The sequence below is a fragment of the Cenococcum geophilum genome, assembly GCF_001692895.1.
Source record: "Cenococcum geophilum 1.58 unplaced genomic scaffold K441scaffold_28, whole genome shotgun sequence".
Lineage (NCBI taxonomy): Eukaryota > Fungi > Ascomycota > Dothideomycetes > Gloniales > Gloniaceae > Cenococcum > Cenococcum geophilum.
The window spans coordinates 31,982-92,929 of record NW_027137586.1 but is presented as its reverse complement, the minus strand read 5'-3'; the positions used below and the strand labels follow the sequence as shown (position 1 = coordinate 92,929).

Genomic DNA, 60,948 nt, shown 5'->3' with positions numbered 1-60,948 from the left:
ATATATTGCCAGGATGGGAAGGATCTATATATGACAGTTGGGTGCTTAGTTGCGCGAAGGATTAAGGGTTTGAAATACTACTAGGAAAATACTACCTAGCTAATGCTAGATACGCTTAGGAGGATCCTATACTGCTTATACTATATTAGAAGGTTTGATATCACCTAAAGGAATAAGCTAAAGCGGCTTAGAGGCTAAAGGATAAGTACGAGCTATTTAACTTACGCTATGCGTAGCTAAGGAATGTAATTAAACGGGCGTTTGGTGTTCTAAAGGCGCGATTCCTTATATTTAATAAGCCCTAGAGAGGCTACTTAATTAAGACACAGATTAAGATTATGTAGGCAATGACGGCAGTTTATAACTTCTTAAACTAGATTAGGTGGAACCCATAGGACGAGAACTCTGGATACGAAAGTAGCAATAATTTAGATAAGGAAGATGAGGATATTTTGAGTGAGGATTACTATAATATGATATAGCGGCGTAGTGATATTGCTACTGCGATGTGGGAGCAATATAGTGAGGTTTTAGCTGCTAGAGAGTATAATATTGTAGTATAGATAAAGAAGTTAATATAAAGCTTTAGTAGGGTATTGTTAATATCTTTTTATATTATAATAATTGCCTTAAAAAGCTGTAGAAGTGATTAATCTATAGGTAGAGTATTTAGAGAAGTAAAATAACGTGCAACACCACTAATAAAAAAGTCGTGATAGATGACTTAATTATAGCTTATCTATATAGCTGGCCTTCTTTATTAATCTAACCTAAAATCCTTATTAAGTTGAGCCTCTAACTTACTACTAAGCTTAAATCTTTCCTCTACTAACCTAAATTGATTAAAAGACACCTGCTACTGCCTTATATTAGTTATAAGCTATTTTATATACCCTTCTTAAGCTTTACTAGTAAGTAAATTAAAGATATAGGTCCTGCTTTTAACCTTAAAGCCTTTTAGAACTAATTGCTGATTAACGGTAGATAGGTAGTGAAACTCTTTCACAAAGCTGCTTACTGCCCTTTTAATTAACGAACTCTGTATTACTAATAGCGTCGCCCTAAAAGAACTAAGCGCCGCTATTACTTTATTAATACTCTCGCTTAAAGACTCTACTACTGTTAACGGCTTTAAACGGCCTCTACTAGCCGCTTTGGCAGCGTTCCTTATTAAACGCCTTATAAGGTCTAGATCCTTTACCTTTTAAATATTATAAGGCTTCTTTCTTACTATATGGGAGCGCGATTGGCTTGATGAAGAAGACTCTAAGGAAGCTATAGATAAGGAACGTAAGGGAGTTAAAGGCGTTAATATATTAGATAAAGGAGTAGGTAAGGGAGTTAGGCTCTAGCCCTCTATTAGCGTTCTAGATAGGCTAGGTTTAACCATTCTATGCGGCTTATTTAGATCCACGATATCCTTATCCTTATCCTTATATTTGGCGTTAATATTAGATATATTAGAGTCCTTGTTTTAGCAGTTCTACTCTAACGCCTTATCTAGCGCGTCGTTAATTAATGTGGCTATATGGCCACTAGCTATTTTACTAGTAAGCAACTTATCTAGCTAGCTAAAAAAGGTAGGTTTCCGCTTCCTAAAAGGCCTCCTTTAAATATGCTTAAAGAAGTAGGTATTTATAACGCCTTCCTTATCCGTTTATAAAATGTTAGTAACCTTATAACGACCCTATCTAAAACACGCGTTAATATAGGCCTCCTATTCGCGCCAGGTAGCCTTAAGCACGTTATACTTATTTATATACTGCCTAAGGCTAATATCCTAGCCTAATTTAGTCTTAATATAGCTAATAGCGTTAGTATAGGCGGTGACTTTAAACGTCATACCGTTTGTCTCCTTTCTTACCCTTATAAGTAATTATAAGTACTCCAAAAAGGCTTTAGTTAAGGCCTCTAACTATATTAACCTACTAGGCTTCTTACCTAAATTAGCATCCTCTATTACTACCTTCTTCTTCCGTGTCTTTTTAGTAGGCTTTAGAGGAGATCTAGCAGCCGCAGTATTAGATCTACTATCCTTTGCCATATTTGCCCTCCCTCACTTCGCCGTTAGCTTCTTTATAGGCTCTAATATACTAGATATTAATATTAGCTTAGTAGAGGTAGAGGTAGAGGTAGAGGTAGAGGTAGAGGACGTTATATTTGGTACGCTGGTTATAGGAGGGGTGCTAGTAGAGGTAAGGTAGTTGGCTATTACGATAGGTGTGTAATTAAGGGAGAAGTTAATGGTATTGATGAGGATCTAATAGGACCTTTTTGGCGTCCTTTACCTATAATATCTTATTACCTTTTTGTCCGTTCGCTAAGGAGCGGTAAGCTTACTACTTAAATAGGTCCCTTATAGCGATTTTACTAAATAATAAATATCCACCTGTTTATTTTATACCCCTATAAGATATTAACTAGTAACGCTTACAATTGGAGCTATTTGGCGTTAAAGATTTAAACAGGTCGAATTTTAGTAGTCGAAATGGTAGAATCTTATAGGTAGAAAAAAGTTACTAAATAAGGCCTTAACGACTACCTACGGCTTGTTTAGCTATGAGTTTGGGGCTTTCTCTACTTTGCCTTAACTTCTATATATTCCTGTTTACGTAGGAACCTCTCTAAGTATATATATAGGGGCTTTGAGTTTATAAAGTTTATAGGGGTCTTTATATAGGAACTTCTTTAATATTTCTAGATCTAGCCTTATATATTCCTTTAGTTTCTAGTTTTAGTATTTTTATAATATTTGCTTCCTATTAATTTTACACTAGGCGTAAATAGATATACTTCTAACCTAGCCCGCATAATTACCTGGCCCGTACAACTAAAGCTATAATATTAATTACGCACTAGTATAAATAAGCATTCTGCACAGACTATACGGCTTTAATGCTGCGAGCTAGGCGATTGTGTAAGCCTAGGAATCCTATAAGAATTAGCTAGTATTAAATCTTTTTATAGCTTCTAACTAGCTTATAGGATTACCTAGCTCGCATAATTTACTAGTAGTTATTTTTAACTTTATAAAGGCAGCAGGATAGACTTACATTTAGACCCCTGCTATTACCTAGCTCGTAGGATTAAAGCTGTAAAGTTGTTAAACCTATTAATATCCTATTTACACGCTAGGCGTTAATAGAGGGCGCTAGATTAGATCACTCTGCTTACGCAATTACCTACTCCTATAAGCACTATGCTCGCACAATTACCTAGCTCGTAGGATTGTTTAGCTCCTATAAGTATTTAGCTTATATAATTACCTAGCTCGCATAATTACCTAGCTTGTATAATTACTTAGCTTATAGGGTCGCCTAGCTCGTAGGATCAAAGCTATAAAGTTGTTAAACCTATTAATACCCTATTTATACGCTAGTCGTTAATTAAAGGGCGCTAGGTTAGACTACCCTACTTACATAATTACCTAGCTTATAGGATCCCCTAGCTCCTATAACCTTCTAGCTCGTAGGACTAAAGCTATAGCCGCTAAATCTGTTAAGATCCTAGCTGCACTTTTAGAGGGTGCTATGCTTTAGATTTGGCTTGCTGTTATATTTAGGCGTATGCTAATTAGAACGTAGTTTGCATTACTTTATACTATATTATTTATACGGAATTTAAACTCTAACGGCTTCTTACTAAAACTAGTTTACCTAAGGTAAAGCATATAACCGACCCTTACCCCTTACCCTTTACCCCTTACCTTACCCCCTTCTAAGCCAAAAGAAGGGCACTACTATTATTGCCGTCTCTTCCGGCTAGGAGGCCGGCCCCTTTTCTTCTGTATAGTAGGCCGGGCCTTTAATTTTAAATAATAATGCGCCTGTAGTAATCTAAGACTTCTTTTTAAAAAGCGGTATTTAATCTATTCCTATAAAAGATTCTATTTCTCCTTTAAATTAGTAAGCAGTACGTCTTCCTTTTTTGTGAATTTTATTCTAGACTTTAGCTTTTAAGGCTTTAATTCTTAGGGTTTTAGCTTTTAAGATCGCTTAACTAGGTTAACTAGCAAGTGGAGTTATTAAAAAACTATATCTAGTGTATACCTATCTTCCTAGCGCCTGAGAACTGCTTAGATTAATAGTTCTTTTAAATTATTTAAGGCAGCTCCTAGTATCGCTTTATTAGAGTTAGAGCTAAAGGCCAAGTTTAGCAGCGGGTTTTGGGTACGCAGGCGATTATATATAGGGGGTGTAACCTACGTATAATAATTGCTAGTAAACGCAGTATTCCGTTTAGACGCGTATGTAGACGAAACTAAATAGGAATGCTAAGACTGCTAGAGATGATGCTTTATAGCACGCTTTGTCTTTAATTAACCATTAATGGGGGTTGGCAATCCTCGTTACCTCGCACACCTACGGACCTTATTACCCTCATTGCTACTACTACTATTACTGTCCCTAGAGTCGTTATCATCCGTATCGTTACTATTATTACTTCCGTCGCTATAGTTCTCGGCCTTACCTTTGTCTATAACGTTCTCGCCATCCTTATTATTGCTTTCTTTAGCTAAGCTGTTAACAAGATCGTCTAGAATATGATTACGGCTATTATTAGCCCTATCTTTTGGTGGTTTAGTATTATAAGGAGATATATAGTGCCCGGGGGAGGAGCTAGTGGGCCACGTAGTAAAGACCGCTTGCTTTTTAATACTGTTACTATTATTAAGGCTAAGAGTAGGAAAGCCAGAAGGTGTGGTCCTCTAGAAAGTAGGTAACCTTTATTACTTCCTAGGTTATACGCTCTCGCTACTTTTACTAATAGAAGTATTAGAGATATAATTAATGCTATTTAGTTAATTAAGCTAATCGGACCTCCGCTTCTTTAACTTCTTAGCTCCTAAAGACTCTTAACTAGCAGCTACTAATATCCTAAGCTCTTGCCTAAACTACGGAGCAGTTCCAATATAACGCCCCTTAGCTGAATTATCTGTTTAATTACTGTTTAGCGTTAAGGGTATAGTATAATTATGCGTAGGTGCGTATACCTCCTCTTCTAGCGCTTCTAATAAAGGTAGCTCCTTATTGTCTTTATCGTCCTTATTACTGCTATTATTCCTATTATCTACTAATTGTTAAATAAGGCTATTGTAAATTAAAAGGGGAAGCGCATACCTAATCTATAAGGTGTTGGTTGATTATTGGCTTCGCTAGCTTTATTAGCTTCGTCGTTAGTATTACTAGCTTTATTACCCTTAGCTTCTAAGTCCAGATTAGCTATATTGTCTTTAATAACTATTAGATTTACTACTAGTCGTTAAAACTATATATTTAGAACTGCTGGGGAAAGAGGGAGAGCGATAGGGTGATTGTTGGGATAATTACCTTAACTACTTCCTCCAGCGACTTAACTGTCATTTTTATCCCTATAGAAATCTTCCTCGTCGCCCTTATTATCCTTATTATTCTCGTTATCCTTATAATACTTATTATAAGCTTTCTCGTACTTATATATAGGGTCTATAGGCGCTTTATTAGACAGAATCTCTAAACTAAGGCCCTAGGTAAAATATACCTAAGATTACCCAAGCTTTAAACGCTTTTTAACTTTTTGGGGGGAAAAGGGGTATTTTATATTTTGTCTAAGGTGTGCTGCTTACGCCTTTTTTAGAGGCTGTAATTATATAATGCCGAGGCAAAGCTATTAATTTTCTGGGGGGACCGGTGTAGAGAGTGTCATTATTAAGCGAAATTTCGGGAGGGATACGAAATGAAGATTAAGATAGTGCTAACGTTGTTGTTATCAGAGTTGCTATTGCTTTATGCCTTTTGAAAGCTTTAAGGGAGAACTATAGGTCTTTTTAAGTGCACGTTGGTCCTTCCTTCGCCGCTAGCTCTTACCTATTGCCCCTTGCCCCTCGCCTGGGCTTCTTATTAAATTAAAGTACTTAATGTGTACGCCTCCGGCATAGACCGGAGTAGTTAACATTAGCCTGTAGTTATATCTCGCTAAAGACCCACTTTAGCCCCCGGCTTCGCCTTATTCGCAACGCTATAATATAATACTGCAACTATGCAGTTATTTATACGAACCGACGTATTAGGTAAACTTGCTACATAGTATAACCCGCGTAATCCGTTTCTAAGCGGTGCCTAGCATAGCCCTATAGCTATTTATAGCTGTGTTATTAGGGATTAGAGTTATAGGTTGCGGTTACGCTTTACGCCACTAAAACCGCCCCGTATATTGTAGGGCGGTTAGTAGTAATACTCGGAGGATTAGGACTAATGGTATTCCTTAAATAAAGATATAATGGCGTGGTCCTGCTAGGAGTTTAGCTGAGATTATATGGAGTAGCGGCTGGCTAAACTAAGCCCTACTAAAGCGATATGAGGAGCTGGGGCGCCCACAAGCGTCTCCGTTGCCGTTTTGTGCTATTGCTGACGTAGTAGTAAATGTAGATTCTATAGATAAGCTGCTACGGGGTGTTGCCTTAAGTAAAGGATGGCATAGTAGCTAGAGTAGCCGCGTGATCTAGTAAGGCCTCTAGCTGAAAACGCATGAATATACTAGCCAATTAACGTATGTAATAGAGTAATACTAAAACGCCGGATGAGCTGAGGCGGCTTAAGGATCCTTGATATTTGCCCTTCACGGAATTATACCTATGGCACCGATTATAACATCTGACGTTTCGCGCTAATGTAGAGCGGTACCTCTAAGAACTGAAGGGATGGTATAGGTCTAAGTCGAGTTTAGATTGCTTGAGAAGAGTAATTTCTAGATAGAAGGGGTTATTTGGGTAGTCTAGAGACCAAATTTGCGTGGAGTGAATAGCTATAGATATATAGAAGGGTTATTTTTAGGCGAGAAGCCCAGAGGTAGTATAAGAGCGCTTATTGGATATTGGAGGATTAAACTATAGGTGCGACATTAGGAGAGGCCAAAGCATGCTTGCTCTGCGCTATTATTAGCATAAGATACGGGATATTGGGAATATAAGGGCAGTGCAGCACTTGCATTAACGCTAAGTTGGTGAAAAATGCCTTATAGTAGGGATTGTAATCCAATAAAGAGGTAGCGTGGCGTTGGGAAGTCTAGGAGAAGAAGGAGGATTAAAAGGTAAAATATAGAGAATGGGGGAAGGTTATCCTTTTATGGTTAACGTTGGATAAGGATACTGGATTACCGAAAGATTAGCTAAGAAACTTAATTTTCTGCGGATATAAGATTTTCCGAGTCCCGGCCTAGACACCTCCATAACTGGTAGTCAAACCCTCCACATTTGGAGGGCTCTGAGCAGAGCCTCGAGCAGAGCCTCGAGCAGAGCCTCGAGCAGAGCCTCGAGCAGAGCTTCGTGCAAAGCTTCGAGCAGAGCTTCGTGCAGAGCTTCGAGCAGAGCTTCGTGAGGAGAGCTTCGAGCGGAGCTTCGAGCAGAGCTTCGAGCGGAGCTTCGAGCAGAGCTTCGTGCGGAGCTTCGAGCAGAGCTTCGAGTAGAGCTTCGAGCGAAGCTTTAAGCAGAGCTTCGTGCAGAGCTTCGTGCAGAGCTTCGAGTAGAGCTTCGTGCGAAGCTTCAAGCAGAGCTTCGTGCAGAGCTTTTGCAGAGCTCCGTGCAGGTCTCCCCCTGAGCTTCGTTCCGCAGAGCTCTCGCAAAGGTCTAAGCAGAGGGCTGGCGGCGTGGGCGTAAGCGTTCAGCGTTGGTGTTTACTGCGTGGCTCGGCGGTGCAGGGGCCTCTACGGCGACGAATCCCTCTTAACGTCGCGCGCGTATAAGGAGCTGAAGATCTCATAGCTTATAGAGTAGGCTTTTCTCTATAATTCGGTGTAATTTTTATATCGACAGGTATTGTGGGAGGGTAGATCAATTTCGTCAAAGTTGATAAGGTCTTCTCATATAAACCGTGTTTAGGTTTTCTACAAATCTCGCCAAAGGGCCTCAGACTAAGAAAACGATTACCGCCCTAAATCAGCTTAGCGGACGGTGCGGATATTCCTATATCCGCAATCGATTTCTTGGTCTGAGCTTCTGAGGTAACCTCTAGGGACAGCTGGTTCTTGTTTACAGGAGTGAAGTGGGGCGGAGCGGAACAATATGTATCCGAGCCGCGTCGGCTGCCTGCCAAGCCAGCTAGCCGGGCATAGCTACGGATAGGAATTTTCAGCCAGGTAGGTATTACGAATGACATATAGCTAGCTAATTGATATAGAGACACAGAATTGAACGATTGATCTGCTTTATTCAAGGTGGCTCTAAGAGCCCTAATATATATAAGAGAATTGACCTCCTATAGGGGTCCCTAGAGAGTGATAATACAGGTTAAGACTATACTAATACCGTCTGATACGGACGTCAAACAGCACCCGTCGCACCTCCGTAGTAAGGCTACCTCCGTGGCCAACACACCCCCTTAAATCTAAAGCCGAGCGTCAGAGCTAGATTACCGGATTAGGCAGTCGGGATAGACAAGCTGGTGGTGAGCTTTACTAATGTCCGAGGGTCAACCTATTAGATGTCTGATATCGCGGAGCCCTACCACGTTAACGAACTTTTGATGATTCTGCTTTAATAGAGCTTTAGTTAGTCTATCTGCAGCTATCTCCTTTGTTAGTACCTATTATACGATAAAGCCTCCATTTTAAACCTCTTGGCGAAGCCAGAATTAATAGATATCTATATATTGGAGTTTTGTCGATACCGTAGGGGTCTCTTTTGTTACAATCCGTACTGACTACTAATTATTACAATTAATAATAATGTCCTGTTCCGGGTCAAATCTAATAGCTTTAAAGATCTAAACTATATACTTCACCTCCCCACCGACGTATAAAAGAGCCAGAAGTTCTGCCTCCGTAGTAGACTTAGTAACTACCTTTTATCTAGTTGCCTGCTATACTATAGGCCCATTAAATAAGCTTATTAAGAAGCCCTATAAGCTCTAACGTATTAGAGCATTATTAGTAAAGCTAGTATTAGAAGCAGCCTTTAGAACCTAGTTTATCTTATATAGTATAATTATAGAGTACTTAAGAGCTAGATATCTCGTATTATAGAGATAGGTAAGCAATCTATTAATCTCCGCTAAATAAGCTAGTAATGGATTTTGTAAGAACTCAGCCAGCCTGCTAACTAAGAAGGCGACGTCTGGGCATATAGTAGACGCCGGATATATTGTAGAGCCTATACGTCGTTAATATCCTTTCATCTAATTCAGCGTAGCTTCTCCTTCGTACGGTGTCAATTCCTGGCCCAATAGTGATGTAGCTGATGGCTTTAGATATTTTAGATAATATATTAAGACTAGCTTCTTAAGGTACTAATCTAGGCACAGCTAGAACTTTCCCTTTTGTCGATCTCGCACGACACGAGTATTTAGAAATGACGTAAACTATAGTATTTGGCGTATCTTAAATCGATCTTACAGCTGCCTTAGGATATCCTCTATCTGCTAACGACAGCTCGGGTGTCCGATAATTAAAATGTCGTCGACGTAAAAGAATACAAAGATATGCTTAGTAGGGTGAATGTAGAGACATGGCTTATCTAGTACCGCTTTTAAACCTATACTTTACAGAGCAGCAGATATCTCTAAAAACTACAATTTAGGAGATTTCTGTAGTCCGTATATTGCCTTTTTTAGGCGGAGAGAGGATCTAGGCGGTAGGTCTATACCCTTAGGGGGAATAAGATAGACCTTATTGTTAACTAAGGCATTAACGAATGCATTGACGGCGTTAATTTATATAACGTTGAGGTCGAAACCAGTAATAAGAGCGCAAAGTAGACGGAAGGTTTAATAGGCTGCCGTTATAGCTTTAACCTCCTCTTAAGAGACTGCTTAAAGGTCTTTACGGACGACTAGATAAGCCTTAAATCTCGTAATATAGCCGTCCGAATCTTCCTTATAGGTAAAGACCCACATAGTAGGAAGTCGGTAAGCCCTTTTGACTAGCCGTACCTCGTCCTAGGTATGTTTTCCTATTAAAGCTTTCATCTTAGTATAAGCAGCTGCTTTAAACTCTATAGCGTACTTATAATTAAGCATCTCTTTCTATAACTTTGGTGGCGTTAGAAAGTTATCTTAGTGTCCGTACGTCTTCGTCGCAGCAGTGTAGAAGGCGTAAGCCAATGGCGTCATCTCTAGATTAATGAGATCATCACCGTCATTAATTTAAACCGTAAAGGCTCGTCGTCGTAGATCCTGATTTAGTATATCTTTCTTCTTTACTATAGACCGCTTTTTACGGCTAGAACGTCTCTTACCCCCTAATAATAAGCCTGCTATTATTTAAGGTTCGGAATAAGGTGTAGGATCTATAAACGGTAGTTTAGTAACTTTAGAAGATGACTAAGTAGTAGATAGTGTCTGTGGCGTAGATGCTATAGTAGATAGTAATTGCTAAGGCGCTAAAGACGCTAATAGTATAGATAGTTCTAGAGTTAGCTTTAGGGTAGGTAGCTAACGGAGTTCTTCTGTTAAGATCTGAATGCTTTTTAACATAGGAGTAATGTTAATATTTACTAAATACGGCAGTCTTACATCTAGTTCTTTATTAAAGTTCTCTATTTAGTTCTTACTGCCATCTTAAAGATTATCTAGTAGGTCCTAGACTTATTAAAAATAATCTTTTTAAGCCTATAAGATAATAAGGTGTTCTAGTATTATAGGAGATTAATATCTCTTTAACTTATTAATTCGTACATTACAAGGTCGGATAATGTAGTTAGTAGTTGGTATCTATATCCTATAAATATTTAACGCTTTTATACTAATAAGATAACCTACCTAGGCTCGTAGTTTAAACTTTACCTTCCTAGGAATACCATATTTAATAAGCACGTAGGTTAAAAATCTAGCTATATAAAGTCCTGCTAGCTATAGCTTCCGTTTATAAAGCATCTTAAATAGGGTCCTCTAGTCGATAGACTTAATAGGAGTTTAATTAAGTAGGAATACTGCTAGAAGTATAAACTTAGGCTAGAGATCCACGGGTAACTTTACTTTAATAACAGCAGTCCTTACTTATTTGGAAATGACTCTTCCTAACCTCTCTGCAGGTTTATTTTAAGCTAGGGTATATAGCGTTAATTACTTAATAATACCTCTATTAAGCTAGATAAGGTTCTTTACCCTAGCGCCTATACCTTACTCCTTATCTATATACTAAATACGGATACCTTAAGTATTAAATTTCTTCGTAAATGCTATTATCGATTTAAAGAGTAGGAGCAGTATTTCTTACTCGTAGTTCTTAATAGGAAAAGCACGATGGTACTTTATATAGTTATACTAAAAGTAAGCTACATACGTATCTCTATTAAACCCGTCTTCCTCTATAATAACATTAAAGTAAATATATTTAAAAGGGTAGGTTCCTTTTGCTAATATCCTATAAGATATCTACTAAGTCATCTTTCCTAAAACATATAGTTTATAAAGTGGTACACTATACGGAGTCCTTCCTCTATCCGTCTTAACCACTTTAACCCCATCTACTACAGTTAGTAGATATTCCACTAATTCCATATTATAGTGTAGTAGGCGTTAGTACCATACCTTATCGTATACGGACGTTATAAAGAATCTGGTAGATATAGCGTAGATAATAGGAGTAGGTGGTAAGGTAGCAATGGCGTTGATAAGGTAGAGACCTCCGTATTCTATAAGGTTGGCAAATAGGCTTCTATTATCTTTATACCGCAGATAATTTATAAACTAGTTAATAATTACTCTAACTCTACGGAGCTTTACTATAGATATCAAATTGGTATAAAAATAGGGAGTATACGCTATGTTCCTCAATATTAGATACCGAGTTAGGCGTTATTTGCCCACCTTAATGGCTAGGTTGATATCACTATATCTATAAATTTCTGCTCCAGAATCTCTAGCCGTTGCTATAGATATACTTAGCTTAAAGTTACGGAAGTATCTAATATCGTTACAGAAGTGGGTGTCTGCTATAGTGTTATACCCCTAGGCGTTAATTAAAGACAGATCTGGATAATCCTGCGATAATATTAATAATAAAAAGGATATTATTACAGCTGCCGCTGTAGCTTAGGGCCTATCTAGATCCTTAATCTTTTTAGCAGTAAACGAAGCTAATATAGACGTCCTTAACCTAGGGCCTTCCCTCTTAATCTACTTAACCCTCTTATTATAATACTACTTATTTAATGGGACCTTAAGCCATTCCTAATACCTTCTTAAATACTTATTATTTAGTATAAAGTTTAAACCTTAAAGAGACTAAAACAGTTACTTGCAATTCTTTAACTTATAGGGTAAACTATAAGTAGAGCACTTTGTCTTAGACGATTGAAAAGGTACTAGGGTAGTAGACATCATTAAATCTATAAATAGCTGCCCTAAGAGTATAGCATGGGCGTTATATCCCGTATTTAAATGCTTATAGAGGAGGTTAAATTCCTTAATTATTGTCGCCATTGTAAGCTTCTCTAACCTCTTCGCTACCTTTTAAATAAAGGCATAATACAGAGCTGGATAGATCTCCTTACAGTCCTAGACAAAGGCTTATATAATACTGCTTTCCGTTACCTTTATTAACCCTTCCTCTAGCTCTTCGCCGTTCTATATAATAGTAATATATAGCTAAAGCCAAGATTCTAGAGTTTAACGTTTAGGCCCTTATTTCCGTTTCTTAAGATTATCTAGTACCATTTACTGCAACGTAGCTTATAATGGCTTTACTACCTTTTTCAGCTGTCTTAAGATCGAGTACGGTATAGTAAGGTTTTTAAGATACCCTGAGAAGTTGGTTCCTATTGTAGCATACAGTAGTGCTATAAAGGTGTGGAGCTTTTCTTCCCGCTTTAGGTAATCTTGTTATTGGAGCTTATATAGCTCGAAGAGCATTCTCTATATCTCTATTAATTGTAGAGTTTGTTGCTAATTTAATGAGGCAGGTATAGCGGTTTTAGTAGACGCTAGAGTTACTGCTGGAGCTATAGGAGCTGCTGCCGGTGCTATAGGAGCTGTTGCTAGTGTTACAGGTGCTGCTACTAGCGTTGTAGGAGCTGCTACTGATGCTGCAGGAGCTACTAGTACTATGGATATCAAAGGTATCTCTAGCTCAGTGTTTTCTTTGATTTCGTTCTCCGCCTTATCTAGGTCTACATAGTCCCAGATCTTCGTAAAACTTACTTCTTGACGGATAAATTGAAACTATAAAGGCCAGTCTTTTTAGGTCAGCAAAAGAGGATTAGTAGAGTCCATTATGGGTGCCATGGTGGCTTTTGTTTTAAGGGTTAAGGTTGCGTAAAGAGACGCGCTTTCGCGTAAAGCACGCGATATTTCGTGACGAACTATGCTCAAATAGGCTTAGTGGTATTCGTCTGGCCACTGAGATCTCCCTGGTGCTTAGAAGGTTACCAGGCTCATAACTTTCAGCCAGGCAGGTATCACGAATGACATATAGCTAGCTGATTGATATAGAGACACAGAATTGAACGATTGATCTGCTTTATTCAAGGTGGCTCTAAGAGCCCTAATATACATAAGAGAATTGACCTCCTACAGGGGTCCCTAGAGAGTGATGATACAGGTTGAGACTATACTGATACCGTCTGATACGGACGTCGAACAGCACCCGTCGCACCTCCGTAGTAAGGCTACCTCCGTGGCCAACAGGAATCAATCAATCAATCAATCCTCTTGCCCCACTTCCCAGAGAAAAATAGAACAATACACACTCTTTTGACAGACACTCGTTTACTCCTTTGGTCCTACGTCAGGCCAGCCCTTACACACGCTAAGTCCATAAAACGAAACCCACCCAATTAAGAAAATGCTTCACCAAGGTTACCGCCCATTCTTTCTTGCTGTGCCTCGACGGATCACGGTGGTACCGAGCTGTTGAAATGAACGACTGAGGGGAGTTAAAAGTAAGATGGAAGGTTGAATGCATAATATTTGGTAGGGTAAGAAGCTCGTATTATATACAACAATAATTAGGTGGCTGGTAACAGCCACCCTATATTGGGCCCAGCCACCCAATTCTCAACACGAGCGATCTGCCTTGCACACCCTTCTAGCATCTTGTCGATTCAGGTTGGATTTAGCCTATACCCCCTGTTTCAGTTACATACCCCCCCCCTGTACCTGCATCTACTTTATATATATATAGCCTCTTTTTCCACATAGATNAATCTTTACACGAGTTCTTCCTTTCTTATAATTGGTGCACGGACTACTGATCGACAGTTATAAGCCCGGGTTATTTCCTACGCGCCGATTTCTTTTAATTAGCTGTTCCTATAGGCTTGTGTCTGGGTACTTTAGTTATTAACGTACTCGTGATTACTTTTATATCCTTCTACCAATGTTACAACCAATAATGCCCGCTGTACGCTAGAGATGAGGTAAGAGCTAGAGACAAGGCAGGTACTAAGGTGCCGGATTAAGGCAGGCCGGGTTAAGGCAGGTACTTAGTGCTAGATATAAGGCAGGAGCCAGAGATAAGGCGGCCTAAGAGTTTGGGTTTATTGGGGCAACGAGCTAGTGGAAGGACAGGAGCTAGCACCTTACTACTAAAAACCGATAAGACTCCGCGCTAATTTGCCTACGGATACTAACCAGTTACTAGTATTATACTGCTATTATATCTTGGAGCTAGCACCTTACTGCTACGTTATCGTAAAGCTAGCGCATTGCTACTTTACCCTAGAGCTGGCACGTTACCGCTCTTACCCAGAGCTTATACCTTACTGCTACGTTACCCTAGAGCTGGCACCTTACTGCTATATTATATTAACGCTAGTACCGTACTACTAAAGATAAGACAACAACCGTGCTATTATGGCATAGCTAGATATTAGATAGATAATTATTAGACAGTATAGGAGGATCTAGGCATAGATAGACGATTACTAGAGTGTATAGGAGGATCTAGGCATAGATGGACAACTGCTAGACAGTATAGGAGAATCTAAACACTAGTACGGCTAGCATTAACCGGACAAAGACTAACAACGTGGCTGCTAACCTACGGCCTTATCAACAAAGTTGGCCTATATATAGCCTTACCGACGATATCCTATCTAAGTTCTAGATTTGGATTAATTTTAAGTATCAGCTTAAGCAGCACTGCTGTTAAGCTGGGAGGGTGTGTCGATTCAGGTTGGATTTAGCCTATACCCCCTGTTTCAGTTACATACCCCCCCCCTGTACCTGCATCTACTTTATATATATATAGCCTCTTTTTCCACATAGATTAATCTTTACACGAGTTCTTCCTTTCTTACAATCGGTGCACGGACTACCGATCGACACATCTCCTGCTCAGGCTCTGGCCTAGATCCAGCTCCAAATCCAGCCTTAACCGCTGAGCTCATTCTTACTTTCGACCCCGGGCCATATGTCTCCTGCTCGATCAATTCGAATCGTTGGCTTAATGACCAACCTTTGACGACACTACGTCGATACGCAGGATTCGGGTCGAGGATGGCGGTTTCCGTGCGATGCAATTCAGCTGGCGCGGCAGATTGTGCCGGCTTGTGATCAATGATCCCAGATACCTCGCAGTGTGCCATGGCACCGGAACCTTAGCGCCCTTTCGTATCGAACGCTGGGCACGGGCTTGAAGCTTAATAAGAGGATGTATCTAACGTCTCAGACGCAAGGCTGACTGCAGCCCCCAATACAAGTTTCATGTGCTATTTCATCGCCATCAAGACGAAAATGCTTAGGTATTTCTATTTTCATTTCTGGCATTTGAAATCCAGAGATGGACACGTAGCTTTTTTTCCCACCATCAAACAAAGCGCTGCACTTTACTATCTTAAGCAATGAGATAACGTCCTTTGCATGCCGAGACCTAGATCCCTACTGATAAGCATATTGTATATGCTGCTAAGAACAAGAAAGCTGAACAAATTGGTTTTTCTATCTGCTAGAGGAGTGGCTTCATTTTTATGTTATCTTCCCTCTCACACATGCAAATGAACTCCACTTGATTTCACGACGATTGTATAGAAATATATAATCGCTTCTCATGCAAACGAGTATCAAGAGAAGCAGGAGTACGTCAATTTGGAAGCCTCCAGATTCACAAGCATTCCTCAAGCCACCCTCTAATCCACACCGTTTCAATACACACTAGGGTACTTATCCCAAGAGCACGACTCGAAATATACCGATGTCGGAACTAAAAAATCGGAGTGTCGATTACCATGGGACATCTCCGAACCACTCCTGGATTTGCTCTGGCGTGTAGCATCCATTCGGCTGGTCTCTCGCCTCCAACATATTTCCCTCCTGGACTGAGCGCTTACGACGTGTACCAGGACGTTCCCACACTGTCACCAGATTATCACCTTTCAAGTCCACTGCGACAATCTACGTGGCTGATTATTAGCCCTCCGCTCTGCTGTAAAGAGTCCCGACAAAGAGCACTCACCGTATCAATCTGGCCTCCGGGATTCCCTGTTCTCTGAAGAGCTGGCTGCTCCACTCTTCCCCAAATGCCATCCTGCGGAATATTGTCTGTGAAATTGGTCATGACAGTGGCAAATATATCACAAGATATTGCCATGGCCTCGGACATGTGCTCGAAGTATTCGGTTCGAGTGTCTTTGTCCTTGAATATGCAACGCAAACGGTTGTTCTCGTCTTCTAGGTCACCGTTGTAGTAGTCGCAAGGCCACATATCCTGCACGATTTAGTTCCCAAGTCTCGAATTGATTAGGCCGCTGGTGTTGCACGAACCCATATGGTGGTCATGGATGCTCCTCCCGAGTGAGCGAAGCGCTGGGCGATGGCACTCAGCCACGCCGTGTAAAATAAGCACGTCGAAGCTGGGGGTTCGTAGACCTTGTGGTCCATGAAATACTAGTATGTCATATCAGCGATTTTCTCCTCTCCGGCAGGGCATATACATAGATGTATGCGAAGTTACCTGAACCGTATATTTCGAAACATCGTCACAGTCTACACGCGGTTGCAGTCGACCTGGAACTGGCGTCCCATGTCCCACTCTAGCTTGAAACGCTACAATAACGGTGGAAAAGAGAAGTCTGGCGATATACATTGCTAATGTACAGCTTCAATGAAGACTAGTTAATTGCGGTGATGCAGTTCTCTTGGGGAGATTATGCTCTCTTTATATCCGCGATGCCCGCACCATAACGTGCGTTTTCACATCACATGGCCTCATAATTGCTGAGCCATGTGCAGGATTATGTCGAGTAGACCAACTCGCCTCAGACGTGCATTCCAGAGGTCCGGGGTCGAATCCATCTGTGAGAATTTCGCCATCGCAGGGGGCATGGCCACAGGGAGAAGGAGTATGATTCAGCCAACATTGTCGCCGCGATTTTGGTAATTTGCGGCGGCCTTACTTTGATGATACCAGTATTTGTTGATTCTTGGCTGTGTTTGCCTTTGGTTTGGGTACGCTAACGTCTTCATCGCTGACCGCAGGGAATAGAATGGTTCTCTACAGAAATAGATACTCTGAAGTGGACGTAGGATTCCACAAAGGTATCCGTTTTTTTACTCTTAGCACACATGCTTGCTGCCCTCCAAGTCTATTCCCCAAGGATTTCTGCCCTGAATTAGTCATGACAAGGAAATATACGACATATTCCTCTTCTTGTTCCACGGGAAGACGCGAACACGTCTCCGTAGTGACTCAAGAAGCGGCTTGGGGGCATTTGTTGGTTGACTTGTTCCATCCTGTGACTGGATGAAACGGTCAGACCAAACGAACTATAAATCAGCAATGGAGTACTACGCAGTATGATTGCAAGTGAAAGGTTTGGGGTCGACTCATGGAGCGCGCGTCAGCGCCAAGTGATCAGAACACCGATCATCGTAGACAATTTTGCCCTGTAACCAGTAAAAGGTGTCAAAATGGACTATATAGGATCTGAAACAAAACGTAGGAATGGTTGAACGGGCATAAGGCGCGGACAGGATCCGGAGAGTAACTCTTGGCAGTAACTTTACTGTCCGAATCTTCTGCCAAGTTTCATTCTGCCGGTATAAAATTAGTGGCTTAGAGCTTATTTGTTAGAGTCATAACTTAATTTAGCACGGCCTACCTCTCTGCACCTCCACGCCTCCCTCACACCTCTGCGCCTCCCTCTGCGCCTCTACGCCTCTACGCCTCTACGCCTTAATTTCCGCGTCCTTACGTCTTTGTGTCTACATCTATGTCTCTACACCTTTTTACCAAACCCCCATAAAACGTGCAAAGAGAAACATAAGGAGACGCAAGGAGACACGGGCAGAGATACGAGTAGACGCACGAGCAGAGCCAGACGCACGAGCAGAGCCACGAGTAGAGCCACGAGCAGAGACACGAGCAGAGCCACGAGCAGAGCCACGAGCAGAGCTACGAGCAGAGCCACAAGTAGGATGTGGAAAAGTGGAGAGATATAGAGGTGCGAGGCGTAGAGATAGAAAGGGGCGCCTAGAAAGGGAATATCAGAGCTAAGCCTTAATTTACCCCTGTAGATCAACTGAGCACTGTTCATCCAGACCCACCCTCCTGACACACCTTCCTATCTAGGCTGCCCCCTTACTTCTCCCTTTGCTTCTCCCCTTGCTCCTCCCTCTGCTCCTCCCTCTGCTCATGGCTCTACTCGTAGCTCTGCTTGTGCCTCTACTTGTGCGTCTGCTCGCGTCTCTGCCCGTGCCTTGCCCGTGCCTCGCCCGTGCCTCTTTTACAAGGGGAGACGTATAGAGAGAAAGACGCGTAGAGAGAAACGCGTAGGGGGAGAGACCTAAAGCACAAGAAAGAGTAGAAATAGATAACGGGAAAGCTAAAATAGGCCCTGTGTAGTGTCTTGGCTTCCTTTACCGCCTGCTGAGCCGCCGCCGATCAAAAAGATTCGGACAGTAAAGTTACTGCCAAGAGTTACTGTCCGGATCCTGTCCGCATAAGGCGGCCAGCTGACTAGATAGTGTGACTACATCTGCCGGTTGCCCATCTCGATCGCTCCGATGATTACGCCTAGTCGTCTCAGATGATAATCCACCAGGATCCAAGTAAGATTAACAGGATGTACTGTGGCAGTGCAGATGCAGCCTTACCGCCCGTTGCTCCTCCGTGGCTGAGAAAGCACCTCTATTGGCGGGAGTAAGTTCTGCAGTAAGCATGCAATACGTCACAAGCACATCCCGGTGGCGGCGGGGCTCACCTGAGGCGAATGCCCCACGTCTTAAAGTGAGTGGACGACTTTTGAGAAATGCCGCTCGCGCGAAACTGTATTCATACGAGGTGGGCATTAACATCACAACATTTTCGAAGCGGGAACATGTCGCTCTGTTTCTTACAGGCTGTTGCAAAAGCGAACTTGCCAGAAGGCGGAATCACGCAGCAAGAGTTCTTTAATCACTTACTAGCACACTTTCAAGGAGTTCGCCACCCCCAAGACAGTATCTCTAGCATCGGAGACACTTTAGCATCTATTGAGCCGTGGGTGGGCTCGCTTCGTGAGGTGGCTCTAGCATCTGATTACAAGCCGTTGGAAGGTAAGCTGGCCTCCTGATCCCCGCAACCAACTGTGATAAACAGACATAACTAGACACCTCAGACTATGAGGAGATCTTCACGCTTTGTATCAAAGGCAAAACAGACAGCTTCAAGTCCGCTTTACAAGCCCTACGCGGCCAACCCTCTGTGCCCGATCCGCTCCAACCTGCCGCCTGTCTCGCAGCGCAAAAGCAACACCACGAAATCTTGCGTTGCTGTCTCGATAAAGGCGCAGTATTCGACAGATATCTAACTCGAGCAGCGCAGATGGGTGCTCATACACCCGCAATGCTCGAGTTGTTGTATGCGGAAAATTGGACCGATATCCGGCGTTCACCGGACGCTGTACAGCGGCAGATATTGCATTTCGGAGAGGATAGCTTTGAGGCGAAGTGGTTAAAAGAGCACGCGGGAAAAGGAGCATTGGCAAAAGAGCCAGAATCGTCATCTGAGTCGACGAAGAATAAAGGTGGGAACGGCCAGAGTCCTAAGCCAGAGGTGGGGGGCCACGGGAAGGGTCTAGGGGGAGATTCGGGGGGGGGAGCTGGAAGCAGAGACCCAAAGCAAGGACCGAGTCCCGAACAGATTCAGAAGTGGTTTGGTGATGTTCCTTGGTAAGGTAGAATATAGCAAAGCGCCATGCTACTTTGTTAGCATAGAAATCGGAGCCGATACAGGTGGTTATGAGCTCGTATTTGAACTGGTGGATTCGGAGTAAGTGAGAGTTTTACTAGGAAGAATTGTATGTAGAGAGTTGAGGGGGTGGTGGGATTTACATTTATTACGGAGGCGAGCTAGAGGTTAGTACGATGCGTTGCACGCTGGGTTCTTTTTTAGTGGTAAAGAAGATGGTGGGCTTGACTTGCTATCTTAACGTCTTTACTATTTCCCTGTCTTTCCAATATCTTTAATATCGTTACTTGCCCCCCATATTCACTGACTGCCGAGTAACGGCTCCGACCCGAACCAAGTACTAGGCTCAGTCGCCTACACACAAGTTTACTACTGCCCTTTCATGGATTTTGACATAGGAGGCTATTATGCCTACATTCCAGAAGTCTGCTGTTTTATAAATACTGGCTCGCCTTTTAAAAGAGTAAAATAGGTAGGCGAATGAAATTGCTTCCTGAGGACCAAAAGCCACCCTTCGCCGTTTTCCAAGATTAATGTTGCTTAGTTTTAGGGGTGTGATATTATAGACACTAATGTAGTTTTCGCCACTTTGCATTAGCGTTTGAACCACTGGTAGCTTTGATATTGTTGAACGGATGATCAAGTATGAGAAACCCTCTGTCTATTGAAATCTAGTTCTACAACCTCTCTAAATACATAAAGAACGATAGGCAATTGACGACTTCGGTAAACGAACGTAGACCGAACCGTAGACAGAGTCGTAGACCGAGTCGTAGACCGAGTCGTAGACCGGGTCGTCGACCGGGTCGGTGACCGAGACGGTAGTAAGACGGTAGTAAGGACATCCGATGTTCGACAGATATTTATAAAGATGATTAAGTTAAAGGCAAGGTCGGGCGAGGCGTTTATGTAATAACATATGCCCAAGTTTCTATTACTAAAGTCCCCTAAATTGGTCGCATCCAACAAATATCCTGGAAACGTTTTTAGAGACATTAAACATTGATCCGAAGATAGGAAACATGAACCTCAAGCTTTGACTCTTTGCTTAGATCTAAGGTTGTCGTCTAATGTTGCCATTTCTCCTTCTTTTAGTGATCGTTCAAGTTCATCGTATCAAACGCTTGGTACGGGCTTTAACATTAGAGGCACGACCGCAACAGTGCGGAGTCTCTAACGAGGCTCAAACGCAAGGCCGATTCTGTGTCTACCCGGAGGCGTGACGAATCACAATTCCACGATCAAGACGATATCTGCTTCTCACTTCTATTTTTAAACACTGACGTTCGAAATGCGACGATGGACGGCTGCCTTGCTTCCCTTCGAAACTGGTCTCTACGGTTAGCTATATTGAACAGGAAGATGACGTGCTTTGGATGCCGGCATATGGTGGGATTTTAGTTTCAGCCAGACAGGTATCACGAATGACATATAGCTAGCTGATTGATATAGAGACACAGAATTGAACGATTGATCTGCTTGATTCAAGGTGGCTCTAAGAGCCCTAATATACATAAGGAATTGACCCCTTACAGGGGTCCCTAGAGAGTGATGATACAGGTCGAGACTAGGGTAATACAGCCTAATTCTATGGTGGAACAGCACCCGTCTCACCTCTGCAGGTAAGCTACCTCAGTGGCCAACATTTAGAATGAAGTAGCGTGAGGTGCTTTGCTTTTCCTTACAGTTAATTGCGCTGGAAGACGTTGGGGGTGCTGATGTGGCGTACCATGGCTTATGGTTGGTAACGAACGAGATGGGGTTCGCTGTAGATGAAGATGATGTGTGAACGTTGAGACGGATTGCATACAAGACATAAGTACGGAGGTCCCTAACAAAAGTTCTTGCACCTTCCTAATTAGGAAGTTTGGCTCACCGCCCACCGGCAGAATATGAATTTCAACGTTAGACGCATTAAATTCGCTCTTAAAGCTTCAAATAAAAGACAATATATAGGCGATTAATTGATTCATTAATAAGCTATATGTTTTTGAGGTTGCGGGCTCTGCGCGACCGTAGGTTCCTGCCCTATACTGGCTCCTCTACCGACTCTATAAAGTCCTCTAGTTAAGCAGTAACCTCTTATTACTGCCTTCTTCCTATTTTCTTATTAATTGTTTATATAAACGCTTAGTGTTTTAGAGGCTCTAAAGGACGATCTACAGGCGGCTCTAAGGACCTTCCTCTAACGTCTATGTTAATTAAGCTGCTAGGGGAGGCTATGCTATTACCTACGGCCTCCCTAGAGGTAGTAGTAGGGTCCTTCTTCCTTACCTACTTCCTTATAGTTTAATTAACCGTACGCTACCTAATATCTGCTGCTTAGTATTAATCCTCCTACCTATTTAGAGCCCGTTATTCTTACTACTACCGCTCTATAAAGCTAACTTTAAATATTACCTTCTTTATATTTCTGCCCTTTATATTTAGTCGGTTCTAAAGCTTAAGCAGCTAAGGAGGAGGAGGTTTAATAGGTAGTAGAGGCTTAAGGGGAGGCTTATTAAAGGGAGGTTTTAATTAAGTAGGCAGCTAGAGGAGAGCCTATTTAGCTCAATGTTGGCAATACTACTTTAGATTATAGTCGCTATATAGAGGCTCTAGATCTATAAGGTTATACAGTAGCTAAGGTCCTATTTTTATACGCTCTAGAAGCTCTAGTAGCTTAGGCTTATTTAATAGAGGCTCTATTTAATTAACTTAATTAAGGCCTAAAAGTACCTACTATTATATATAAGTAATAACCTAGCGCTAATTAATCTATGCATTTAAGCGCCTTCTAATTATGTTAATAGTTAGCAGTGCCTTTATAATAGTTATTGCCTCCTTAATAGTAAATAACCTCTTTAATATAATATAGAATTCGTTTAATTTAAGCTTAAATTCGCTACTACTTAAGCTCCTCCTAAGCCTTTTGCTATACTCGCTTAGCTTCTACTCTAGTTTTTAGCGCTCCCTTTTATATAGTAACTTATTTAAGATAGGCCTAAGCTAGTTTAATTATATTTAAATTAGGTAAATTACTAGGCTAAAGAAGGCGCTAAAGGCCTACTATATTAAAGTAGATCTACTAGTAATACAATATATAAGATAGAGCTTTATCCTCTTAAATAATAGTATCTAGGTAATTAATCTAGTACTTAATACTAAAAGGAATAAGAATAGGAAGGAGGATAGTAGTAAGGTAGCGATATTAATTAATATCCCCTTTCTTCCTATTTTTTTAAAAGGCGCTATTCTCCTTAGTTATATAGAATTAAGGCTTTCTACCTAGCTTATTATAAAGCCTAAGTTATTATATACTAGTAGTAAGTTGCTAAGATATATAAAGCTCTGGCTTAATCGCTTTATTAATCCTTTAAAGCTTAATCTTTAAAGATCTTCTTCTCTTATATAGTCTTAGGCCTCTATATATAGTAGGGAGCCTTCTAATTATATAACACGCCCTAAAATATAAACTTAGTAGCTTTAGGAAATTAAGATTAAATTACCTTCTTATTTACTTTCTCTTTAGCTAAATACTAGAGCTTATATCTACTTCTTTTATAGCCTAAAATAATACCAGTTTTATTACTTTAGATAATAGCCTTCTAATTATTAATCGTCTAATACTTATATTGCAAGGTAAACTATAGATAAGTGTAACGGAATCCCCTAGAAGGTATATATCTGATAAGACGGTAGGAGGTTTTATCTATATCCTATCTATATCTTAGAAGACATAGTTAGACAGATTAGGGGCAAAAGGTTTTACTAGCGTCTTAGAAGGAATATATAGGAAGCTGGTTTACCTCTAGAGAAGAACTAGCGATTAGTCTCTAAATAGAAGTGGTTAGAAGCATTTGTCCTTTAATATATAAAACTTATTCTACCTTTATCTTACCTTCGACTTACCTTCTACTTATTTGTAATATTGTTAATTAGATAATTATACGTTCTAGTTAGGCTGGCCTCTTACAACGAGCTTCCTTTATCTCTTATAAGAGGCAAGGCTTTCTTATAGGCTTTATCTTTTAATATCTATAGCGTTAAAGAACCCGCCGGATAGTCTAAGTAGAGTAGCCGTACTTAGCAATAATATAGGCGCGGGACTTCTCTCTACTAAATTAATCGGTAGTAACTTTCTTAAGAATTTGCTATTTAAACTCGCGGGTAATTTTAACCTTTAATCTAGTATAAGGAGTATTAATAATATAGCCGTTAAGAATAAAAGGATAAGAGGAAGGGTTCTAGCTACGACTGCGGGCCTTTTTAAAGAGATATTATAGTACTTAGCGCTTAATTTTAGTAATGCGTTTAATATACTTAAGGGTGTAAGAGTACATATATTGGATCCCGCCACGCTTACGACAAGTTCGCAAGCACTCTCTGTCTTTTTAGCCGTATAGTGACGTGGGGGCGGGACACGTTATAAAGGGTCGCTCCTATAGCCTTTATAGCTAGGGCCTGAGCCCTAATCGCGAGCTAATGAAAGCCTATAGTTAGTAAAGCAATATTTAAGCTAGAGGCAGTATGTCCAAGAGTTAGCGTCGCTGCCAGCGTCGCTGCCAAGAGACTGATAACGTAAGCAGTCAGCGAGCCTATAGAGTTATAACAGTCAGTCAGCTATAAGACTGCAGCTAGCTGACAGCTCGCTGCCTTGGTGGTAAGATTTAGTAGTAAGTTAAAGCTTTTGGTAGAAGTTAAGGATATTTAAATCTTCGACTAACGCCAGGCAATGAGAAACCCATGGGAATCTCTCGCTTAGCCATAGCAAATAAAGCATTTTCCCTAATATCTCTACTGCGCCGTTCCCCTATACCACGTATACAAAATACAACGTATATTATATTTCACGCGTCAACCAGGCAGTAGAGCTTCTTCCTCTGCTTCTTCCTCTACTTCTTTATTAAATCCACAATCTACGCGTTACTTAACTCCAGTACCACGTAGTGTTTATAGATTAACTGCTTTCTCCCCTTTTCTAATTAATAATAATACTAAATTAGGCGATTAAGATAATTCTATATCGCAAGAGCCTCCTCTAGCTAACTAGAACTATAGCTATATCTTTCCTATTAATTAGAGAAATCTCTACCTAATAATATATAGTAAAATTACTAGTAAATATAGATATTAAGTTACTAATAAGCAGTTACTATTAAGTAAAGCTCCTATATTACTAATATAGAAGTAAAGAGTAGATCTTTTTTAGAATGGTCCTTTAAGTAAAAAGAGGCTCTAGCTATATAAGCTCTGCTATCTAGCTTAAAGACTAGGTACTTTACTTATAATTAACGGCAATAATTATATTAACGGCTATTTAAAATTAAAGTACAACCTTACTATTAACCCTAAAAGTTATAGTAGTAAAATAGGACTACTAGCCGTAGAAGCTTCTACTTCTACTTCCGTTAATAGTTATAAATACTAGCTGTTCTAGGTAGTTAGCTATATTTAAGCCTATATTAATTAGATAATTCTATAAGATATTACCTTTTATTAAGCTATAAGTCCTTCTACGCGCGCTCTACTAATATTTAACCGTCCTTAGATCTAAGACTGTTTTATAAAGACGCCTATATTACTAAGCAATTGGATTAAAACCGTATTTAAATAGCGACGTATTAATATTAAAGACCTCCTCCTTACTACGCTTAGTAAATTTAATCTTACCTGCGATATCTAGATATCTATAAATGGAATATTACTAATAAGTATAATAGACCCTTAGCCAATACAATTAAAGCAGATTAATATTAGAAGTGGTAGTTAACTAAAGGCCTTTTATTAAGTAGTTTAATTAACTATATTAACTCTAATAGAGCTTTAACTACACCCTAGTTAATAAGCTTAAATATTAACCTTATTAGCTATAAGCTAACTATAGAGGCAGAAAAGCTAGCTTAGTAAGGTAGACTTAATAGAGCTTTATATTTAACTAAATCTAATATAGAAATAGAGCCTCTGGAGTCCTTACTACCGACCATTCTACCTACCTTTTAAGTCTTTATAGTGCGGGACGAATTTGGCTATATTTAGATACCATATTAGGTAAATTAGGGCTAAATTTTAATCGGGCAATGTTAATATTTGTATATAGGGAGGCGCTGCCAAAAATCCGAAATAAAACACTATAAAGTCTATACAAATTTCCTAATTGGGACAGCTAGCTGACAGCTTGACAGTCAGCTTACGTTGTCCAACAGCGAGCGGACAGCGAGCGATCCAATTGACGCAGTCAGTCAGCTATTTTTCTCAAGCTCGCAGCTAAGCTGACTGTTGGACACACTGGCCATATATGCAGCTTGTTGAAGCAGAGGGGCTTGAACAAGCAGATGATGTCGAAAGGCTCGAGATGGAACTCTTCGGAGTCGACAAGGTTGGATAGACTACTGGAGTTTGAGGAAAGGCTTGTTGTGCAGCTGGTTGATGTCGATGAAGCTAGTGAGGTTGAAGAAGATGAAGGACTCGAGGTGGTTGAAGATGAGGAGCTTGAGTAGATAGGGGAAGTTGTGGCAACCGAAGAGCTTGATGAGACTGCCGAGCTGGACGAAATTGACGAGCTTAGTGTCGCTGAGGCTGATGACGATGTTGGTGTGCTATAGATCGACGATGATGTAGAGAAAGTCGATGAAACCGAAGAGAGGTTTGACGATACTGCTGAGAAGCTTGACGCACTGCTCGAAGAGCTTGAGACTGAGCTGGATGTGACTGAAATGCTGCTCAAAGTGCTTGAGGCTGAGCTGGTTGTGCTCGACACACTGTTGGAAGTGGTTGAAGGAGCGGCTTTCTGCTGGTAGATCTCAACGGAGTTGATCTCCAGTAAGCATCGTGAACCAGTCTGGGTTGCTTCCAACGTCAACAACACAGCCCGCCCATCCGTCGCCGGCGCTTGGACAGGTTGTTGCCTGATAATCACATTGGCCGGCCTAGAAGGTGGTATCGAAAACAATTTGGTGGTTCGCAAAGTGTTATCGAAGTCACATCCAGTGAAGTACGCAACTGGCACACCGAACGTGCTCACGTCTGGTGCTCCTATTGTAATGCTAAGAGGAATGGCTGCGCGAGGGAAGAACCACACCTTAAAGGAGGTTCTGGTCCATTCCGTAGCACACACGCCTCCGTTCACAGCATTGAATCCATCTCCATAGCTTGCAGTAGAGATATCATCTACTGCACACCCAGAGCTGGAGGTGCTGACAGTGCGGTTATTTCCGTTCGCAGTTCCTCGCCGAAGGATGGGAGTAGCTTTGCAGTTATCGCCCGAGTGCAAAGAACTTTGTTCTTTTTTATTTAAGTCTACGCCCTTGATAATATCGATCCCTCCGCTGTTTGGCCAACCCGGACCGAAACTCCACCACAGATAGAACCGGGCATGTGAGCGATATCCGCAATGAAAAGATCCTTAGTATAGGCATCCTTGCTCGAGATTCTCGCACTCATTGGAATTAGGTGGAGGAGTATATATATTTATATCATCCACCCTTATGAACGCCGCACCCCCAGACACTGAGGTTAGCCCAAGATTGTGTGTTGTTACATTATCTTTATAGTCAATAAATCCAATAGTAGGATTAGGGTCCTGCGTAGTAGTGTTAGCGTGAATAATGTCCGGTTTGGGAAGAACTAATTATATTCGCCACTCCTAGCCCACGAGATCTACTTACAGTCTAGAAATAGAAATTATTAAAGAAATTATCCCCTTCAAAAGAGTCAATTAACGTATAATTAGTTATAGCACGCTTAACAGAATTAATAAGAGAAAAATAGACAATAAGAAAGGAGTGCCAACTCTTAGAATAAGTAATAGGGACGGTGTCTTAAAGACGAGGGACGAAATATTAAAAGAGTGTATTTAGTTGGTAAGACTAGACTATAGGAATTAAAGAAAAGGATAGAGGAAATTCGAGTACTCTATATTTCTCTTAGCTTAAGTAGTAATATACTATACGCATACCCCTAGAAGACCATTTAATGGTCCTAATAGAGTCTAGCTAGCCACAAGACTTATAGCACGTAAAAGTCGAGAATTTCGCAAGCCTGAAATTTCCAGAAAGGTGCTAAAGGTTTGGCCTCTTAGGCCTAGCTAGTCCAGACTACGGCACAGCTTGCTTGATGTTTTTCAAATATATAAGCAAATTTAGTGACTTAGGGAGGGGGGGGTCGAAGTCGGAACACAATATAGGCGCTTAGTGAGAAGCGAGTTTAAATAGGAAAGAAGCGGTCAAAATACTTACGCTCCTAGCCCGATGGTGGAAGCATTACCATTAGATAATGCCGTGATGGGGTTGTGGCCTATAGCCCGTAGTATTAGCAGCTAAGAATATAAGGAGTAAGCTAGCGACGCCAAGGAATAAAAGTAGCCTTAAAGCCACAAATTTTCCGCTTCTTAGAGGTGTGTAGGCTGCGCTTATAAAACTACCGGTATAAATGCATCCTTATTTCTAGCCTAAGCATATAGGATTACCAATTCCTGGTCAGTTTACCCTTAGATGCGTTATATAGGTAATTAGACAATATACTAAGAAGTAATATTAATAAGGGAGCTTCTTGGCTTTTAATAGATAGCCTACCCGGTTAAAATACTACTAAGTTAGGTTTAGAGGGCTTATAAGGCTTATAAGGCTTATAAAGATAGAGGTTAGGGGCTTAAGAGGTTTAAATCTTTAAAATTCTAGGACGCTATACTAAAAGTCACCACTTTTAAGTTAAAATCTAGTATTCTATTAGTTGTCTTAGTCTAAGCCAAAAGTTAACAACTAAGATAATTTGACCTAAATTTACCGATATTTTCTAAAACTAGCCAACTTTAGGCTAAAATCTTAGTTATAATAACCACTAAACAATTTTATATAATTTTAATGGCGTTTTAATTACCTTAATAAACTTATAAATTTAACATTGCTTAAAATTTAATAAATGCGTTGGTTTGTGCTAGAGCGTTAACTATTAGATTTTTAAGCCTATAAATCTTTATTAGGGTCTAGTAGTAATATAAGAAAACATTAACTAGGGAAGGTTAATAAAGTAGTGCCTTATAGAATGCTATACCCGTATCTTATTCCTTTATCCTCTATAGCTCTTCCCTCCTCTTATAGATTTATCTACTCCTAGTTAAATTCTACAACCCTTAAAAACTACTTTCCTCTAACTCCTCTACTATCTAATATACCGCCCCAATCCTTAAAGCGGAAGCGCGCAGGCTTAATGCCGCCTGTGACGACGTCTAGTAGAGTTAGTCCTAAAAAGCGGCAAATAGAACGGGAAGATGAGATCTCGCCCGCCCAAAGTATATCGCAAATTGTAGGATCTAATCCGTTCGATCTGACCGAGCGAACTACTCTTAGTGCCGTTACGAACTAGTTGGGAAGCTCAAGCCCGAAGTGCGCTGCTAGCCCTATACGTAAAGTATCTATTAAGCTGAGAACCGGTATTCCAACCATCGCTGTTAATCCTATTAGTGGATTGCGCGAGAAGCCTCCGGAGCTAGTTCACAGACTAAGAGATACCCTTACTAATAACTTTAAGACGGGATTTATTCCTGCGTGCCTTAAGGTACATATCTATTAACTGCGATTTGTAACGGTGTAAGTCCTATAACCGGCTAGGTACCCTAATACTGGATAAGGAATTATATATCAACCGAGTCATATATAGGCTTAAGAAGTAGTCAGGCGTTCCAATAGAGCAGTAATACTATGCCCTAAAAGAAGACCTACTATATAAGAGAGACCTCTGCAAAGGTTATAAGAGAGGTGTTTATCGGCAGACGAATGACTAGGAGTATTATTAACTACTATAAGTTGAAGTTCGAGAGAGCCAAATTTGTATATTTTAGTGGCTATAACTTTTCAAGAATGGGTTAGGTCAATCGCTTTAGCTTTAGGATAAATAATTGACAAAAATATACAATGTGTTAGCGTAGCTTGGAGTCGCCTCCTTAGTGTGTTCTGTATATACATAATTAGGTCTACTTAATTTCCCCTTCTATAAGAGTCTTTACTATAGTTGATTTAGGGTCATCCTAAGAAGAAATATCCCTTAGGATGCCCTACCTAAACCTATATTATACTAGTTCAGTCTTAGCAAATCTAGTAATTATAAACTAGAATTACGTTATTTTATTACTATACTAATATATACGTAATCTAGGCAGCTAGGCACTAATAAATTAGACTAAAAATTTCCTGGCGATTCTAAGGGATTATAGATTATAGGGGATTGTATAATCTAAAGGATACCACGTTTTAGATAACCTAAGCGCTAATATAATCGAGTCTATAATTCTGGCACATACCTTATATATAACGAACGATATTATATCTATTCCCTTTTATAATACTTAGGGTAGGGCTAAAGAGCTATTGCCTCAACCCTTCGGCTTTCTCGTTTAACTGTATAATTAGCTATATACGCTATAACTGGGATATTTAGGAAGCGACAGAACCGCAAGTAAATCCTTACAACATGGTTTTAAAACTATACACCAGCCGCTACGACTAGTAATAGTTAGTTATTATATTAGACTAGACTGGACTAGATTTAAACTCAAATCTAGTCTATCTAATTCTTTTAAAGTTTGGCTCCTAGAGCTTTAAGGGAATCTAATACAAATATACACTATAAATAGTAAGTCTTAGCACGATTTTAGTGTTAATATTAGGGGCCACTACTAGTTATATATACCTTAATTACTGCGCGTACGTCCCCCCCTAAAACAGGCTTAGATTCTTCTACTTTAAGTTAAAATATCATATATATTTAACTTATTTTACACCTAAATTATAAAAATTAAAGTGTTAAAATATAACATCTATAATACGTTTGAGATCGTCTTAAGTTAACTGGTAGGACTACTGTAAAGTGTTCTGCAAGGCGCTGTAAGAGCTTAATTAAGTACTGCTGCCTCTATTTAATGTCTATAAATTGCCTCTATAGGCACGCAAGCGCCGCATCTACGCCTGCGCCTACGCCCGCCTACGCCCATACCTACCCGCAAGTAATATAGCCAGTATTTTACTTAAATACTAAGAGCTCCCGCTAAGTAGACTTATTAATGCGATTTATAAAGCTAGCCGTAAAGCTAGCTAAGTGACTACGACGATGCTTTACAATTACAAGCTCTTTATACGGGCGTATAATGTTTTTTTTTATAATTTGGGTGTAAATAAGTCAAATATACTTAATATTTTAACTTAAAGTAGAAGAATCTAAGCCTATTTCGGGGGAGTGTGCAAGTAGTAATTAAGGGGTGTGTAACTAGAATGCCCCTCTTTTAACCTCCTTCTAATTTAAATTATAAACTATCCTATTTAGGTATAAAATTATCCTATTTAGGTATAGTACTAGAGCTTTAGGAGCGCTAGTTTAATTAGATCTACTCTACTCCAGATCTAAAATTACTAGATCTAGCTCTAATATAACCCTTAGATCTATATAGAGCTCTAATATTACCCTAGTCCAATATAATCACTAGTAATAGTGCTATTTATATATCGCCTACACCTTATATAGCAATATAGATGCTACTAGATATCTGGCAGCCTTTCTTATATTATCTACTAAGCGCAGCGCCAATAATACGGTTACTTACAATGCCTAAACCAGATAGTTATTATAGTAGCTACTAGTGGCTAGGACACTATTGATTTAAGCATTGAAGGCAATATACCAACTAATAGCTTGTAGAACCTATTGATAAGCTTCTCGACTAAATGCTATAATCTTTACCACTAATTTAGTATGCACAAAGACGCCAGCGTCAGGCTATTTGAAACCAAATCTGCTTAAGCTTACGCCTATTAAGCCGCGAGTTATATACGAAAATTTAGCGTATTGTATATTCCCTTTGCGAATTAAGGCCTCTATATATCAAAAAGTCGTCGTCAGCTTCGTCTAATCTATAGACGTATTTGGTTAACCAGTTAGAGCTTCAAACGTAAGTCGTTTGATTAAGAGCTGATGTGACGTCTAAAGGACTGATGCAACGACTAAGGTTCCAGGTTAATAACTTTGTTAGCACTAATTAAGATATAAAAAGCCCCGCCTAGAGAAATAACTTAATTTTCCGGAGTAAAGCGAACACTAAGGCTTATAACAAAAGACTTTTCCCTATACTATATAATAAGATCTTTAGTATTAAACCCAGCTCTTTTAGCAATCTTTTAGCTCTATAGTGTGAATGATCTAGCTATTCTGGCACCATTAGAGTTGGCTAACTTTATATATGCGTTTAGCAGTAATATCCTATAGCCACGACCTTAATAAGGTTTAAGTACCGCAAGTGTATTAACCGTTAATTTACACCCATCGAAGTATCTATAATTAATTAGTTAAAGTTATTAAATCTCTATATAATACGTACTCTAATTTTTCATCTTTAGTTTAGTCGTAGTATAATTTAATAGTATTTATATCTTTATCTCGACCTAGACTTATAGTATATTTTTTGCAGTACTTAAGATAAGCTATTATATTGTGTTAGTAATTTATTATTATATAATAAGGGTATTTACCTCTATTATCGTTAGATAACGTCCTTTTCAAGCCCGTTATATCAAGAGTACTAATAATAACCCTTGCACTGGTGCTTTTCCTACAGATATATCTTTAAGGAAGGGTTTTAGGAAACTCTTTTTCTTCGAGTATATACCTATTATATATGACAATGATTTCAGCGCCCCTTAAGAATGCGTTAAAGGCTTGGAGCTGGAAGTCTGCTAATGTATCCCCCGGGTATTTAGAGTAATTTGGCCGCTAAAGTTTAAATACTAGGAAGTAGGAGAGCCTCGCTATATAGACGAGAGCTAGATCTGCCAGATCATCCAATATAGCTTGGCGTAGAGTATTAGAGTAGAGCGCTCTTCTAGGTGCATCCCTAATAACTAAGATTATACTCTTAGCGGCTTTAAGATACCACTCTATAGAAATTAGGACTTTTCGGACATTCTTTACATTGAAACTTTCTTTATCTTTAAGCATCTTTTTGATTTTTTTAGCCGTGGTCTATATTAACTCCTGCGGAAGGTTCTTATTATAAGTAATAGGAGTAGTAAGTATTAAATCGAGTAAAGGGGTCTTATTTATTATGCGCTAAACAAGATCTAAAAGATTGGTTATAAGAGCTAGCGCCTCTTCTAGTTTCGTTTTATTTAGTATTTTAATTATAAGGTTATATATTCCTACTAACTTAGGTTCTAATATACTAAAAAACTATTTAGGCTTAATACTAGAGTATTAGTCCTTACTTAAATTACTCTTGCTACTTAACATACTATATTCCGTTTAGGTTGCTAGAATAGTTAGCTTTTATATAACTAATTATATCGTCGGCCAGATTAGAGGAGAAACGGGCTTAATAAATACCTTTATACAAGTTTATATATATAGCGCCACGTCTCTAATACGCAAGCCATTCTAAACGGGGTAATTACTCCTAGTCCGCTTCTATTATAACAGACCGGATTATATATATATTATTCTAATCCCTTCCCTAAAAAAAGCCTTTATAATAAGCTACTTTATTATCCCTATATATAATCTATCTAGACCTACTTAGCGAGGATGCTAGTAAAGTGGAAGCTATATAAGGGATATGAGATTAAAGCACTAATAAAACTTTAATTTTACTTATTAATATAAAAGAATAACTTTAACTATTAAGGAGCTAGAGCTAGAGGAGCTGGAGTAGTATATATAGATAGAGGATAGAGCGTGAAAAGCGCAAGAGCTAGGTATTATAGCCTTATGGGTTATAATATTGGCCGATTAGTACTGTTTCCCTTCTATAAACCTCGATTGTGGGCACTAAATTATACAGCTATCCGATTTATCCACACCCACTAATATTTCCCTAAATTCCTCCAAATCCAACTTTATATTCTATGTATTTACTATTAACCTTAGTATTTAAGGGATATATATTAGACTTTAATGCTAGATTGATCTATATAGAAAAGAGGCTATTTATACATAAGGTAGGTGGCGAAAGGCTAACGACAACGATTTACAATCGCCACTATGGACATCGCCACTTAGTCGGTAATAGGTAATGGAAATAAGTTAATAAGTTACAATAAAAATAAAGTACGTAAAGCTAACTGTGCTTGACAAGGTTGTTATAAACTAGTGGTCTTATTTCTCGTCTTACTTAAAGGCCTAAGAAGAAATGTAGTAAATCGACCAAATATTAAGGAAATTTTATGGAGAAATGCAATAATAATCAACGCGCAGGCAGTTCCCGGTTATTAATAACGTGGAGTAGAGAACTTAGGGAAACATACCTAAGTCTCCTTATGTCTTTTAAGGCTGTCTGCTTGGGGGAATCACCAAGGACATTTATTGCAGTAGTGGGTTGGCCCTCTGTCTATAAGAATTAGGAATATATACTATAGTTAAATAAAGTAGGTACCTGCGAGTTCGTTTATAATAATTACCGCGAAGCCTAACACCAAGGCTATATAACTATATTATATATATTAGGAAACTAATAGCTAAAATCGGAAGGGCTTTATATATCCTAGTTGCGGTTATAATATAACTAGTCTCCTTAATAGTATAGAATATAACAGAAACTATAAATATAAACTATATACCAATTAACTAAATAGAGAATGCGGATATAGGGTAATCCTATATATACACTAATTATATAAGCTAAAGATAAATAGTAGTTAAATAAAAAACTAGATACGCCGGACTGGCTTATCTCTAGAATATTCGCGTATTACTAATAGGGTGTAAATAAGTGCGGTCTAAAAGCAATTAAAGAGCCCTATTTTAATAATAAAGGGGTTTAGTTTCCTATAAATCTAAGCCATTATAGTAAAAAGGGTAAGGTAAATTAATCTGCTAATAGGAGCTATAATTTTAAATATCTAAAAGGAAAAGAATAAAGGTAAAAGAGGGAGAGGGCTAGCTTATAAGCGCATTGTTCCTTAGAAATAAGGCGAGCTATATAGTGCTATATTATTACTACCAAAATGACTTAATTAAGCGGCTTCTTAGGTAAGTTAGCGCCTAATATAACGAAGGCATTTAGGGCGTCCAGGTGTCAGGGCGTTAGTTACCTCTTAGTACTGGATTTAGAGGCTAATTACATCTAATAGTGTAATAGGTTTTAGGTAATACTACATAGAAAAAGAGGAGAGTGTAAACCTTTTATTTCTTAATAGAGCTAAATAACCATACTAGGTAGTAAAAGGTATAATAAATAAGAGCTATATAAAAGGCCTAAGGCAGTAAATACCGTATATAAGGTAAACGTACATGCTTATTTAAACTGGGTGAAATTAGTTCTATATATTATTATAACCTTAATCTTTTAAATTAAAAGTGTGCCGTCTTAGAATCTATACCTCTTTCTTTTATAAATCGTTTACAGAACGCCACGGATATTTAACTTTATATCGATATTCGCTAAGCCCCTATGTCTTCCTAATAGGATACAGAGACCAAACCGATTAATTAATATACAACGGATTATAGATCGCGAAAAGCGTAAGGTTTACAGCGGGGAAGGAAAGCGGCGTTCCGATAGCGTTATTGCTTCCCCTGTGTGGTTGGTCGCGGGTTAAAGCGCTAACCTAGGATGGGTCTCTTTATAATTTCTCCCAATATACAATAAGCGCAGCCTTAAGAGACTAATATAAATGGTAGAAAGAGTCTTTATAATTTTAGAGGAGATAAAGAAAAGTACCTTTATTACCTTAAGGAATTCTATTCTTCGCTTAAAAAGGAAGTTGTTTACCTTTGTTACCTTAAGGAATATTCTTCTTTATTTAAAAAAGAAGCTATTTACCTTCGAAATTAAGTAGATCAAGTTGCCTCTTATTACTCACGCTCGTTAGCTCACTAAAAATTTCCTTTCTCGGATAATTCTTTACCTTGGCCTTATTAACAATCTAGCCCTCTAATTTTACCTCTCTCCTTAAGTAATTCTTAGCCTTAGCCTTGCCGACAATCTAGCTCTCCACTTTAGTCTTAGCAAAGCGCATTAACTCTACTATCTCTACCTTAGTATCAATCTAGCTCTCTAATTTTACCTCTCTCCTCGAGTAATTCTTAGCCTTAGCCTTGCCAACAATCTGGCTCTCTACTTTAGTCTTAGTAAAGCGTATTAACTTTACTATCTCTACCTTAGCATCAATCTGGCCCTCTAACTCTACCTCTCCCCTTAAATACTTCTTTACCTCGGCCTTATTAACAACTTAGCTCTTTGCTCTAGTCTTAGCACTAATCTAGCCCTCCAACTCTATAAAAAGATAAAGATTCCCCTTAGATATGGCGGTTAAATAGACTTACTAAAGACGTTCCTAATGCGTCCGAATAGCAAGGTAGAAGGAATGTTATTTACCTTAAATCTGTTAAACAGAATTATATTATAATATTACTTCTACTTAGTTATAGCGAGGTACCTTAAGGCCGCGGCTTGCTTCTAGAAAATAGTAGCTTTACGCTAGAAGAAGTTATAGCGAATTATATAGAATCCTAAAAACGGAATAAAAAGATAGGAGAGTTTTATAATCGATTAAGCCGTTACTAGACCGTTATATTTACCCTTCTTTACTATTTAATAATATCCCTAGGCTAGGATCTAAAAGAAGTTAAAAAATAATAATACAAATAGTCTTTAATAAATCTTAGGCGAGGCACCTAGCGCGTCTTTGTTAGGGTGCGCTCTAGATATCCTAGTAGATTTTAAAGTTATACTAAAAAGGTTAGGGTTATAGAAGTTCGGAAATCTTCGTCTTGTGTATATAATTCCCTTATACCTTAGGAGATTGCTAATACGGTTAGGTGCCTTGCCGTTTAAAAGGTACCAAATTCCTGTAGATTATCTTTAAAATACCTCCTCCGAATTTGAAAAATACCTAGGATGTCCTAAATATATTAAACTATTTACTAAAATCCAAAGATAGAGACCGTTTTATCCTATCTGTTTATTACTAGAAATTACTAGCAATACCTATAGCTTATTAAAATTATACTATATTATAAAATATAATAAAGAAGTCGTAAAGGAGAACCTTTAAACGTACCATTAGGATAATCTTTTAAATTTTAACTCCATTATAGAAATAAACAATGACGAGGCGGACGACGAGATAGCGGACGACGATATGGCGGACGACGTAGTGGCGGACGACGTAGTGGCGGATAACGAGGTGGCGGATTATAAGGACTCTAATCCAAGAGATCAGTTTTAAGAGTAGACACAAGATATAGATCTAATAAATGTTATAACCGCTTTATTTAATAGTATGTACTTCTACTCTCTTTATAGCGTTTTACTAAGGAAGTATAAAATACTACTACTAACCTACTCTATTAGCTATAAATCTAGTTATTACTACTAACTCTCTTTACTACTCTAACGGCAAAGCCTAAAACGATATGCAGTCTTATATATCCTAGTACTACCCTACTCCCAAAAGTATAGAACCTCAATTAAGCTCTAAAAGTATTATATTAGACGGTCAATCTTAGAATAGTTAAGGGGGAGGATTAGTAGTCGGTTAGTATAAGAATATAACTTTATAAGGTAGGCTGCCGGTTAAGTACAGAGGCCTTATAAATTGCGCATTTTAAGCTTAGCTATAGATGCCACTAGTAGGTTATTAAGAAGCAGTATAAGGTGGTTATCTTCCCTTAATGGTTCCTAATTCGTAGTTATACTTATTATCCTATTCTTCCATATATTATAGGAATATTCGACCTTTAAAAACGTTATCTAACACAAATAAAGGAATAATTTAGACGTAAAGAAGTAATCTAGATATGGAGTTTAATACACCCTAAAGTTCACTTCTAGTATTAAGCTATAACTTAGGGACAATAAGGGGATATCGTTATGACTAGCCTCTAAGTCTTCCATTAGATAAGAACGTAGACTTTGATTTTATAAGAATACATACATCTCCTTAGATTACCCTTTACCTAAGCCTAATAATTTTCTTTCTCGGCTTAGCAAAGAAAAAGAAATTCCACAGCTGGAGATATATTGACTCCCTTAGTAATATACGTTGTTTCTTCCGCTTTAAAACGTTGTTCCTTAACTTTTAGCGTACTACTTAGCGCCTATATAGGAATTAAATCGATTAAGCTAATAGAGAGGGGAAAGTAAAATAATTTATTTTTCACTTAAATAAAGTTAACTTCTTCCCGCCAAATCTATAACTATTTTAGTAAAAGCGTAAGATATAATTTTCTTTTTAATTTACCTAGTAAAGATCCGCTACTTTTTATATAAGCTCTAAAAGAGGAGGTAAAAGCTTATCTAGGCATATCTCCACATTATTATCGCTCTCTTTCCACTTAATCTTTAGCTCTTTCCCTAATTCTACTAGGATTAACCCTAACTTAGGGATGATCTCCTATTCTAGATGGGTTTTTTATAGCATAGATTATAGATAATAGGCTTAGCTTTATTAAAAGGGGAAAAGGGAGGGATAAAAACGATTATTTAGTGGCGGCCTGGACTTTCTAGAGGGGCAGACGGATAATTTTACATGGCGTTAGCGCACGTGCTACCGTTTTAGTACTTAGCGGAATAAACTATAAGTAATCTCTCCTAACATATTTACAAGCTACTATATCTTTCGTAGTAGGCTAAGATCTAGTAAGCCCTTAAATAATTATATTGCTATAAAGCCAAAAAGCTATTTATAAAAGGCTGCTAATATGTTAGTTACGACGCTTAATCTGTCTAGTACTCCAATTCTAACCTACGCTCCTATTAATTATTAAAGCGCCTACTCTATAGAACCTTCTTCCTACTTTTTATAATACCTCTCGTTCCTAATTAGTATGCCCTAAACTACTAGTAGTAGTCTTCGTCACGCATAGAACTATATATATATTGTAACTTTACTAACAAGACCAGAATATGCTACCCAAAGCCGTTTCCGCCTACCTACTTTTATCGCGCAGTATACGTACATAGCTAGTCGTATAACTATCCTATATTTTACTAACAATATATAAATACAATTAAAGGACTATACTTAACTCTTAGTAGAGTAACCCTTCTTATTAGTCCAAAATTCCCTTAGTCTTTTACTCTCTCTTTTATATCTTAGCTTTCTATATAAGATAGTATATTAAATGGCTTTAAAAAAAGGCATCAATTACGACTGGAAGTGGAAATTTAAAAGTAAACGTAAAGAGATTTTCCCTATAACATTTGCTAAACCCAAGTTTATTAAAGTTAGGAGCTACTCTATATATATATTCTATACTCTAACTATTTTATAGACTAAGGAAATATTAGCCTTTTGCCCTAATCCCTTAAAGCTATATAATTCTTTAGTATTTATATAGTGTACCTAGAATAGGCTGTAGTTAGATAGTTACTTAGAGTTATAGAAGTTGGAGTTAACAAATAATTAGATAGAGTTACTAAGAATAGACGGGATGGACGATTTTATTAGTTAGATAGAATTGCTTAAGTAAAACGGATACTAAAAAGATCAATATAGAGTATAGAAGAAGGAGGATCCAAGTAGCTAATAAGGGACTTTGATAGGCGTAGAGGCTTAAGAAGTTAGTTTTACTATAGTGCGAGAATGCTATTGAATTAGAACCTAATATCGCTACGCCCTAGCTATTAGGAGCGTAGGATATAAGCCGTTAAATACAATATGGCGTTGTTCCATTGCCGTAGTATTCCGAAGTTACTGCTAGTGGTATAGCAATGACTAGATATTAACCCGTTTAGTAATAATTAGATCTTGCCCTCTTTTTAGGAGCTCCTCTTTTTTAGTAAGACTATTATATAATAGTACATTACTTTAATAACATAGTAGGGTGCATAAGCACATCTTACTTGGTATATTAATAATAAGTACGCGTGGCAAGCCCCAGGGAACGTTTTAGGAGGTTTTCTCGTTAAGAGTTTGTTAACCTTAAGGATAGTATAGCCCTCTACTAACCCTATTAACAATCAACGCTTATCCTAATATTTAGGTACTAGAGGTAGCTTATAACTTATAGTATAGCAAACTTTAGTAATGGATTAGAGTCTTAGCCCAATAAATTAGGGAATACTAAAAGTAGCTAAGGCACTACTTAGGCACCTATTTTACTAGTAAAAGTTATATAAATATAATGTTCACTAATACTCCCCTACCCCTATATGCCCCGCAAACTACTACACAATTAAATATCTATATAAAGGGATTTAAGCGTTAAAGATATTATTAAGGCGCCAGCACCCCTACCGCCAAGTAATTATACTAACTTAAAGCTTTAATACCAACTCTATATGGTATAGAGCCTTAGATAGGCTTATAAGGCTTATATATACGAAAAGTGTAAGAAACGGTTGCCGTATAAAGGGATGCGCCTGCGCTATACTATTATTGAAAGGGCAACGATGTCAAAGGGTCAAAGGCATACCCTAGGTATGTGGCATTTCTCGATATATTAGATCCAGCCTTATTTAAAACCATTGATTGGGGCTTAGTAAAGGAAGGTATATGCCTTCGCCGTTATCTGGACAGTTATGCTGGTACCATACAGTTTACTTAAAGTTTTCATTCGAACCATTCCGCGAAGCAGCTCTGTAAGTCCAGGTTTAGAGTACCCTTTATAATCTTATTTGACTTCTTTATTAAAAGCATCGGAAAATATAAAAATTGCTAACTCTGGGAAATGCTAGGTTCTTTACTTTTAAGCTTTATTCTAAGATAGTATTATAGCTTATCTACTACTTTTTAGAAAGAAAACTAATTAGAGCGGAATTATAAACTCTAATAATAAATTAAAAGAGCCCTAGACTAGCAAGAGTCTAAATACTAAGGTTATACTTACTCTAAGCAAGAAAATTCAAAATTAAGAATAATATAGTAAACACCCTACTCCTTGGAAAATTTCTGCAAGCATTCTAAAGAACTTTAGGCTTAACTGCTACTTTTCTTAAGTCCTAGATTATTCTGCTTTAGTGGGTAAAATTATTATAGAAGAGGTATAAGTTTAAGGATAATAGCTAATTTGAAGAGATTAAATATAAGCAAAGTCGGTCATCCTATTTAAGGGTTAAAATCTTAATATTAATATATTTTAGTTAACAACTATGCTAAAGGGTATCCAAGGCTTGCAGCGTTTTATAATAGTAATCTAGATTTCTACGTATTCTAACGGTTTAGGATACTTTAAAACTGACTTCTATTATATAGATAATATAAGCTAGTAGTTTTAGAAAAACGTCTATTTAATATGGATAACACTAATAGCGAAAAAAACGAGTATAGAATTTAGTCGATATGTAAAGATAAGGAAGATAAACAATTAGAAAGGGAAAAACTAATTATTAAAATTGACTGCAAGCTTAAGCAATATAGTAAGTGATTTAATGCCATAAAAATTAGAAAATTAGCATTACTTACGTTTATAGACAAGTTTTTAGACAGCGAATAGAATTTAATGTCACTGAAAAAGCCAAGAACTCGTATATATTATAGTATTATTAATTACTATTAGAATAAGAAGCTAATAGTAAAGTCAGAAACGGAGTTTCTCAACTTAGTAGATAATTTTGTTATTTTATCTAGAGAGATTAAGACTTAAGTTTCTATTCGGCCCTTAAAAGATTTATTATAAAGTCTTATATAAAATCGCTAAAGGTAAGATTCTCCAACACTAAACGGCTAGGGGTGTCGTTAACTATACTAGAATATATTTTCAACTTTTAGAACCTTAACGAAAACCAATAATCCTACTATAAGGCTTTTAGACAAGACGAAGCTAAACTACTTTGCGATAGCTATAGTGGCAGTAGTTTTAGCCATTTTACTTATAATTCTAATCTATCTCCTTTTTAGGCTTATATTTAGCGAGAGAATTAAGCTAGCTATTATACTACTTTTTTCTTTCCTCTTTTATGCTATTATATCCTACCTAACAAAGCCAGATAACTATTAGTTATTTATAGCAACTACAACGTAAGCCCTCTCTAGAGCTATATCTATTTTTTCCTTAGTATTCCAGAGCGAGATTGACTAAATCCATTTTAGGTATTGTGTAGTGCTCGTTACATTCTTAACTAACCTTATAAATAATTCTTCTAGGAAAACTCTAAACGGATAATCCAGTAGCTAGGTAACTTATTATATATATAGTGGTTCCTAAGTTAAGAAGAACACTGCTATAAAGCTTATAGTTGGAAGCTATTTTATAGGTTCCCACTTAATAAATAGCAAAGACTCCATTAGGCTCTTGAGAGCTCTGCTGGTTGCCATCCTTTAGCCTCTTATTAGCTCGATCGTCCTTCTTTACTTGCTTAATACAAGCCTTAATTTTAGGTGTTATATTAGTAATCTTATCTTCTACTTCTTTTGGATTTCTTTATTTAGTTTTCACTAAGATAGGCGAGTCGACTCTGCTAAATACTAGTATTAGTTATAATAGTGACGTAGTCCGCATAGGCAACGTGGTGGCGATTGCCTTTCCTTCTTCTTATTATCTGCTAACGATTTAGGCTTCGAATTTAGTGACTTGCTTGATTCTTCCTTAAAGGTATAAAGGATCCTTATAGAGTCTTGTCTTTCTAGGCGAGCTCCATGTAATAGTGGTTTTAGAATATTTTAACTAGCTAATAGCAGCTTGGAAGCTTTGAAATTGGTCTTACTTATAGGTATTAGTAGCTAGAATAAGTCTGCCCTCTTGCGCTCTAAATAGCCTTATATTTTCTATATTTTGCCTTTACTACTATACCTTTTAATCCTATACGTGATATCTAATCTACTATTTATATAGTAGAGCAGCTACGCCAGCACGGTACGGTCTTGGCTGTGTTAAGCCAACCTTTATAACTACCCGATTTTATCTACTAAACCGTTAATAATTTAGAGCAAGGCTTATATAATGGAAGGCAAATCCATGCTGACGACCTAGGATTTTTTGAATTCCTTGCGGACTTAGAACGCATGCCACTATAGCAACTATTAGTCGTGTTTAAGACTAAGGTGCTTACGGGTTTATACCTTGAGAATATAAACGCGTTATTTCTATAGTGTTTTCTCTTTAGTTAAATTATTTCTCTACTTATTATATACGGCGGTTATTACGGTTTTAATGTCTAAGCGCGCTAAGAAATCTTAGAAATTGTTCTTAAACCCTTATTAGCGAGTATAGATATGATTTTTTAGCTAGCGTTAGAATAACCTACGCTGTTTTCCGAATTGTAAAACCACGTCTAAGAGTGTTTGGCAAGCTTTGTTAAAAGTATAAGTAAAATCCGCTAAACGGATATTGCGGATATCTAATCCATTTATTTATATAACGCGTTATTATTACTAAAAGTTAATATAAATATTTTAAAGACTTAAGACTTTTAAATGGTATAAATTTTATAATATAGCTATTGCTTAGTCCTAATATTAATTTCGTCAAGATTAAAAAAACGTATTGTTAAAAGTATAAGCATATATTGTATCTTATTAAATAGTCTGCTAATATAGATAAAATTATATAAATATATAGATATCTACTACTTGGGGCTATTGCAACACCTAAAAAGTGCTATAGTTAAGTCCTTTTTTAAAAATATCCTCCCTTAGCCTAAAGTGCCTCCACTACTATTATACGTTATATCTGTATAAAAAACCCACTATAGCTAAGAAAAAAAGCACTAGCTATTAAGGTGGGAAGACTATAATTAAATGGGAACGCTAGTAGGTCTCGTAGAACTTATAAGAGCTAGATAATTATATACGGGAGGATCTTACGTCCCTAGTAAAGAAGTAGTTATAGGACATGCAAAATGAGCTTTTGGCCTTATAGGAAGCAAGTAAAGATAAATAGTTAAGCGTAATAGATAGAGCTATTAAGCTTCTATATCTCTATAGCGGACGACCTAATTAAAATAAGGTATTAAAACGGGTAATATATAGGCGAAGGGACTTATTCCTAGCGGTGAAAACACTATAGGGTAAAAGCATAGTAATATAAGCAATTCCATTACTAATTCAAGTTTCCGTTGCTATTATTATGTTGCCTTTAAACATAATTAGAAAGGAGCAGCTATTAAAGATATAGGCCATCCTAAGAGCAAATCCGTATTTGTATATACGGAGGTGATAAAAGCGTATATGGATATCCTAAAACATATTAAGGCTGTTCGGTTTATGTATATTTTAGTATCGCCAGAGTTGCTATTAAGTAAACGGTTCCACCATATCCTTACTTGGCCTGCTTTTCGCTCGCATATTTCTTTAGCAGTAATTAATAAGTACCATCTAGTTACGAACTGGGGCAAGAGCTTCCGGCCCTATTTTAAAAGCTTATAAGTATCAATAACCTATAGGAACCGGATATGATTAAAAAAAACTTCACATTATAGTTATTAGCGGCGGAGCTTAATATATCCGCAAAGGACGACGTCGCTACTGGCCAACGTGCGTTAGCAAGTGGCTCTAAATGGTCAGATATGCACTGATTTGCATCGTAGCATATATCTCTTAAAAAAGCCACTGTGCGGATATCCTTAACATACTCTAGAAATTGCTACGGAGATAGGTTTCGTATATATTGCTTAGCTTCACCATCTACCTTAATATTACGCTTGTCGCGGATATAAAGCAAAACTAATATAATAATATAAGCGTTAAAGCTTTAGAGGATTAGCTCTTCTATATAATAAAACAGGGCCTTTTCCCTAGGAATATTACGCCGTCTAAGGTGGTTTATATGAGTATAGAGTACTGAAAACTGCTATATAGCTTCCTTACCCCTATAAAATATACACATAACTATATATAGGAAGTTCAATTATATAAGCCCTAGCTCTAGAATAGGCAACACCCACTTATAGCTATCGTATATACCTTCCGCCTTAACCCGCTTCTCTTTATATAATTAAAATAAGCTTTACAGTCTTCTAATCTCTATATACTAGGAATAGCTAGTTATTAAAAGCGGTTTCGCGATTATACTGCATTTGGTTTAGGAAAATATTCTTAATTATATAATAGTTGCCGTTAATAAAAGCCTCGCTATCTAAAATAGGTCCTAAAATTATATGCTCTGTCCTTCTATAAGGAAGAATATTAACTGCTAGTATATACAGATATTTAATATCCGCGTTAAAGTTAAATATACTATTAACCGCAGTAAAATACGTATATTAAATGGCGTCTATAATAAAACTTATAAATATCCACTTCTAGAGGTTATTAAACTTATTCTTAACTCTATTAACAACCTTATCTAGTTTAAATTAATGGGTATTATTTAATATTAACTGCGTAAGGCCCCCTTTAGGTATATATACTCTATATAAAATCTTACCTATAATATGCGAATTAAATTTACTAATCTCGCCAATAACCTAATATTAAGTCTTTTAGTAATAGTTAAAGTTATTATAGATAATATAGATATTATTGTAAATAGACAAAGACTTAATTAATTTCTTAAGGGCTATTAGCTTTAAAAGAGCTAGCAGAATTAATAGGACCTTTTTTGAAATTTTTTAGCTAACCTAAGTATTTTAGTATTAAAAGTCTTATAACTATTAATTAGACTAAAGCCATACAGGAAAGACAGTATATAGCGCTTTATACTAAGCGCTTAAAAATATAAACTAAATAGATAGGTAAAACCGTCTATAGAGTTTTGGGCGAACCCTAGGAGGAATATAAAGATAACTATAACTATACGTCCGCTATATAGATCTCAACTACATTCCTCTCTGTTTAGTATAGATATCCCCTTAATAAGCTAGAACAGTAGCGGACTATACTGCTAAACAAACTTGGCCATATTCTTAAAGTTAATATCCTAAAACTCTATATCTAGAGTCTATGTGTTAAAGGGGCCGCGTTATAATTGTAGTTAGTAGAGCTCTTTCCAGATATAATGGACAGTACAGGTTACTAGCGTTGTATAAATATCAGCCCTTTTAACAAGTTCTTCTTATATTTCCTTATCCTCTGGAAAAGTAATAAGTAGGTCCCCTACTTTCTTCTTCTTCCTATTACCTCTATACCCATTTTTCGCTTTCTAAGTACTTAAAGACTAGCCTATAAAAAGACCAGCCCTATTAATATAGAAGGTCCTTAATAATATCAACCTTCTCTTCTTTTAATATTTTTGTCCGACTAGCAGGCGAAATATCCGCTAGAATATCCGCTAGAACATCCGCTGACTATAGAGAGGACTAGCGGCATAGGCGTAAGCGTTCAGCGTTGGACTGCGCGGCTCGGCGGCACGGAGGTAAAATTAGAGGCTCTACGGCGACGAATTCCTCTTAATGTCGCAGGTATATAAAGGGCTAAAGATCTTATAACTTAGAGTAGGCTTTTCTCTATAATTTGGTGTAATTTTTATATCAATAGGTATAGTGGGGGTAGATTAATTTTATTAAAGTTAATGAGATCTTCTTATATAAACGGTGTTTAGGTTTTCTACAAATCTCGCTAAAATACATTAGACTAAGAAAACGATTGCCGTCCTAAATTAGCTTAGCGGACGGTACGGATATTCCTATATCCGCATAATTGATTTCTTAGTCTAAGCTCGGTAAGACTATATAACTAAGGAAATCCTATAAAACATATAGTTCTCTATCGTTCGAGTTATACTTTTATTTTAAGTTAATAATATATCCTTAGTTACACTATTTCTAGCTCCTCTATAATCGGTCCACTTATAATATTAGCTTTAATCTTATAGGCCTAAGTACTTAGAGACTATTGTTTAGTCCTAGTACCTAGCGTAGCCATCTTAGATATTGCTTAAAAATAAATAGACTATTCCACACTACTACTAGACTTAGAACCCATTAACAATACCTATCTCCGCCGCTTTCTCATTCTCCTCGCAATTAAGCTACTAAAGCGTTTCTATTAACGTAACGGAACTGTTCTTATACTCTTTTCTAACATTTACGTCAAATATAGTCCTCTTTAATACCTTTCCAAAGCACGCACCGTGCAATTCTTAACTTAGAATACTTTAATTCCGGTCCTACAAGTTCTCTACTCTTTCACGTATAAAGATTAGACTTATATTGTAATAGAGAGGATTCGTAAAGAAATAGTAGGAAATGGGTGGGTAGCATAGAGCGCTAAGTCGAAGGCAAAGATCCTCTCCTAAGTTAAGGATATGGTCTAAGAGATGCGAAAAATACCTTCTTAAGGTATAAATGTTGCAAATATCGACGGCGGACCTCTAAATAATTGCCAACTCCCTAGTCCCTCCATGCGGTATAGACCCTTTAAATATATTTAAGATTTTTATAAGCATTTACAATAAGGGCTAGAGTTTAATCCGAAATTAGAACTAAAGCTAAGGCGGCTTATAGCCCAATATGACAGGCCCTAGCTTCCGCCTGTTTTCACATATAGTGATTTAAGCAGCTTGAATATTCTTATATGTGGAGATAAAGTTGTTAGAATCGTTAATTAGGAGACCGCTGGGTGGTTCCCACCATACTAGGAGTACACTATAGCATATTAGGCCAATCTATAAAACCCCTTTTAGCGAGACAAGATCAACAAATTTCTTAATCCTATACCTAGGGAACTAGCTATAGAGAATATTCGTTAGAAATATTTCGGAAATTTCTAAACGCTCTGCTTTTAAAGGACCTCCTTTTCTTTTCCTAGGGTAAATAACAATAAATTCTAATAATCTTATCATAATAAATATTTAGGGAATTGTCTCTTTACCATCTATTAAGTCATAAGTTGGGGTCTTATTTATATTAAAGTTGCCCTAACTATCGAAACAATACTTATCTTTTTTTCTCTAACAATACATTATTGCCCCGTCTCGCACTTGATTCTACTCTATTACGCTAGTTCTAGGGCTTTCCTATTAACCTTTAGTCCTTTAAGTACCTCTTTTATCTATATTATACCATTCTAACCTAAATCTCCTTATCTAATAGGGTTATTATATAACACATTTACGAGCCAATCCCTATCCTCTACTTTACCAATTATAACACAGACAAGCAGCATACTGGTCGGAGTAAGAGAGGTATTACGCTCTTTATAGTACCACTCTATTTCCCCAGTCTATATTAGCCTTTCCTTTATATAATATTGTATGCCTATTCCGCCTTTAGCTTTAGTCTTTAGCCTAATTAGTAGAGCCTAGTAGTACCTAGTTATTAATATAATATTAGCTATAATATAATATTAGCTATAATATAATACCGCTTTATAAGGGCTTTTAATCCTGCCTTTACGCTTGCTTATATTACACCTAAGAGGAGCGAGGGCTCCGGCATTACTTACTTATCTTCTCTACCTAGCATAGTAGGATTACCGCTATAAGCGTAAAGGGCGACGTAGAGACGATCCTTGTTTAAAGGCATTATATTATTACGTTAGTAGAATATTATCTAAAGTAGTTAAACCGCTACTATACTTTAATATTTACCAGCTAATATAGGGCAAGGTATCTATAAGCAGAAAGATATAATATAGGATTAGGGCAGACCAGTACTAAAAGTTAAGGGCTTAGCTAATAAAGGAGTGAGCCTTAGCGAAAAGGCAATAAGATAGTTAAGTCGGGGTGTTTTGCTGCCTAGTATAAGGCAATACTATCTATAACCGACTACGGTACCCTGCCAAACCACCACTGTCTCACCAGTGTATCACCTTGACTCGCTTACCGACTCACTCACCGACTCGGTCAATTGCCCCTTGTTTCCTACACCCTCTTCATGTATTTATACCACTTGATTTCCATAGATTTACAATTAAGTCGCTCGTTCAATTCCCACACACTGCAAAGCTTACACTATCTATTGTATTTAAACCCTCTACTTCCTTAAACGCCTTATTATACTATTAGGGCCAACAAACTTTATCAGTACTGTGTCGCCTTAGCTAGGCTGTATATTACGTTCCTTTCGGCATCTTCAATATAGTGGAACCGCGGCTTATTGGGGGGAAAATGGCGGTTTAATAAGTTGAAGGCCGGGGGAGCGACAAAGTGCATTATTAGAGTCGTAGTATAAGCTCGACCTAGAAGGATATAAAAACGTAAAATGTAGTCGGGTAGGAGGTATAGGTAGGAGAGGAGATCCTTAGGAGTATTCGCTCTAAGATTAGCTTACTTACTTAGGTATAAATATCCTACTTATACTCCGTGCCTCCTTCGCAAAGTAGATCGTAGCTTTGACCGCCACAAAAACAAGTTATAGCCAGAGCGGGTCAGCCGCCCTCCCTACTAGCGTAATTGAGGTATTCGTTTATCTTAGGTGCCTCAGCCGTTTCTCTAAGGAATTTATAGCATTATATACGCGCACTAACTCCTAATCTAATAGAACGCCGCGCTACCCCTACTACTCCTACTACCCCCAAAATTCCTCTACAAAGCAAGCCTTCTACTACTACCTTTCACTCTCATTACAGCTTATCTTATATTCGCTATTCCTTCCGTTAATCTATCATACGCCTCTTCTCCTCCTTTATACTTGACGTAGACGCTTTTCGTTAGCTTTAAGAGCCTGCTTATATATTTTAGCTTCTTGTTCTCTATATACGACTATGCTAAAATATCAGCCCAATAGGCGAAACCTCCGCCTATATATAAATTACCTAAAAAATTTTTTTTAAAAAATACCAATTTTTTATTTTTAGTAACCCGGTATATAGTTAAATCTCTTTAATACAATACTGTATATTTGGCTAAACGTATTATAATACTAATAGTATTATTATATTAAGAGTTATATATAGGGTAAATAAGCAGGAAAAACAGAGATTTAATACTAAAAAGGCCTTAAGGTGTTAACCTTTCGGGCTAAATAGGGCTCTTTCCCATACTTTACTGGTTATATTAATATTAGTAGTAGGCGCTTAACAATATTATTAAAAGTTAGATTATTATAAATATTAAACTAAAAAAGGTTTAATTAAAGGCTGTAGATCGTAATATAGAGGATATTATTATATACCCTATACCGTATTAAGGGGATTTAACTATATATATAGTTTATTTTTAGCTTTTAGATAACCTTAGTTATATAGCTTAGTTAGGCAAAATCTAAAAATAACTATAAGGGCTATAGATATAGTTCCCAATCCGGTTATAAATATATTAATATTTCTTAGATCTACTATAACCAACTTTACTAATATAGCCTTTAAATAAAAAGGGAGATAGCTTATAACGTCTTAGCCACCCGGTCGAGCCAGCCACCCAGTCAAGCCACCCCAAAACACACCAAAATCTACCAATTTTGGCTTATTATAACTCTACCCCTATAAAAGATATTTAAATAAAAATTTAAATATAGCTACTTATATATGGAAGGATTTTATTTATAATATTTTTAAATATATATATTTAAGCTAATATAATAATTTTATTAATAAATATTAAAAATTAAAAAATTATTGTTAAAAATTATTTTATTAGCTTAAAAATATATAATAATGTTTTAAAACGTTCTAAATGAAATCCTTTTATATACAAGTAGCTATATTAAATTTTTTATTTAAATATCTTTTATAGGGGTAGAGTTATAATAGGCCAAAGTTGGTAGATTTTGGTGTGTTTTGGGGTGGCTCGACTGGGTGGCTGGCTCGACCGGGTGGCTAAGACGTTAACTTCTGGAAACAGTATAAAATATCCCCATTTTCCCACTATAATAGCTATACTAATTTCTATATAGGTTTAGAATTGCGGGTTAGAATTCTTCCCGAGTTGGCTTAGCATTCTCAATAACAATGCCAGTAAGGATATTAAGCTAAGGGAGGGAAGGAATATAGAGATTATTCCTTATAAATGCAGGTAGATCTTAGCGATAATTATATAGTCTAGGTAAATCTTATAATACCCCTAAAATTATATATATAAAACACTAACAAATTATAGGGGAGAAGAGAACGGAGAAAAATGCGAGGACTATAAGGGGGGCAAAGGGCCGTTTGTAAAGTATATCTCAATAGATAGTAAATTTAGAGGAGGGTATTGCGGGAATTGCACCTAGGAGAAGCTCTACAATTGCGATCATTCCTACTAGTTACAATCAATAGTAGATAAAAGAAATATAAAATATTTCTTTTTATATATATATATATATTTTTTTTAAAGTATAAGATACAGTCGTTTACAAAATATTGGTAAAAATTCGCTAAGCTAAAAAAATCGCATCGTACCTCACTAAAATTTTGCGGAGGGAGTATAATTTCAATTTTACTACCTATAATACGCTAAGTCTTAATTATAACTGCCTAAAATTGAAGTTAGTAACTTACCCAATTAAGCCAATTATATACAGTTCTTAGTATTGCCCTCTATATCCTAGCAGCAGCCACCACTACCTACGTTAGTTATCTTTTACTCTAAAACAATCTAGACAAAAGCGAGCTTAGTTTATACCTATTCTTACTACTTTCTAGCCGTCTAAAAAGGTTAAAAGGAAGCTAAAGCTAAAGCCGTAGCCAAAACTGTATATAGTAAGGAAGGTAAGGAGGCCAAATCACCGTCGCCGCTGTCACTGGCGCCGCCCCCGCCATTAGCTCAACCTATATTTGTAGATTTAGATTTAGGTAAGGGTGAGGATAAGAATAAGGATAAGGAGGATAAGGATGAGGACGAGGATAAGGATGAGGACGAGGATAAGGATGAGGACGAGGATAAGGATGAGGACGAGGATAAGGATGAGGACGAGGATAAGGATGAGGACGAGGATAAGGAGCCAGTAGAGACTAAGCACAAGGATTTAGACATGTCGTGGCCGTTGCCGCCGCCGTATATACGCTTTATAAGTGTTTAGAAGGCTTCTATATACTCCTATTCCAATCCCTATATAATCCTCACAGATATAATATAGATTTTAACGTTCCTCAAAACCCAATGGCAAGTATTAACGACTCCTTACAATTGACAAATAAACGAACGAGCAAATAATTAGGCCCCTTCTTAACCCCTAGGGCGATCGCCCGCAGAGTATACGGTTACTTACTGTCTACTAAATACTGCCTAGTAGCCTAGATTACCCCTATAGTTAACCTCGTCTCCTCTTTATACTAGTCACCCTAAAGAGGGCCTAGTAACTAGGGCCTAGGTATAAAAGATACCTAGAGTATATATATATATATATATAGTAATAGTCTATAAAAGATATTATATAGGAGACGTATATAAGATACGGAAAACTATAAGTATATAATAAGTTAATAGCAGGGCCTAGGATATAGTAAATCCTAGCTATAGATAAGCTAAGAGAGTTATACTAAATTTTTTTTTTTCAACTAATTACCCTAGTCTAATATATACTGAGTTTGGGTTAAACCTAAGGTTCTAATTAGTTAAAAATTGGTTTGGGTTACATAATAAGGGGACGTGCTACCTTACGTGCTACCCTATTAAATTTGCAACCTTATAACCTCTTTCTACCCCTTACTGCTCGAATATCTTCTATATATTACTACCCTACCTACTATACTCTCTACCTATTACCTAAATGCCTTCTGATTATATATTTTGCAACGCCTATAAACAGAATCGCCCTTTCGCTAACTTTATATTAACCTGCTAAAGAGCTCCGTATAAGACCTGTAAATCTTATAGGGTTAATTCTTTTTATTCTCTTTTTTTACTTACTACCTTTTTAACTCTATATATAGGAGAAAAGAAAGGGATAGTCCTAACGACGACCTTTAGCGGACCCTCCGCAGCCTATAAACTAAACTATAGCTACTACTACAGCTGCTACTATAGCCGCTACTACCTCCGCTACTACCTCCGCCGTTACTTCTCCCTCTACTTCCCACCTCCTTATACCGCCCGTATTAATTTAGCCGCGACTTACTATAGTCCGCCCTATTACGGGCCAGTTAGATATTAGGCCTATTACTATAATCCGCCCTATCGCGGAGCAGCTAGATTATGGTCCTATTACTATAGTCCGCTATATTACGGAGCAGCTAGATCTTAGTCCTATAAATATTACCTACAACTTCTACGCGGCCCTACATTAGGTTAATAAACGTGTTAGTATATTACTGCCTAGTAATCTATGCTTTAAAGCCTACTATAAACACGGCGATATAAACCTCCCTCTATTTTAGCCTCCACCAGAATATCTACGCGATTTTTTGGAGTCCTATAGTACTTCTACTAGGCAGTTTAGGGAGCGGCTCCGCGTATATAATGCAGCATTAGCTTTTATATCTGTAAACTATACCGTTACTAACCATAGTATAGCCTATGGCGGCCCAAATTGCTTCTAGATATATAGTAAGCTTTACCATCTATAGGGCCCGCTAGAGCCTCCTACTAATACTACTCCGCGGTATGCCTAGCTATACTTTTACAACTCCAGTTATGCTATAGATGTCCAGCTACGGGCCCGTTCTAATACCTAGCTAAATGCAACTATTCTATAGTGTCTTATTATTATACTATCTAAGGAACGGAACCCTTTTATTACCCTTTATTAAACCGCAAGGGAACGGCTTTAGGCTTAGCCCGTAACGGCCCCGTCGCGGATTATCTTAAACCTATAGATGCGGCTTATCTTAGAGGCTAGTGCTAATTGGCGCCATAAGAACCTCCTAATAAGTAATAAGGTGGCCATTATTATACCAGATAAGTACAGTAATACCAGCTTCCGCGATATTATACTTATGGAGCGTTATGCGCCTAATAAGCAGCTATAGTGCTGCCGTATTAACCTAACACATGCCGCATATATGCCGCTCCACTACGTACTACTCTTCCCTTATAGTAATACTAGCTAGCACTAGGGTCTCTAGCTACGCAACTCCAATTAAGCCTATTAGCGAGACCATTTAACCTAGTAGGTATACTTTTGGTTCTACCTACACGTCCGTAATAACTTTAGGTTAGTCCCTTTTACCTACTACTAGCTATTTTAGCAGTATGTTATGGATATATAGGCGCTATATAATTAGAATAAGCTTACCTAAATCCACTCTAATTAAACAACCCTCCGCGTGGACCTATATAATAGCGTTATAGATGCTCTTATACGCTATAATCTAGACCCTAAATTATTAGGCCGCCGTATAGTCCTTCTATCTAGTTTTCTTAGCGGAGATCGCTTTATCGGCCAGTGCTATTAGGATATAATAGCTATTATCCGTAAATACGGCCGTCTTAGCATATTTCTTACGTTTACTACTAACCCTAAGTAGAATAAGATTACCCGCGAGCTACTACCTAGCTAGACTGCTATAAATAGGCCCGATCTAGTTATACGCGTCTTCTGTATAAAGCTTACCTACCTCTTTTATAACCTAAAATAGAAGTAGATCTTCGGCCAGTACCGCGGCTCCATTTAGACTATTAAGTACTAAAAACAGGGCCTGCCCCATCTATACCTACTGCTCTTCCTACATCCGTATAACCGCGATAGGCTGTTAAACCTAGCTATTATTGACCATTTTATATCTGCGGAGCTTCCGCAGCTAGAGGATAATCCTACTAGCCATCTTACTAAGATTATAAAGTTGATAATAGTTTACGGTCCTTACGGCTCCTAGAATCCGCAAGCTCCTTATATAGTTGCGCTAGGGCCAGGCCTTCCGCTAACCTACTTAAAGCGGTACCCTAAGCGTTTTAACCCTACTACTATTATACGTAAGGACGGCTATCTAAAATACCGCCGTTATAATAATCTACGGTCGTAGTCTATCCGCTTACTAGGGGGAGCTATATTTAAAATAGACAACCGCTAGATTATTCCATACTGCTCATATCTAACCGCAAAGTATCGTACCTATATAAATGTTAAGGTCCACGCCTCTATGCGGTCCGTTAAGTATATCTATAAGTATATATATAAGGGGAGCAACCGCACTACTTTACGGCTTATAGATGGTGATAAAGTAAGCTAGTATTTACAGGGCCGTTATATTAGCCCCTCTAAGGCTATCTAGCGGCTATTTAAGTTTCCCGTTTATAATAAGTTCTTTCCTATAATCTAGCTTACGGTGCACCTTCTAGGCGAGCAGCCTATATACTTTTAGCCAGACTAGTCCGTAGAGAAGATCTAGCAGCGCCTTAAGCTCTCCTACTCTATATTAACGGCCTTCTTTAAGTATAACGCGGAGTATAATAGTAGCCGTAACTACCTATATTAAGACTTCCCTAAGCGGTACGTCTTTTATATAAAGCAGCGGGACTAGTGTCCTCGCCAGCGAGGCACCGTAATAGGCCGTATATATTACTACAACCCTATTACAGGTGAGAGGTTCTACTTATAGCTACTACTAACGTCTATTCCCGGCCCTACCTCCTTTAAGAACCTCCGTACTATTACTAGTATAGTCTATCTAACCTTCTAGGCCGCCTATATAGCCCTAGGGCTACTAGAGGATAACTATAAGTAAATCAATTACTTAACGGAGGCCGCTGTTTTTGCCGTTAGCGCCTAGCTACGCTCCTTATTTATAACCGCTTTACTTTACGGCCCTATTGCGGAGCCAGTTGCTTTATAGAACCGCTTTAAACAGTCTATCTACGATAATCTACCTTACTTTCTGGCCCGCTAACCTAATACTCCTCCTATAGTTACCGAGGACAATAACGCTTATCTTAATTACGGCCTATATCTTATTTATTAGATACTTATAGATTAGTAAAAGACACTTACGGACTATAGCCTGCCCCAGTTTTAGCACTAGTAGGGCGTTATTACGGAGAGAAGTAACCCGCTTCTTACAGTAGAGCTATAGCAATACGACCGTATAGAGGAAGAACGCCAGTTTACTAAGCTACGCTAGCAGCTAAATACGGATTAGGCAGCCTGCTTTAATACTATTATTGCCGCTATAGATATAGATCTATAAACGGCCTGCTTCTTTCTCTAGGGCCCTATAGGCACCAGTAAAATATTTCTCTATCGCTACCTCTACCACTATTACCGCTCGCGCAGTAAAATTATTCTTTATATAGCTTCTTCTAGCATTACGGCCCTCCTACTGCCCGGTAGCCGTACTGCCTACTTCTATTTTTGTATACCTATTAATCTACATAAAGAGTCTACTTACAACATCTCTAAAAGGTTAAATCTCGCCAAGCTTTTACGCCGTACCTCTCTGCTTATCTAGGATGAGGTGCCAATATAGCACCGCTACTACTTTAAAGCCGTATACTATATACTTACGGACATCCGTTCTAACGACCCTACCTTTAGCGGACTCCCTACTATCTTAGGCGGTAACTTTGCTTAGATACTGCCTATCGTCCCGTAGGGGAACTACGCAGCCATTATAGGTGCCTGCCTATAGTGGTCGTTCCTCTAGCCTACCTTCTATATACTATCCCTGCGGTTAAATATACGTATCCGCTAGGGCGAGATAAATTAGCGGTTTGTAGCTTAGGTATAAGCCTTATCTTATAATACAGCCCTAGCCGGCAGTATTACTATTCTACCCGGTATAGCCTAGTTCTAATCCCAGGAACCCTTTTACGGGTATATATACCCTCCGCAACTACTTACTTAGGTATATACTACTCTTAATACCTTCCGCGATTACACTATCCTAACTATTTATAATAATACTATAGCTAAGATTAACGAGGCTATCCTTACGCGGCTTTACGGCTCCCTAAGCACCTTTTATTTTATGGACTCTATAGAGCAAAATAGAGAAGAAAATTATATAGAACTGCCGCTAGCAGAGCTCCTATAGATATTTAACCCTAGTAGCCTACCTCTGTTAAAGCTTTCCCTAAAGGTAAGCGCGCCTATAATCCTTTTACGGAACCTCTACCCTAAGGAAAGGCTCTATAACAGCACCCGTATAGTTATTACGCGCCTAGGCCGCCGCTATATTAAAGCTTAGATACTTAACGGCAGCTTTTACAGCCAGCTACGGCTAATCCCTTATATTAAGCTTACCTTTACAGAGGAAGAACTACCGTTTATTGTTAGTAGAAGGCAGTTTCTAATCCGGCTATACTTTGCTATAACCATAAATAAGTTATAGGGGCAGTCTTTTAACTTTATTGGCGTTAACTTACGTATACTGGTCTTTACCTATAAGCAGCTCTATATTGCCCTATCTTAGGTTACTACTATAAATAGTATTTCGGTACTGCTTCCCCCAAATTAAATAAAGATAGACAATATTATCTATTTAGAAGTCTTACTTTTATAATAAGGTATATTATTTTATTATATAACTACTTCTATAACTGCCCTATAGAGCCAGCAAACTTTTATAAATGCCCCGTAGGGCCTAGTAAACCCCCCCTCTACCCCCCCTCCCCTACTCCTTATCCTTATCCTCTAATAACTCCTCCTTAAGTACAGCTACTAAACGGCGGAGCAGCCCTATAACCTGCCCGCGCCGCCTAAAATAGGGGCAGACGTAGGTAGGTAGGGCCTCTTCCTCCTCCTCCTTATTATTGTTATTATCGTCGTCATTATTATTATTATTGGCGGCGGCGGCGGTAGCGGAAAGTACGTGGGTGTAGGAGCGGGAGCGGGAGCAGGCTGTAGTAGGGGAGGCGGAGGCGGTATCAGACGCTATTATCTCTATTAGTTATGCTTTTTATAGCTTATATTACTAACTTACGGACTTAAAAAGAGCAGCGCGCCCCTTCGCTGCTATAATAGCAGTTAGTACAGCTACCGCGCAGCTAGCCGGCGACTAGTACACACTCTATAAATAGGCTACCGCCCTATATATACGACGCACAAGCCTACGGGGCTATTATACCCCAGCTTTACGCTAGGGCGGCCTCTATATTTAGGGCCCTAGCCTCTAAGTAGACCCCCTAGTAGACCCTAGAAGCTCTACCTAGGCTAAAAGCCTACCGTAAAGACACACCCTAGACGCGTAGTAGGGGATATAGCGCCCGCATTATAGCCATATTAGCGGCGGCGGCTTTAGCGGCAGCGGCGAGTGTAGTAGGCGAGGGATTCTAGGGTAGGAGGGTGGTAGGCTAATTTACGGCCGTAAAGCTGGCTAGGGGGGGAGTAGCGGTAGCAGGGGTAGCGGGAGCGGCGGCGGTAGCGGGAGTGGTAGTAGCGGTAGTAGTAAAAGCGGGGAAGGGTCTAGTGGCAGCGGTAGCTATAGCAGCTATTTATATATTAGTATCTTCTCAAATTCTTAAATTCTTAAATTCTTTTATAGTACTAATACTTACCAGTACGCTTATCTGCTAGGACTAAAGTCCCGCGCGTAGGCACCCTAGCCTAAAACGGCGGCCAGGCGCGGACATAGCGGCGGTAGCGGCGGTAGTAGTGACGGTGGTAGTAGTGGTAGTAGCGGCAGCGGTAGTAGTAGCAGTAGGAGCAGGAGCAGAAGACGCAGTAGCAGTAGCAGCAGCAGTGGTAATAGTGGTGGTGGTAGTGCTGTTGCTTAAGGAAGAAGACAATAACGATGATAATAATGTGAATAGCTATTGTTAAAATACGTTATATAATTAATTATGTAAATCTATATTACGCAATTATTATATAAAGGTAGTTTTACGTTACTATAAGGTAGCTACATAAATCCTATAGTAGTACGGTAGTAGTGCGGCAGTAGTAGGGTAGTAGTACGGTAGTAGCAGGGTAGTAGTAGGGTAGTAGTAGGCAGTAGAGGGCAGTAATAGGCAGTAAAGGGCAGTTAAAGCTTTAATACTCTAATATTTTTTATTTTCCCACTCCTACCTTATATAAATATATATAAAAATATTAATAGTCTTTATAATAGTCCTTATAGTAGGGTCTTTAATATATATAATTATCTTATATAACATTTTTAAAGGAAGAATTTAATTTTAAATATAATATGTATTCTTTAATATAAAGTACTCTTTATAATAGTAAAAGTAGTACTATATAAAATTAGAATAAAAGTAAAAATAAAAGTTATAGCTATATCTAAAGTAGTAAAGTTAGTAGTAATAGTACTATATATAGAAATAAAGGTAAGAATAAAGATAAAAATAAAAATAGTTATAATATAGTATTAAAATTAATAAACTAATATAATAATTAATATAAAATATAAATAGTTATTAAGTATAATAATTATAATAATATAGAAATAGTAGTAATAATAATAATAAATTAGTAACTAAAGTATTAGTAAAATATAGTATATAAGTAGTAATAAATATAGCTATAAATTAGGAAATAAAGATATATTAGGAGTAATAAAAAAGAAGTTATTTTAGTATTTAAAAAGGGAGTAGTTAAGGTAGTAAGGGTAATAATAAAAATAGTATAATGGTGGTAGTGGGTAGTATTAGGCAGTAGGGGGCAATAAAGGGCAGTAATAGGCAGTAGAGGGTAGTAGTAGGGCAGTAGTAAGGCAGACTGAGTTTAGAAGGACAAAAGCCCGCCGCAGGCGCGAGAATTCCATTAAATTTCCCTAAGGAACCAAATTGCTGGCTATAAGTCAGCAATTTGGAAATTTTCCTTAGAAAATTTAACGGAATTCTCGTAAGTCTAATACTATAATAACTATATTTTATATAGGATTTTAAATAGCTTAAAGTTATATAGGTAACGGAGTGAAAACGCTATAACTCTTTATTATAAACTCTCTTAATCTATTATAAGCTAGACTAAATAAAACCCCCTCTCTCTAACCTAAATTATAACTAGTATCTAAATTAGGAATCCTTTTATCCTTATCTATTCCCTATAATACCCTATATTCTAACCTAATAAGCTAAAATAGTAGACTTCTGTCCTCTATTATCTGGTCAATTACTTCCTTTTAGTCAATATCGGCATCAACTAGCTATGGAAATCGTACTATAAAGCATTTGGAATTGGAAAGCTAGATAGCCTTAAGTACGCTTAGAATATCGTTATAAGTATACCGTATTATTAAGGGGCCTTGGATAAAAACTAAGAGATGCTTAAGCTACGGCATATAATAAAGGACCGAAGTATAGAAATAATAGGTCTAGGCTAAATAATAGAAGGCCCTAGTCGATTACGCAAGGAACGTAGGAATTCTATACAAATCCGCTCTGTAAACCGTTATGGACTCTTTAAAATAACCCTATAACCCTAGCATTCTAGATAAGATATACTATAATAAGTGTATATTAACTTTTTCTAAAATGCCTATATAGACTTTTTTTGTATATAAAATAGCGAGCTTAGCGCTTTTTTAGAAAATTAATACGCAACTTTCTTAATTAGAAAAATGTCTACGACTTATTTATATGCAGCTACTCCCTAGATCTTTTAATATTTTAGAATAGGGCTAAAGGGATAGAGCTACTACTACTAGTTGCTCTACTTAAGATTCCAGTGTTACTACGAATATAGTTACTTGCGGGCCGATTGAAAATCCGCCTATAGAATTAGGTAACCTTACAGTAAAGGCTTTATCTAAGTAGACCCGCAACCTACTCCTGCGCTTTCTCCGCAACCTACTATTACTCCCAGATATGTAATCTTATGCTAAAAATTGCTACGCCTAAGCTATAGTAATAGCGGTAACCTTAATGCTTTTATAGCTCTTCTAGGTAGTGCGACATCTATAAGACTTTGTGGATTGCGTGCTATATCTTAAGAGGACGGTATATAATAGGACCGCGTATTCTAGTCGAGATTAGGAAGGTTAGTAAATTACTCTTACCCTAACTACTACAAGTATAAGCAAGCAGATAGCAGCTGAAAATATATATATACGCAGTCTGCTCTTCTTAAGATGCCTGATGGCCGGCTATTGCCCTACCCTATTACTCTTCGCCAAAGTATTACTCTCCTACAATCCCGCCACGTAGAAAGGCATAGAACATATACAGCCCATAGTAATCCGTGACCATTTTTATAGGTGATGTCCGTAGCGCCATCCTCCTTCATTCTAACTATCCTATACCCTTATTGCCTAGCTTATTACGATAATATCTAATTCTTCTACCTCGCGTTATCGCGCTTTCTCCCGAGCCGCTACGACCTCTTAGTATTGCTGTTAATTACCTTTTTACACG

At 37.9% G+C, this 60,948-nt stretch overlaps 5 protein-coding genes across 5 annotated transcripts; 3 read left to right on the top strand and 2 right to left on the bottom strand.

Annotated features, from left to right (window-relative positions):
* Nucleotides 1–16,133: 16,133 nt before the first annotated feature.
* Nucleotides 16,134–16,995, bottom strand: K441DRAFT_697265 (uncharacterized protein; the record flags this gene model as incomplete). The annotated part of the gene is made up of 4 exons (XM_067652961.1): nucleotides 16,134–16,304; nucleotides 16,366–16,617; nucleotides 16,674–16,796; nucleotides 16,864–16,995. 4 exons carry the CDS (start codon nucleotides 16,993–16,995, stop codon nucleotides 16,134–16,136), a joined length of 678 nt encoding a protein of 225 aa, XP_067502567.1.
* A 1,152-nt stretch (nucleotides 16,996–18,147) lies between these two features.
* Nucleotides 18,148–18,505, bottom strand: K441DRAFT_661817 (uncharacterized protein; the record flags this gene model as incomplete). The annotated part of the gene is made up of 2 exons (XM_067648937.1): nucleotides 18,148–18,378; nucleotides 18,439–18,505. Coding segments are annotated over 2 exons (247 nt in total), but the record flags the coding sequence as incomplete, so codon positions are not given.
* A 666-nt stretch (nucleotides 18,506–19,171) lies between these two features.
* On the top strand, nucleotides 19,172–20,456 carry K441DRAFT_661816 (uncharacterized protein). The gene is made up of 2 exons (XM_067648936.1): nucleotides 19,172–19,445; nucleotides 19,499–20,456. Exons 1-2 carry the CDS (start codon nucleotides 19,229–19,231, stop codon nucleotides 20,062–20,064), a joined length of 783 nt encoding a protein of 260 aa, XP_067502565.1. The 5' UTR covers nucleotides 19,172–19,228; the 3' UTR covers nucleotides 20,065–20,456.
* A 5,940-nt stretch (nucleotides 20,457–26,396) lies between these two features.
* On the top strand, nucleotides 26,397–26,858 carry K441DRAFT_678330 (uncharacterized protein; the record flags this gene model as incomplete). The annotated part of the gene is made up of 2 exons (XM_067651145.1): nucleotides 26,397–26,531; nucleotides 26,664–26,858. 2 exons carry the CDS (start codon nucleotides 26,397–26,399, stop codon nucleotides 26,856–26,858), a joined length of 330 nt encoding a protein of 109 aa, XP_067502564.1.
* A 2,407-nt stretch (nucleotides 26,859–29,265) lies between these two features.
* K441DRAFT_567315 (uncharacterized protein) lies at nucleotides 29,266–29,628 on the top strand (the record flags this gene model as incomplete). The annotated part of the gene is given in 2 exon segments (XM_067643793.1): nucleotides 29,266–29,409; nucleotides 29,422–29,628. 2 exon segments carry the CDS (start codon nucleotides 29,266–29,268, stop codon nucleotides 29,626–29,628), a joined length of 351 nt encoding a protein of 116 aa, XP_067502563.1.
* Nucleotides 29,629–60,948: the final 31,320 nt, after the last annotated feature.

Coding starts and splice junctions, on each gene's coding strand:
- K441DRAFT_661816 (XM_067648936.1), top strand. CDS start 19,229: ATGTCGCTCTGTTTCTTACAGGCTGTTGCAAAAGCGAACTTGCCAGAA. Junction 19,446..19,498: donor TGATTACAAGCCGTTGGAAG/GTAAGCTGGCCT, acceptor AGACATAACTAG/ACACCTCAGACTATGAGGAG.